Below are 71,168 nucleotides of genomic sequence, written 5' to 3' on the forward strand. Positions count from 1 at the left end.
TGAATCGAGGCCCAAAACTTAATGTAAAAGCCCATGCAATAAGCCCTTGCATGATCCAAGACGTGGGTCAAGTATTTTTTTTTAGACTTAAGAGCCCAGCCCATGGAACTCCGTCACACAGTTTACGTCCCTTTTATTCCATTTTCATGCAGTCTCTCCATCCTTTCCCTCTAGGTTTTTATTTCTTTATTATATATATCGTATACATATGCTAAGCATCCTCAACCCTAGAATTGTGTCGCTCGTCCTCTTCTCAGAATATCAAACTGAGACCTCCACTTCAGCCGCCTCACCACCTTCAAGTAGACCCAACCCGGCTCACACGAAACTGTCGTCACCTGCACCAAGCACAATCGACGCTAGCCACTGAAAAACCACCAATGGAAACACTTTATTCTGCTTCTCCGAAAACAGAAAAATCCCACATCTTGAAACCGCCACCTCCACACCTCCGGAGAACCACCCACATGCACAAACACACCACCCACAAACTACCTTGTTTTCCTGTACCCAAAACAGAGCCACGTGTCGCAACTCCACATCCAATGACCGAAACTTCGCATCTTTTTACCGTTGTGCACCATAGCTCAGCCGCGAGGCACTTCCAGGTCAATCACAATCACTGTCGTAAGCCTTTGTTTCCTTCTCGGGTTCTTTCTTTCCCTCACTCTCTGTCTCCCTCACGGTGACCCTATACCGTTCTCGCTCTCGCTCATCGCTTTCTCCCATTCAGTACGCCTCCTTCGGGACAACCCTCGTCAGCTGCATCCGCCAGCTCGCTGCCATCGTGGCTCCATCTCTCTGTAAGTGATGTTGCTGCCGCTCACGCCTTAGCTCGCCTCTGTTCTGGTGTTAGTTTGCTTAAAAAGGAAAACATATGTTATATATCAGTTAACCTAGTAGGAAGGAGAGTGTGTTGGTTTTTACCTTTCTACCCCTTTTTATTTAAAACATGCTTTAAATCTTTGGAAAGGTTTTGCTTTAATGGGCTACACGACTTATACGTATGAACTTAGTTTTAACTGGTCAGTGTCTAAATCTAGTGAGCTATTCTTTTAGTGGGCTGGAATTGACATTAATTAGATATACATCATTTTAATAGATTTGTGTATTTTTTTTATTTGACTTGATTTTATCATGTTTAATAAACTATTTTAGTAATTTTATTGGGCTGAGATATATATTTATTTTTTTTCCAGCTAAAGTTTCACTGTTATAAATATGAGTATTTGGACTCAAATATTTTTGTAATTATATTATCTAGTATTAGATTTTTATAGTTGCGCTTTGATAGTAAATAAGTTAGATTTTTAATGTTTCAGTCATAGTTATTAAAGGGACGTTGATGATTTTAGAAAGTGATGATAGATTTTGAGGTTATGAGAATTCCAGGTTTTGAGAAATTAAAATATATTATTTGAGAAGTTTAGGCTTAAATATTGAAATACATGTTCAATTGAAATTTAAGAGAACTACGTGATTATTTTATAGGTGACGATTAATATTTGTTCACCACTGTTGAAGAAAATTTCTTGGAAAGCTAAGCAGTCCAGGTAAGCAGGGTTCCTATGCTAGACTTTGCATTAAAATAAAATGAGCTGAGGTTATTTTTGGAAAATATACATATTTGATTTTGAAAAGAAATTTGAACTACCTCAGTTATTTGTTCTGCATTACTCATGAGATTCTGTTTAAGAAGAAATTATTTTCTGTCATGACTAGTGTAGACATGAGCTTATTTTAGACACTCTATTTCTGAACTTTGAAAAAGAGAGCGAATATGAAATTTTATGCATAAATTATGTTGTGTTATGATTTTGTTCTATTATGAAGATTTTCTGTACTCTGATATGTTCTGATGTGATTTCTAAAAAACCTTTGGCATAACATTCTGTTTCTGTTCCGTTCTGACCTCACCACGGGTGTAAAACTGTGGCCTCTGTTCGGGTTGGTACCAACTTTTCTGTTTCTGGTGCACCCACTTTGGAAACAATGTGGTTTTCTGCGTGGTCTTTCCTATGTGCACACACTCGGGGCTCCGAGAGTGAATAAAGGGAAGATTCACATTCTATTTATGCTCGGTTAGCTACTGGGGTTTGCACAACCCTACCACGGGGGTTAAACATGGTATATGTTCTTATATGATAAGATAAGATGTGATGTTTCAGTTTATGCTATGCCAAAGAGATTTTGATTATAAATATTTTTGAACTTTCGCTCTGATATTTTTGATAACATGTTCTGACGCTGCATTTTGAAAACATTATTCTGATTCTCCATTCTAAAAGAAAGTATTTTTGTTCTGCATTCTGAACTCTGTAAATGCTCATGTTTACGTACTAGTATATGTCATTTGCTTACTGAGTTGTTGATAACTCACCCCTTATCTCTAATTATTTTTCAAATAATTTTGATAGTTCAACTAGAGAACAAGAGTAGAAAGTTTAGCAAGATGTGAGAATCGTAGTGGAATAAGTGTCTGAGGGTACAAATGCTTATTTGAGAGTCGTAGTTAGTAAACTGATTTTTTTTTTTGGGTATTTGATTTGATGAGTTGAGGATGTTTTCGAGTTTTTGGAGAATTTCTAATTTATGTTATTGGAAATTTCTTTATTGTCGCATGGGATTTTCTGGATTTTATAGTTGTATTATTTAAGTTAATTTTAGCTATTAAGAGCTAACTCTCCGGACCTTCGGGATCGGGGCGTTACACTTGGTGCTACAGGCCGAAAACTATGAAAAAGGGAAAAAAAAAAACTTATGGACAGCTCCGGCGTTGGCCGGACAAGAGGAGGGAGAGAGGAGTCAAAGCTCCAACCCTCCTCTAGAAGAAGGAAATGGAAGGATGCCGACGGTTGGGTAGAGAGAAAAGGACCTCTGGAGAGAGATTGGAGAAAAGGCTCGTACCTTTTCTAAATGTTTGGTATGCCTCACTGTTGATGTTGTGTTTCGTAGGCCTGTGCAAATCCACGCAGACAATGCCACGATGTGAATTATTTGGAGCCATTGACAGTGTTCCGGTGCGGCTGTATAGTGGTGGTTCGGCAATGGGCCTACATCTACGGGATTTTGGGAGGGAAGTTTCCGTTATAATATATCTGTTTACAATCACTCATGGATCCTCATATCTCACTGTATGGAGGAGATTGGAGGTCTTCCTCAATATATTTCCACCGATTCCCTATTGATCCGTGTCCATCCGTCTGTTCCTCGTCCCTTTTTCTCCCTATCTCCCCTTATGTTGTCTAGACATCCCCTTTTATATGTTTGCCTAACCCTTTACTGTACATGTCAGCATCTCGTGAATTGGCAGATCTCCCTTGCGTGAACACTTCTCCTTCTTTTTCTGACCCCCAGCCATTTTATCGCCCTCATATCCCTCTTGTCTCCCTCTCACATTTACAGCCCTCATATCCCTATTGTCCCCTTCTTATCTCTTCTTTATCTCCCTTTTTGTCTTTAGTGATGGCTTGATGGATTGGGCCCAGTCTATGGGCTATAGGCATTTTTTCTCCTAAACTCTACTGATTATTATTATTGTCATTGTTATTAGTATTATACAATGGCAATATCAGGAAAAAAAATATAAACCGATAGAGGGGTAGAATCTTAACAAAAGCCTTGAGGCAAACTTGACAAAGCTATATAAAAAAAGGAAAAACAAATCCTAAAAAAATAGATCAGAAGGATCCTATCAGGTATTTTCTAGACCCAAACTCCAAGAGAGTGGTTATGGTAGTTGATGGCTTTGGTAGCAGTCTAAACAATGAGTTATTTTTTAGGGGCAACAACTTGTATTGTGTTGTGCAGTTGTGCTGCGGTGATTGTTGATACTTTGTGGTTGTTAGTATGAGGTAGATGGTTATAGTTATGTACAAATGATATTTGCACTCTCTAGTGTTTGCAAGTTCTGTGTAATTTCTTTAAAAAATATGAGTAAATTTAAAATTCACATAAAAAAATTAATTTTTTAACGATGAATCCCATTTTTTTCTTAAAATTATATCTAATACTACTCTTAACAAAATAGAACCAATCAAACTTTGGGCAACACTTGAGACTCATAGATTTTTTAGAAATGATATTTGTAGTCGTGGAATGGCAGGAAAAGAAACAATTTGTTATGTAGCATGAATGCTCTTCTATGAGACTATGACTGACATTTTGTCTGTTGGACAACCCTCATAGTCTTGACACAGTGTGAGACAAACCAATTTCATGTCTCTTGAGGTTTGATAAAATGCTTATAAAAGAAGCGACTGTAGTGTTAGCCATCAAAATATGAGGGAAATGACCTCAAGTAAAGATACATAATAGAGAGGAGGCAGGTAGAATTTCCACCTATGAGATGGTCAGCGGCTCTGAGGTTACAAATTTGAGGTTTCAATTGTTTAAACTTTTGTAGCAGATTATAATTATCAATGGATCAAGTTTTCAAACCACTTCTGCATAAAATTCTGCAATGCCTGCACGCTGCACCATAGTTAATAGCATTAATTCGACAGTGGATCTTTGGATGCCTTTTAATCAAGCTTGACATTAAAATTCATGGCAATTCCCAATCTCATGTCATGGATTGGTATCGTGAAAAAGAAAATGATCAAAGGTTGCAGACTTTTAAAAATTTAAGATGCCTTATCGACACCCCCCTTTTAAATTATTTTAGAACTTCTTGTGTCATTCAATGCGAGATTGGATAAAATTTTATGGGTTATAGATAGATAGTGTAAAGTCAGAAAGTTCTCTTATCACGACAGAAAATTTGGGTACAAACATGTAACTGTAAATGGATCGATTCTATGAGAGTAAAGAATGGGGAAAAAATGAAACCCTTCTTGGAAACTATGTCACCTACAAAACGAATGCATGAAAACAGTGAGGAAACAGAAACCGAAAGGAACAAGTTTCCGGGCCAAAAGAGTGCCCAAGACTCACACGACAGGGAGAGATGCAGTCGAAATTGCAGGTGGTGTTGGAGTAAAAGACGCGTCATCTGTCCAATTTGTCTCACCCCAGTGCTTCAACATGTACTTCCAGGAGCAGATATTGTCTATGCATTTCTTTAAACGTCGATCTCTAACTTTAATGTTCCAATGCCAGTCTGTGTAGTTTGCTTTCTCGGCTTGCATACGGTCCCATTCAAGCTGCGCCATTTGCTTTGATCTCAAGAGGCAGAACTGCTGCAATGGCACAGGCATTGCATCATGTACTTTCCACCACTTCGTGTGCAACGTCACTCGCAAATTCTTGGAATATATCAACATTCCAATTACAATCATAATCACGGAAGCACAGGCATGGCTTCAGTCCCAGATAGTGATGGACATAGACAATTGGAGGCTCGGTGCCAAAGAGCATAGTTGTAACACCCGTGCCCAACCAAGCCGCTTTGCAAAATTTTTGACTTTATAGTTATGAAAAATCATTTGGGATTACAAGTTAAATTCTTTTGAAGAGAGTTTGGGTCTAAGATATTTTTCGTGGATTAAAATTTTTAATAAGTTTGATAACAAGGTTTAAAATCTTTTAATGGACTAAGTAGATTTTCATCCGAAAAATTTATGGGACAAGTATATTTCTTTTTTTAGGTCGAGTCGAGGCCCAAAACTTAGGAAAGAAACCCATGCAATAATCCTAGACTTGATCTAGTCGTGGGCCAAATTGTTTTTTAAGCTAAAGAGCCCAAGCTTGTGAAAAACAGGTCTAGACTTCACGTCGCATAGCTTCAAGCCGTTTCCATTTTCATGCACGTCCCTCTCTTCTTCTTGTTTAGGTTTTATCTGTTTCCTCTTATTGCTCTTATATATGTTAAGCATTATCAACCCTAGAATAAGTGTCGCTGCCCTCCTTTCACGCCTCAGCCATCCAAACTCCTCTGAGCATCCTTCCTCCACTGTGAACCACGGCTACCACTTCAACTGAGATACAAACAACCGAAAATCACCCGATTCCTGCAGCTCAAATCAGAGCACCTGTTTTCCTCCCTGTCGAACCACAACCCAGCCACCACGGAGCCAGCTCTCTTTGCATCTTCATTACCAACCCAGCTCACACGAAACCGTCGTCACCCTGCACCAAGCACAATCGACACCAGCCACTGAAAAACCACCAACGGAAACACTTTGTTATGCTTCTCCGAAAATAGAAAAAATCCCACATCTTGAACCCGCCACCTCCACACCTCGGGAGAGCCACCCACACGCACAGACACACCACCCACGAACTCCCCTGTTTTCCTGCACCCAAAATAGAGCCAAGTGCCGCACCTCCACAGCCAACGACCGAAACTTCCCATCCTTTTACCGTTGTGCACCATAGCTCAGCCGCGACGCACTTCCAGGTCAATCACATTCATTGCCGTAAGCCTTTGTTTCATTCTTGTGTTCTTTCTTTCCCTCACGGTGCCCCCATACCGTTCTCTCTCTCTCTCTTCGCTTTCTCCCGCTCAGTGCGCCTCCGTCGGGACAGCCCTCGTCCACTGTATCCGCCCAACTCGCCGCCATCATGGCTCCATCTCTCTATAAGTGTTGCTGCCGCCGCTCACGCCTTAGCTCACCTCTGTTTTGTTGATAGTTTGCTTGAAAAGGAAAACATATGTTATATATCAGTTAACGTAGTAGAAATGAGAGTTTGTGTTGGTTTTTACCTTTCTACCCCTTTTTATTTAAAACATGCTCTAATTTTTGGAAAGGTTTTGCTGTAATGGGCTACAAGACTTATACGTATGGGCTTAGTTTTAACTGGTTGGTGTTTAAATCTAGTGGGCTACTTCCTTTTAAGTGGGATGGGCTTGAGATTAATTAGATATACATCATTTTGATAGATTTGTGTATTTTTTTTATTTGGCTTGATTTTATTATGTTTAATAAACAGTTTTAATAATTTTATTGGGCTGAGATTTTTATCAAGCTAAAGTTTCACTATTATAAATACGAGTAATTGGACTCAAATATTTTTGTAATTATATTATCTAGTATTAGATTTTATAGTTGCAATTTGATAGTAAATAAGTTAGATTTTTAATGTTTCAGTCGAAGTTATTAAAGGGCCGTTGATGATTTTAGAAAGTGATGATATATTTTGAGGTTATGAGAATTTTAGGTTTTGAAGAATTAAAATATGTTATTTGAGAAGTTTAGACTTAAATATTGAAATGCATGTTCAATTGAAATTTACGTGAACTACGTGATTATTTTATAGGTGACGATTAATATTTGTTCGGCATTCTTGAAGAAAATTCTGAAAATCTAAGAAATCCAGGTAAGCGGGGTTTCTATACTAGATTTTGTATAAAATAAAATGAGTTGAGATTGATTTTGGAAAATATGCATGTTTTGTTATGAAAAGAAATTTTGGAAACGACCTTAGTTATTTATTCTGCGCTACTCATAAAATTGTGTATAAGAAGAAAGTTTTTTTTTTGTCATGATTGGTGTAGACATGAGCTTATTTTGACATTTTATCTCTGAACAGTGCAAAAGAGAGCGAATATGAAATTGTGCATAAATTATGTTTTTGTGATCTGATTCTGTTCTGTTTTGAAAATGTTATGTACTCTAATATGATATGATATAATTTCTGAAACCTCTAGCATGACATTTTATTTCTATTTTGTTCTGACCTTACCACGGGTGTAAAACTGTGGCTTATGTTTGGATTAGTACCAACTTTTTTGTTTCCAGTGCACCCACTTTGGAAATAAAGTGGTTTTCTGTGTGGTCTTTCCTATGTGCACACTCGGGACTCCCATAATGATAAGGGGAAGATTCACAGTCTGTTTCTGCTCAGTTGGCCGCCGGGGTTTGGACAACCCTACCACGGGGGTTAAATATGAAATTTTGTTCTGATATGATGTTTTAGTTATGCTGTGTTAAGAAAATTTTGAATAAGAATGTTTTTGAACCTTCGCTCTGATATTTTTATAAGATGTTCTGACTCTGCATTCTAAAGATAAAAAGTGTTTTGTTCTGCATTCTAAACTCCGTAAATGCTCATGTTTAAATACTAATATATGTTCTCTGCTTACTGAGTGTTGACAACTCCCCTTATCTCCATAATATGTTTCAAATAATTTTGATACAGCAACTGGAAGTCAGGAATAGGGATTAAATGAAAGTTTTGTTGATCAGAGAAGACTAAGTGCCTTAGGGTACAATTGCTTTTGCAGAGTCTTTTGGTAGTGTCTATATTTTATATCGCTTTGGTATTTTGAGTAATGGATATTCCTAGTCCTTGTAGAAATGTTTATATATATTATTGAAGCACTTCTGATGTGACCTTATGTAGGAACATGGATATTTGTGTTGGACAAATAGGTTATTATGTTGTGGAAACTCTGATTTATTTTAAAGTGTTATTATAGATGATTTTAGTTTACATGAGTTAACTCTCTGGACTCACGGGAATAGGATGTTCAATAGTTTTCATCTCCTTAACTTCTTCCTCGTCACCAAGCCAGAAATGCTTCAAGTATCCTTGGTCCCCCCATTATACGACTCAATCTCAGTAATGTGATCCATCAAAAGCTGGAAAGTGCAGTTTGAAGGCGCGACAACCATGACATTGAAGTTAAACAGTCTGCCATTGTTCCCCGTTGCAGAAATTTCTGGCATCCCCAATAAGAAATAAATGACTCACTAGTGAGCTGGTAGCATGTCTTAGTGTCCGAGTTTTTAAAGCAAAATCAACACTTCAAAACTGGACATGGGGGAAGATTTCTTCAAGGATCAAAGAAAGAAGAGAAAAAGAAATTGGGGTTCAAATTTTTTAGAGATTGGTTTTCAAATCTCTTATTTTCAATGAGTTTTGCCAAGTGAGATGTTCAAGTTTTCATCTCTTTTTTTTCTTTTTCTTTTTTTAATTTTCCGATCAATGTTTGAATAAGAGATTTCTATTCCTTGAGAGATATCATAATCTATGTAATTTTACCTAAGAAGTGAAGTTGTCTATTAATTAACAAAACTGTTTTTTCTACATTCAATCGCCATAATGAAGGTGAGAATGTTTTGAGATCATCTGGGACATGACTTCACAAATATTAATATATGTATTATCGGAGTCCATCAAATATACCTATACTATTATTACAGGCCCACCAATTAACTTATCCAATGAGATTTGCAATGCTTAAATCATTGTTTTAAGGTGGTGAAAACGCCAACTGAACAATAATTATATTGGTAACTTAAGCAATAAGATTGAGATTTTACCCTTCATAATCAATACATAATCTCATAATCAAGATATTGATTGACAAACGGTCTTCGGACAATAAGATTGAGATTTTCTCCACTATACCTTAAATTATTAAGTGAAATCAATCATTTCATAAAACTAAGTAAACGTACTTTGCACGTTGTTCCCACCTAGTATGTATATAAATATATATATATATATATATATATATATATATATATATATATATGGGCAAGTTTGAGAGATTCTTGGATCAATTAAAATGGCCCACCCTCGAAAGGGCCCAGCTCTAGTTACTCAACATCCGACTTGCATATTATAAGTCCCTTCCTCTTTCTTTCTCTTGGATTTCAGCAGCCTTTATATATAATATACTAGGTTGGGAGCAATATGCAAAAAAGTACATTGCATAGTTAAGTGAAACAATTTTTTACAAAAATAATATGATTTTAAAAAAAAAAAAAAAAGTGATTAATGAATAATTTAATGATGAAAACAAAATGTGAATTTTAGCAAATATAGAAACAAAAAGTATAATAATTAAATTACAGAAATCAGTCGTTTTGCTCTTGTTTAGTACTGCAGAGAACACAGGCCTCAACCATGAGCGTTGGAGATGAGAGTTAACAAATTATTGGATGTGTAATTAATTCTGTGAATCAATGAATAAGATATGATTGTTTAGCATGGTGAACATCGGACTTGAGAAAAAGGTGTACAATCTCATAATATTCTTCCACAAGATTTTCTAAGAAAGCATGAGCTCTCTAAAAAATGCAATTAGAGTTGTCTTTATTTCCCACCAATTTAAACCATCACCACGTATATTTATCTGGAATGCACAGCCCAATTGTTGATAAATAGAGGTGAATCATTCATTATTTTTCAGAAGTTTGTGCTCATTATTCTAGATATGGTAAATGGTCCTGCATGATAGAAATTTAACAGTTTAGTATGATTAATAAAAATTTAAAGAATCTATACGGAAAAAATTTAAACTATTGCAAATTAATACAAATGTTAAAGGAGTATTTATAGTTAAATTATTATACATGTTGTAGATAAAAATAATATTTCTTACCGACAAAGTGATAAATAAGGGGGTGATGAAATAAAAGGTTTTTTTATTATTTTATTTTACATTCTAACAAAATATGATTTTATATCTTTTATATTGTACAATTGGTGGTTTTATCTTCACCAATTGTACATTTTTTCTTCTTTTTTTTTTCCAATCTTTAACTGCCTTAACTATTTTTAAAAAATAAATAGACATTACAAAAAATAAAAATAAACAAAAACAACAAATTCATCAACCCAAACAGTATAAACCAATCTAGACATGTTTGGTTATGTTCACTTCTTAAGATTTTTTTAAGGAAAATCATAACCCGTCTTTGCTTAACTAATCAGAAGCATATCTTTATTTTTAACAAAAGCCTTAGAGTTTTAATCAATCAACACTCATCTGCTTTTTTTATACCTAGATTTTTCCAAATTACATTTTAAACCAGTTTTTCATTAACGAAACGCATATCTTTATTTTTAATAAAAGCCTCGTGTTTTAATCAATCAAAAACCTTTTTTCTTTTTTTTTTTTTTACCTAGAAAGATAGAACAAAATTCTTTTGAAATGCTAATTTGTTTTTGACAAACACCTTTTTTACTACCTTCAACATTTTTAAACATTTTACTAACTCGAATTTTTCAAATACCTAAATTCTCAACCAAAATAAATAGAAATAACAATCCTAAAAATATTGAATTAAAATTCTTAAAAAAAAAAAAGGCCAAACTAAAATAAATAGAAATGACAAACCTAAACATTTCAAACCAAAAAAAAAGCATCTGTTTTTTTTCAAAAAGTTGGAAGTGAAAATCAAAATCCAACAATATACAAACTGAATTAAACATATTAATAATAAAATATAAAAATCCAAAAATAAGAATGAATAAAAAAAATATACATATCAAAACCGGGAAAAGAGACCGAAACATCATGTGTAATGCATAGAAAAAAAACACTACCACCACTTGATAACAAATTAACAATAGCAGCTTTGTTGATATCTCTTGTCCAAAAAACAAGACTAAAAAATCAATTTCTAAGTACAAATAGGGTGGTGAAATTCCAATAGCTAGCTAGCTACTGGGTTGGTATTCCTTTCATAATGGCTGTACGTATGGCATACCTAAACAACAAAGTAACTTGATCGATCATTGAAGTCATGATTATATAAATTAATTATAAATAATATATAAGCTAATCATACATACAAATGAATGGTGATTACAAGCTCACGTGGTATTTTGCTGACCAGATTCCGTGCTTTCTCAGCATGTTTCATTTTATGTGCTCCTCATGATCTTCCAGCGCTATATCGATTTTCATCCTGGACATTAATGAAACGAACAAGTTAGTTGATGAAAAATGCAAATTATGTTCTCTCATTTTGCCTAGCTAGGTCTATCTCTAAAACCATATTTGGGTGGAAAGCAGCCATATTTAGGTCAACTATATAACAATAATGTACGTACAACCACATCCCAACATATCATAAAAGTCAATATATAGATTATCCAACTATAGTAGCAGCTGGCATGCAGCAAGATATCAGCTAGCCTTACTCTTGAGAAAAGGATTGGCATTTAATAGAAAAACTAAATTTCAAAGAGGATCAGACAGATCCACATGATTACCTGTGAAGATATTTGTGAGCACAACCATATAGAAAGTCTATTACAGTTTCTACCTCAAAAAAACATGTTTTTAAGATCAAGTACAATAAACATAAAACAAGAAGAGTCAAGCCAACCAGAATATAAATGCATGATCTGTATAGATAAATAGACAAATAAATTTACAGAAAATTCAAACAGCACAAGATTCAAAATTCTAGAGTTATTTACATACAATTTGCCGCTTCTAATTTGAGATTTTGAATGATCATAAAATGGTAACTAACCATAGGATTAAACACCATCATAATAGAATGGGAAGATCATTCCATAAAAGTAACCACAATCCATAATGTTTTGGGTCAAAACTCTCAACCACAAGGTCCTCATCCCAAAGAAACAAATAAATTCAGCAATTATATCTGGGTGCAAGAAACACTTGGAAACAATGTTGTGAGAAACAAAATGAAAAACATAATATACATACAATTTGCACATCACATCCTTCCCATCAAAAGCTGTTCGAGAGAGGCGGACGATGTTACGGCCGGTGGTCGTACGACCAATGCTCGTGCGTAGGTGCTGCCTACGCAATGGAGGCTGTGTATTCGTGCGTGAAGCTGAGTGCTCGTGTCGTCGAGATTCGATTTGCCGATGCTTGCGGTAGGCGTGACGTCCGGGTTCACGCCAGTGCTTGTGGAGTTGTAGTTTGGTTATGTAGTTTTATTTGTAGTTTATTTGTTGTTATTTTAGTTAGTATTATAATAGAAATAGGCTTTTGGATTTAATATCCATAATAGTGTCCCGTATTCTTCCTCCTTGTGAGGTCAGAGGGGGTCATGAAGTTCTGTTTTTACATAGTGCTGTCTCTTTTTAGAGAGAATTCCTAGAAGTTAAGACAATGTCCGCCACAAAGAAATTTGTGTGTGGGGAAGCCCTAGAGCTGATGCGTAGTTTGACTTATAGTCTGGATTTTTCATGTATAAGTCACATTTGTAACTTCGTTTTATTAATGAAATGAGTCTGTTTCCATCAAAAAAACAAGACAGTTCCCATCATATCAGTTTTTCTTCTTTTTAATTTATAAAAATAAAGGATGCATTCTATATATTTCCAACTTAATCTCTATTTCCATTGAAGACAGTTTTTTTAATAAGTATTTCCATTTATTACAAACATGATCTGACTTTTGGAAAAAGGCTTCCCAGAACAAAACGAAAGACATCCACATCAAAAACCACAATGCTCCCAAAAAGAAAATGAAAAAAATGTAAGTTAAGATTATGAGTTCTCTTATTCTCTGCCCATTATCACACCAACAAAATATGAAACTCAAAAGTCAAACCTAATTTCTCAACCCAAACGAGTTCCAAAATCTCAAACTCTAACAGTATCTAACACAGAAACGACCGACATTACAACAAATCTAGACCTTATTCAAGCTAATCAACTACAAGTAAACCCATAAAAGAAAAAAAAACAAAACAAAACAAAATTTCCTACTGCAGCTGTAAAGAATCTACCTTAAATTAAGCAACAGAAAGACAAACATGCATAGTGGACAAACATGTATTGGATTGTAAAAAATAATATAAATTTTATAAAAATGATTGATTTCACTTAATAATTTAAGACATAGTGGAGAAAATAAAAACATTAGATCAAAATATCATACAATCCAATACATGTTTATAACATCCACAGCACCAGCACAATTGAAACCTTTGCATGGCGTACAACAAATTCCATAGCACCAGCACCTAACTAGTGAACCAGACCAGATCAAACAGCAATAAATATTACATTTCACAAAATGCTCAAGATTTAAGGTTTAAGGTCAATGCATATAAATAGTTGAGTTTTGGAAAGAAAGTTGAACGCCTTATATATAACAGACTATGTCATACTGTCTAGCTATAAAAAACCTCAATACCAAGAGAGTAGATGGGTCTGTATTTTGGTTTAATTAATTGGATGTTAACGAAAAACAATACCAATGTATTATAAGTAATCTAGGAACTATGCTATTGTAGTGAATATTCATACCTAGAGTATCATATAAAGGAACACAATAAAGTCCATGAGCATTGCAGGCCTGCATTAGTTTTTCAGTGTTAATCAAAATTTTCTAGAGAAAAAGCGCACTATTTCTAGAAGAAACTAAAGACCATGACAATTAAGCAACAGAGATTGTCATTAATCTATATTAACACCAGATGTTAAAACTTCAAGTTTTGTCCATATTTTAACAGTTAAAAACCGAACGAAGAATAAAAGGGACTTCAACCAAAAACTTTAGCAACAAAATGAAATTGAAGGAAAAAGGTAAATCATAAGATAAACTTTTAAGCAAAAACCAATATCATTGGGGACTGAAACAAAAGGGAAAATTTAATTTTGATTAGGGCCATAAACTGTGAGCAATTATTGAACAACATAGGAGAGTGGACTCCACCCCAAGCTTTTCCATTTTAATTTGGTAATTATTACAAGATACAGTACCTTCTTCGTTACTGACATCAGGGAAAAATCAAAGAAAAAATAGATGCACCTCCATGCTTATAATCCCATTCTGGAGAATTCACACCATAAATGCCACATTTTTCTCCCTACAATCCAGCAATAGACAAAGGTAAGCGTCGGACACAAAAATTGCTTATGATGATATTTCAAGCAAGTATTGGGTGGAAAAGCATCTTTCGTATAATAGATAATATAATACAGACTTACTTCCCCAAAACCACAACTTTGCATAGCATTTCCCACTTTAATTACCAATTCATATACTTCTTCATAAGTTTGCCACACGTATTTACCAGGCTGCAAAGACATATAGCACAATATGAAGATTTTGTTCAAAGTCAATACAAGTTATAGAACATCAAAGTAAATCCACAGAAAATCAGAGGCACAAACTGTACAGAGATTCATTTACCTTCCCATCTAAAATCTCACGACGACCAGGCATCGGATTATCCGGACATCTCTCGACGGTCATGCTGTAACAAGTACACAAAAAGATTCGAGGAATAATCATTTCTCTAAAGATAAATTCATCGTTCTATCCATTTTTCATCATTAAAAACAGTTGTTGTAGTATCTTCCATTTTTCATCATTAAAAACAGTTGTTGTAGTATCTTATGGTAAAGCGAAATAAAAAAAAAAAAAAAGTAAGTTCTAAGACAATAAACAGGCACATTTAAGTAAGATTATGAAAGAAGCAAAACCAAGAACTATATTTATTCATTAAAATAAAGAAGTTTTGACAAAATAATCACAAAAGCTAAATCACATGCACAAAAGGGAAAAGCTTCCACATGGATGGGTTTAAAACCCAATTTCACACTTAACTAATAGATGGACGATACGCAAGCACTACAAGAAAATGAAAGTTGAACCCGCCTACATCCAATTTCACTCTCCCTCCTTCCGAATGTCTCTCCCTCCCCCATCTCTGCACTCGAGCTTCTGAAAATAAAAAAACCCCCCACAACTCACGACGACGAACCATTTATAAATAGATGTTAGTTTATTACTACTGTTATAAAAGGAATACATTGAACTTTTTATGAAGATTGAATTGAGTCTCTTATAAAAGGATGTCTCACTCAACACATGCACCCCTGCACACTCAACGGCAAGGTAGTGATGGTGAGGTTGGACTGTATGTAGGAGGACAAAACAAGGAGAATGCAAAGGTTTCGTAAGGACATCTGCAAACTAGTCTTTCATAGAAAGGTTGTGCACAAGCGACTGTTTAGAAGCAACTGATCTATCACAGAAGAAGTTAAAATCGATTCGGATATGTTTTGTTCGTGCCGATGCTAGATTGGAAGTGAAGTAAAGTGATGGTGGCTAAGGAAGAAAAATGCCAAATTCACCAAGATGACTTATGCAACTGTTTATTTTGATTCCGTGTTTGAGTTTGCTGCTTTCCAGAGGAACAAGACGACTCAATTATATCACATCGTCGTGAGTCGTGGAGGGGTTTTTTTTATTTTTCTGGGTGAAGCTCAAGTGCAGAGATGGGGGAGGAAGAGACATTCGGAGGGAGGGAGAGCAAAATTGGGTGTACGTGGCTTCAGATTTCATTTTCTTGGAGTACCTACGTGTCGTCTATCTATTGGCTAGGTGTGAAATTGGGTTTTAAACCCATCTGTTGGGAAGCTTTTCCCTGCACAATAAATAAAAATAAAAAAGAAACTCATTTTAGCATGGTTCTTAAAAAATCTCCTAAAAATAAAATCTAGCAGTATGAACCGGTTCAGTTACAACATAAAGTCACTGAAATCCTTAATTTCACTGTCACAAAAATAATAAAATTCATCATCTATGCACTTGAAATCCTCAAAAACAAATTTTGAGCAAATTGTTTATTTTTAGATTCGTCCTCGCTAAAATCCAAACAAAACAAACACATGTACTTACTTTGAAATCATAAAACGCAAAACATAGATTTAGAAAACTTGGAGATCGACTTGGCCGGTTTTCTCTTCGCGGCTTTTGATCCTTGAAATCGGGGATCTCAACGGTGTGGATCTAAAAGGGAACAGGTAGAGAGGCCTAAACGATGCCCTCGAACGCGGATCTAGGCCGTCAAATCGAGCATCTGATGGAGTTTAAGCCATTGCCGGTGGCGGAGGTGAAGATGCTCTGTGACCAGGCAAGGGCGATTTTGGTAGAGGAGTGGAACGTGCAGCCGATAAAGTGCCCGGTGATGGTGTGTGGTGATATCCACGGCCAATTACTATCATCGCAGGAGAAAGGGTCTCGTTTAGTGAATTTTCGACTGGCACCAAAGCTGCGTTCTTTAACGCGGACTTAACGAAAAGTTAATAGAAAACAAGAATTTTCGTTTAATAGCTGATAGCCGTTTGATAGCCTCTTATATAATATAGAGATATATATATATATATATATATATATATTCATGCACGTAGATATCTATCTCCCTCAATTAGGGTTGCGATACATCCATAATTTTGTCAGTTTCATTTCCTCTATATCTCTCTCTCATGTACAAGCATATCGGATTATCAAGTAGTTGCGACACCTCCACAAGCCGCACTCTTGCTCCACATTCAGAGCATCAAAATGCAGCCCACGTTCAAGCTTCAATCTCCCTGAAACACAACACTCTCTCCTCCATTTTTAACAACCCCAAGCAGTACAAAAACCGCCATAGATTTGAGCAATTGCATTGTCATAAAAACAACGCTTATATCCCTCTCGATTTCTCTTAAGCTCAGTTGCCAACCCTGCACAACCCAGTCACGACCATAAACGGAAGCCTAGCCTGAGACGCAACCCTGTATCACAGTAGCATCACTGCAATAGAGCACCGCAGGAAGGTTGATGTTTATTTTTATTCAGCAATTTTGTTGTGTCCTAATGACTTGGTATTTTGGAAGGTTGATGTTTATTTTTGAGATTTTGTGGTGTTTTAGATTATTTATATTTGAATAATTGATGTGTAATTGAGAAATTGAAGCTTATATCTATACGGTGAGATATGATTTTAAGTAACAAGAAGTAACTCTCTAAACCCTCTAGGACCGGGGTGTTATAATTCTAAGTTGAAAAATGTTTTAATCATAAAGAGATTTCATAAAAATAAACTCACAAATTGATGTGATTTGATGTAGTGCGTTAGATTGTAAAATTTTATTGTAAGATAAATTTAACGTATCATATGAAAACATTTCAATTTATAGGATCTATTTGTGAATGCAACACTTCTCTTCTAATTTTCAATAACCTATCATTAAATATGTTGATGACTTGTGGCAAATTAAAGAAAAAGAAAATAGAGAGAAACAAACTATAGGAAAAACGATGATAATAAATACCCTTTTCTTCCTTAAAAAAAATGATTATCTTCTCTTTGAGACCCCTAGATTTTATTATTATTATTATTATTACATTTCTTTCTTGCTTTAACTACATCGTTAGATATTAATACTTTGCATTGTATTTTGATGCTTCCACACACTGTCATTAAGTTTAGTTGGCCACTATTCTAAGTTGAAAAATGCTTTAGTCATAAAGAAATTTTATAAAAATAAATTTATAAATTGATGTAATTTGATGTGATGCGTTAAATTGTAAAATTTTATTATAGAATAAATTTAACATATCATATAAAGACATATCAATTTGTGAGATCTCTATAACTATAACACTTCTCAGCTTCTCTTCTAATTTTCAATATCCTATCATTGCGTATGTTGACGACTCGTGGCAAATTAAAGGAAAAGAAGATAGAGAGAGAAAAAAAAACTATAGGAAAAACGATAACAATAAATACCCTTTTCTTCCTCAAAAAAAAAATATTATCTTCTCGTTGAGATCCCTAGATTTTATTATTATTGTTATTATGCTATTTCTCTCTTGTTTTTAACTAGATCGTTAGATATTAATACTTTGCATTGTATTTTTATGCTTCTACACAACTATCATTAAGTTTAGTTGACCGCTATTCTAAGTTGAGAAATGTTTTGGTTCTAAAGAAATTTTATAAAAATAAATTCATAAATTAATCTAATTTGATATGGTGTGTTAGATTGTAAAATTTTCTTATAAAGTGAATCTAATATATTATATGAAGATATGTCGATTTATGAAAGTGTTTTGTAATTATAACACTTCTCTTCCAATTTTTGATAACCTATTATTAACCTATCATTGCAATCACTAGATATATATTATTCTAAGATTTATATTTTAAATTATTTTTCTAATATCTATTTGTATATTCTAAACTTATTGCTTATGACGGAAAATATAATTTTAAAAATAAATTAATAATAACTGTACTTATGATTAATTGTGTCACAAAAAAATTATATCAGTAACAACATTAACAATTAGAAATAATATGCTAACAAAAGCCAAAACAAAAACTTTTATTTATTATTTGGTCTTGTTTGGTTACATAGATAAGATGTGATGAAATTTGAGTAAAATATTATTAGAGTATACTTTTTTAATATAATTTTATTTTAGAATTTAAAAAGGTTGAATTATTTTTTATATTTTATTTAAGAATTTAAAAAAATTATAATAATTAAATAAGATGAGATGAGATGGATACTATGCAAAAAGATAGAGCTTGAGATGAGATGGATATAAGAAATTTTAAATAAATAAATAAGTAACATTTCTTAGAGGAAATGACCTGTTATTAACTGAGCACAGTGATATTGCTCATGGCTTTTGGCAACATTTTTCATAGATTTTTTTGTCATCCAAGCCTTCAAGGGAGCATACTAATCATTGTTTGAGTGAGGTGGAATCAAGAATCTGACATGAGGCAAAGCTTGGAAAGGGAGTTTCTAAGTGAAGAAGTGAAGACTACTTTGAAGCAAATGTCACCCTTCAAGTCTCCTGGACTCGTTGGGTTTAATGCTAGTTTTTATCAAGATCATTGGGAGATTGTTGGTACTGATGTTTGTAAAGCTGTGTTGGAGTTCCTTAACAAGGGTACTATGCCTACTGGACCGAATCACACTCACATCGCTTTGGTTCCTAAGGTTAATTCTCCTATCTCTATGAATGAGTTTAGACCTATTAGCTTGTGTAATGTCTTGTACAAGTTAATCTCTAAGTTATTAGCCAATAGAAAGAAGTGGGTGCTGTCTAATGTCATTTCATGAAATCAAAGTACTTTTATTCCTAGTAGACTTATCACAGATAATATTATGGTTGCCTATGAGATTTTACATACTATGCAGTCAAGACAAAAAAGCGAAGTGGGCAATATGGCTATTAAACTAGACATGCCTAAAGTATATGATAGAGTGGAATGGGATTACCAAGAGGCAATGTTGCTCAAGCTGGGATTTGGTAATAAATGGACTGGTTTACTCATGACTTGTGTCAAATTTGTGAGTTACTCAGTCAAATGCAATGGGATTCCAGGGGAAATTATTATTCCTTCAAGAGGATTATGCCAATGGGGTCCATTGTCTCCATATTTGTTTCTTATTTGTGCAGAAGGGCTGACTTTTGTCTTTCAACCTGCTAAAAGTCAGGGAGATATACAAGGGATAGCATCTTCAAGAGGGGGCATAAGGATTAATCATCTATTATTTGCAGATGATTGTGTAATTTTATGTAGAGCTAAACAAGAGGAATGGTATAATGTGGAACAAATATTGAAGAAGTATGAGAGGGCTTCTGGGCAATCTCTGATCAAACAGAAAACCTCTTTATTATTCAACAAAAACACACAACCAGAAGCTAAGGATCTCATTATTCAGTCTGCATAGGGAGTGGCATGGGGAAATTATAACAAGTATTTGGGCTTACCAACTGTCATTGGGAGATCCAAATATTATACATTTCGAGGTTTAAAAGAAAAGATTTGGAGAAGGATTTGCAGTTGAAAATCTGTGTTGCTCTCTTCAGTCAAGAAAGAGATTCTTATTAAAAGTGTGTTGTAGGCTAGCCCAGCATATACCATGAGTGTTTTCAGACCTCCATCTATTCTATTAAAGGAGATCGAAGCCATATTATCTCAGTTCTAGTGGAACCACAATAAATTTGTAAAGGGAGTGCATTGGCAGAGTTGGAAAAAGATGAGAAAAGTGAAAGATAAGGGCGGTCTTGGGTTCAGAAACTTAATTATCTTTAACAAAGCCTTGCTAGCAAAGCAATTATGGAGACTTCTGAATGAACCTTTTTCTTTAGTAGCTCAGATTTTTAAGCACAAATATTATAGTAACTGCTTCTTACTTCAGTCAAAAATTGGATCATGTCCTTCCCATATATGCAGAAGTATTTGGTCTTCTTTAAACTTAATTAAGGCAGGTTCTGTGTGGAGGGTAGGGAATGGGGAGAACATTCATATTTGGTATGACATGTGGATTTCTATACCTTTTACTTATATGGTGCAAACACCTCCAATTAGTTTAACCTCGGGAAGTAGAGTGACAGACTTGCTGGATATGGAGAAGCATGAATGGAAGTCAAATTTGATAGAGGCAGTCTTTACTCCAGAAGATGCCAAGTTGATTTGCAGTTTACCATTGAGTATTAGGGGTGCAAAGGATAAGTTAATTTGGGTAAAGTCCTTAAAAGGGATCTTTATGGTCAAAAGTGCATACTTTATGGATACTGAGCTTAAGGGACAATCTCGAGGGCAGTCTTCTCACGAGGCTAGTGGAGATGAGCATTGGAAGAAACTATGGCAGCTACAGGTTCCTGGTAAGGTAAAACAATTTGTATGGAAGGCTTTCAATAACATCTTACCTACAAAACAAGTTTGGTAAGAAAGAAGATCATTACAAATGGTCTTTGTGCAGTTTTTATTCAAGAAGATGAAACAATACTGCATGTCCCTAGGACTTGTCCTGCTGTAGTGGATGTATGGGGGGAATCTGTCAGTCTTGTTAGGAAGTGGCATATATCTTATGATAATTTTATGCTTCTACGAAGGGATTTGTTTCAAAGATTGGAAGATCAATAGCTGGATCAAATTGTTGCTATGATGTACAAATTATGGATTAAAAGGAATAAATGGGTGTTTGATCAAAAATTCCAAGCTCCCTCTACACTTTATCAATCTGCTTTGGATGATATTGCAGTCTATAAGGAAGTTGTTTAGTTTCAAAAGCAACAATACACTGGGAATGGAGTCCAGATATAAACAGTTGACAAAACCTTATGGAAACCAGCTGATGATCCTTTCTTTAAGCTTAATTTTGATGCTACTTTTATTTCTAATGATAGTATTATGGGGATTGGTATTGTTCTGAGAGATTGTAGGGGGGATGCAGACGTGGTGTTAGTAGCTCCTAGACGATATGTTGCCTCTGTGTTTCAGGCATAATGTTAAGCATTGCTTCAGGGCTTGCAGTTGTGTCAGCAGTTGGGATTTCATCATGTAATTTTCAAAGGTGATGCCAAAGAGGTTATTGATAGCATACTTGGTACAAACTTAGATTACTCATGAAATGGTCAATTGGTTGAGGACATTCAGTTCATTCTTTCAAGGCACATGGGATGGAAGTTAGTGTTTACAAAGAAATGGAAATAAGGCAACTCAAGCTGTTACACAATTGGCAAAAAGGCTTTGTTCTGAGTCAGTGTGGGTTAAGGGAGGACCAAGTGAGGTTATGTTTGTTATTATGAGGGACAAAGTTTCTAATGTTTCTTGATGATTAATGGAAATTGATTATTTCAAAAAAAAAAACTTAGGTGTCGTTTAGATAGTGAGTTAAGATTAGATAAATTAAGATTAAAATTAAGAGTTGAATAAAATATAATTAAAATAAATTTAAAACAATTATAATAATAAAATGACGAGATATTTCTCGTATCATCTCAACACAAAATTGTACGTTGAACCACCCTCGGAGTCTTTGTGTTCTGCACTCTGGTGTAGAGATTTTTATATTTTGAAAAAATCTATACAATCTCTTACTATTCACACAATCTCTACATATCACATTTTTTATTATTTTATAATTTTTTTCTTTTATCAAATATTTAATATATGAATAACGAATAAAAAAATTAAATTAATTTAAAAAAGTAAATTTTAAAAAAAAATTAAAAGTTTAAAATAAATAAGGTATGCGAGGTTGGAAAGATTTTGTAGTATTGCTCTTTTATATTATTGAAAGAATAAAACTACTTTACCTCTCCATTTTGATCATTCTATTTGATCGCTGGTTAAAAAATTTTTTTACCTAGTGATTAAAGATTTAATTTTAAGTGTGTTGGTGTATTTTTTTTATTTTTTAAAAATATTTAAATGTATTAAAAAAATACGAAGAATAAAAAAAAAACCACTCTTGAAATGAAACTTGCAGGTGACGACTGATGATAAAACTTGCAAGTAGTCTAGACCGCCAGCAGAGAAAACCCGCCATTGACGTCCATTACAAGACCTCCCTCCCGAGTCCATCACTCACCCACCGAGTTGTAAGTTATGCCAAAGTTGAGGTTTGGTGGCAACAATCACTTTGAAAAGTACCCTCTGCTGAAAAGAAAAAATGTTTCTTTGATCATACTCTTTCTTCTCCGGTCATTTCCTCATCACGCATAGTGGGAAAGCCTTTATGAAAAGAGAGATAAAGAGGTTATAATGGTATCCTAGAGCTCGTGGCGAACTTTCTAGTTTACAGAAGCGGAAGCCAAAAAGAAAGGGAAAAAGGTGGGAATACAGATTCCCCGATTATATATAAACGTGTTGAAGATTGTGAGTAGAAATTCTAATCCTTTTTTTTTTTTTTTTTTTTGAAGTATCGGAAGATGGGTAGACAACAGTACTCGCTGCGGAAAAAAGCAGTTCACTTTGTGACCGATATCGCCACCGTCTTCCTCAACCCCATCTCTGATAAGCCCTCCAAACCTCAACCGCCTCCTCCTCCTCCAGCCGCTGTAAGTCTCTCTCCCTCTACTTTGCCTTGAAAAGGCTTGGTTCTTTTTTTATTCTTCTTCTTTTCGTGGTTATTTATTTTTTCACTTCTTCCCCTTTTTGTTTATTTGATGGAACACTGATAGGGTCTAAGAATTTATGGGTTTTTTTAGTATTCCTCGAGAGGGGCCAGAGTTATGGCATTTTTACTTGCGATCAACAGAAAATGGGAGGTATTTCGTTATAAACAAAACAAATGGTTAGGGTCCATAACGGGAGTCTAGCCCCTGATGGATTTATATGATTGACAAAAGTGATCTGTGCATTGAAGCAAGCTGGATCGAATGGCTGGGGAGTGTAGCTTGAGCGTCGATTTGAAGCAATCTTGTAGATACGAACATCGTCTAATTGATAGTAGTCCGAAATCCAAGTATTGTGTATTCAATGGAGAAATTGAGCTACGTACCAGGCGGCCAGGCCTACTTAACTGGTAAATCTTTGACAAGACCAAGCCCCAGGGGGCATTAGCCCTAATGTTCTTTGGCTCTGAGTGGCATACAATGTGTCGGGCCTAAAGCCAGGGAGCATACTGACATAATGACTTCTCATGCATTAATAACTTGGTAATCCATGATTAGCTAAGAAATATTCAAGAATTTGAATTTTCAAGTTTTAAGTTATAACCAAAGATGCACGTACAAACAAAACCATTTATGCAGAAAAAAACATTAATTTTGCTTGCACGGTGAACTATAATAAGGTTAACTTCAGACTCATCATTAGTCTTTGTTTTGACAGGAAGATGCTAGTGAGACGGAAAGAAGTCAACAAGAGTCAACTAGTGAAGAGAGTTCTGGGGACATAGTTGATGGGCCGGATACTTCGTCTTTTACAGCATTTCTTTACTCTCTGTTGTCATCCTCCGAGTCTGGAGATAATAAAAAGTCAGATGAACAGAATGACGAAGTAGAATCAGACGACCTACAATCTGACCCTGTAATGAAAGAAAGCAGTGGGAAGAGAAGCTTATTTTATAGGGGGAAACATTCGCTCAGTAGAGCTATTTACAAGGCTGCAAGGATCAGTGGCTATCGAAATCAAGAGCACAAGGATGACTCGAAGGCGAATGTTGATGGGAATGATGCTGAATTTACTGGAGTTGAGATGAGACATATGGAAAATGAGAAAGAGTCTGAGGACTTGGTTAAAGTCCCAGACATCTCTGAACCTTCATTGCTTTTTTCAGAGAAAAGTAGAAGTGTGCTATATGCTTCGCTTCCAGCACTTGTTCAGGGGAGGCAATGGTTATTGCTCTATAGGTGTGAAATTTGACTTGTATGAAATTGGATCTTGCTAAAGCTGTACAGTCTTGCTATCACTAAACAATTACGATACTTTTGTCTAATATATCTTTTGTCCTCGGTAGTACATGGAGGCATGGCAAATCACTTTCAACCCTATACAGAAGGAGCAAGCTTTGGCCTGGACTCAGTTTGCTGGTAAATAGATTTTTGTTTTTGTGGAGATTAACTTTTTGACAAGTAATCAAAGATATTGTATTCATTGTGGAGATTAACTTGAAAGTTAGATGTTTTTATCTGCAATTTTGTAAATAAAAGAATCGTGAAGATTTTATTTAGAAGTTCAGAGCTTGGGGAGATGTTTTCCTTGTAATAGAATTCATAGACAAAATTGGATTTAACTAAATCTAAAAGTTTGACTTCTCTGGTACAGCTGTAAATATCATTTTGCAAATTAAGTAGAGGCTTGTAGTTTTGAAACAACTATTCATTTGATAAAGATGACCTCTTTTATTAAGCTAAATCCATAATGTGTTTTTATAAATCTTTTGGGTGTCATTATACACATTTAAATTGAGGATAAAGCTTCTGCACTTATCACATGATCTTTAATATTCTTAAAGGTGGTTGGGGATCGTAAAGGTGCAGTATTTGGTGGCTTGGTTGAGGCACCCCTAAGACCAACCAGCGAGAGAAAATATCAGGTTGCTGCAACAAATAATTATTTTGATTTCATTAACTATCTTACTCTACACATGTTGACCCTGGACATGAACAGGGAAGTAATAGTACATTTGTTTTCACGACTAAATCCGGTGATCCTGTTATATTCCGCCCCACAGGTACTTACTACTGCATTTTAGCTTTTCCCAGCATCAGTTCTCTGATTTTTTTACAGATAATTATATTTTCCAGTTTAAAATTTCTTGAAGCCATGATAAGAATATGAATGGTTATTTTCAGAAATTGAAGGAAAAGATCTCAAATTTGGTTTTTCTTGCTTGCTTTGTAAATGAAGTTCACATCTTATCATAAAAAGTAATGTGGTGTATTAATTTCTTACTTATAAAAAAAAGAGCAATGTGTTGTACAAAATTTACGCTTTCTACCAACTTGGTTCCGAAATGAAAAGAGAAATCATCGCAAGTGCATTGTTAAAAGGCATATATAACTATTCTTTTAGTGCTTGGCTGTAAGAAGTTATTGTACTTTTCTGCCTCTACCTTGGTTAATTCTGCATGGCAGTATAAGGACACTGAATTTTGGTCACTATTGAGGGAAACCAAGCTTTTATCAACTATATGCAATTGGACCAATCCTCTTCATTTCATGACATGCTGGATGTTTATTTTCTTTATATTGCTCAAAGATGTCATTTCTGTGTAGGTTCTTTTCTAATGCTTGGTTCAAAATGTATTAATATTGTATTTTCAAAAAATATGTGTGGTTGTCATATACGAAGTAAGGTCCATGTTGACGCAGAGGGTATCATTTATTTGTAATGATTTTCTGAAACATTTCAATTCCATATTGCTATACAAAGTTTAAATTTGATGAGTTCATGGTGTACGAGATTACTTGAAGTTCTCCCAACTTGGTAGTTGTAGAAATAAATTATGATCATGTTCAATGTGTATAAATGTGGAAAACTATGGAAGATTCCCGAGAAAATGTTACATATATGCATAGACATGCACTCAGCAATACAGTCCTTAACCTAAAGCCACCCTAAAAATGACCGTGTTCTCAAATGGGTGTTGTGTTTTGGTTCAACCTTCCGGTTTGGCTTGGTTTGCAAGATTAGATTTGGCATAATGACATTTAGCCTATGAGCAGGTTTAAATCGCTATTTCACTCTTTGCTCCAATGAATTTCTGGCATTGGGTGGAGGTGGACACTTTGCACTGTATTTGGATGGTGATCTGTAAGAATTCTGCCCCATTTGTTCCTTTTTTTGAAAGGAATCTGTGCGATCTATCAGTTTTGTAACAGTTTCAGTTCCTTCTTTTTTGAAGATTGAACGGATCAAGTTCTGTTTCAGAAACATATGGCAATCCTTGTCTTGCACAGTCCGAAGACTTTGAAGTGAAGGAAGTTGAGGTATGCAGAAATGTACCATCTCTCTCACTCTCTCTCTCTCTCTCTCTCTCTCCAAATAGGGTACGTTTATAATTTTTGACACAATGTCTCATCTATAATGAAAGAAACAAAATCCATAATTTCTTTGTGTAATGCAGTTGTGGGGCTTTGTATATGCTTCAAAGCATGAGGAAATACTTTCTTTAAGCCGAATGGAGGCTCCTGGGATTTGCCGATGGTAAATGCTCTTCAAGCTCTTTGTGGTTGTTAATCAGGTGGCTGCAGCCTGGTACTCTTGCAATAACGCTTGTTATTTTCAAGTTTAACCGAGAATAGGTCTTTTGTATATGCCATGATATGCTCCAAATTCTAGTTGTGCATACATGTCCACCACCCCTGTATATACAAAGTGTCATGCATTGAATTGCCAGTTTTTTTTCCCGGGTAAATGGCAGATTTTGATGGCATACTGATTGATACGATAAGGATTTCCAAGACTCAGACTGGTTGTTCTGGGTATGTCAGGTGCTCGTGTTTTTTTCTTCTTTAATACTATAAAGTCCTCGGCTTAAAAGGAAAAGAGTTTAATGAGTGGGTAGAAACAGTAGGTTTGATTTCTCGTTATTCTCGCATGTTAACATCATTATCAAAGGAAGGTTTTTTTCCTTTCAAGTATCATCCATGTTCCATTTTTCGATTAGTGACATCCTGGGGAATTTTCACGTGTTCCAAGCAAAATGGGGGTGCTGTACTAGCAACATGCTGTGTAGTTTATATGGACTGGAAACACGAACATGTAATTTAGAAAGCTTGCGTTTTCCAAAAGCTGATAGTATGTAGTATTATAACATCTATATATTATATCTCTTAGGTCAACATTTACTTCCATGCTATGGATGATCTGTCAGTTTCTGAAGACAGGAATGTAAGGTTTATCTGTTTATGTCCTTCCCTCTTTCTGGGCTGGGCTGGGCTGGGTGTGAATGAAAAGAGGTGATGAGTTAAGAACAAAGACCAAAGACCAGAGAATATTAAAGAACAAAGACCAAGAATTCGTTTGGATCTCAACGTCAACGCAACTGTAAGTGCACGAGGAACGAGAATATGTTTGTAGTAGTTTGGATCAGCCATAATCGCTCACTGCCAGAATCATAAAAGTCTGAAAATAAAAATCCATTCAAGTTTTCGAAGGTACAACAGGAAACTTGTTACCCTTAAAATGTTGGATACCACACGAAAATGCAGGGAAGGATAAGCACAGGACTCTAGGCTAGCAACAGACCGCAGCGAAGCCAATTTAACAAATAAACAAACAGTTGAGCGAGAACTGCACTGCCACAAGACGTGTCATTAACTAAATAATCTTAATGCAAAACGCTCCATTGGTACAATAAACTGCATAAAAAACCTAGTTCTTAACCGGGGGAAAAAAGCCAGGTAGATTTTGTGTATATTTCTATGAATAGAAAGAGCAACCAAGAAATCGGGTACCTATCCCATCAAGAAAAAAATTGCATCCAGCGGTCGTGTATGTCCTCAATCAAACAACTGTTGTAGCTTTGTCCACAAACACTTCAAGTTTTTGTGGGGAGCCATTTATCAGATTGGCATTCTTGACATCCACTTCTTCCTCATATGCGGCTGCATGAACACCAAGTGCTGCACGACCAGATGGATCAAGATGTTTTGACCATGAGGCATCCCATTCCACAGCTTTTGCAGTACTGCATGCTACACTTGGACCCCCAGGAACTGTTGACCTAGCAGCATTCTGTTCAGCAATTGCAGATAAAAAATGAAAAACATTTACCATCAAAATAGACGGACACTTAAAGCTAGCCAACTTCTGACATATAATGTAAAATATTGATCAAAAGGGGCAAACATGTGAATCTACCCAACACTTGCATTCAATTAAAACATGAAACGTCCCACCTTAGGAAAGAACTTCTCAAATATAGCTCGGTAGTAGTATGCTTCCTTTGTCACAGGAGTGTTTTCAGGGTAAATAAAGCTTGCATGCATCAACATTGCATCTGTTACCTGGCCAATACCATAGAAAAATGAGAAATAGCCACTGTAACCAAGGCATAAGCATCTCTTATGTTTCATGAGCAGTACCGCCAGACAGTTAACTACAGTTCTGGTTCCGAACTGAAATACAGAAACATGGCCTGATAAAGAAATTGGTGTCATATCACAAATCTCAGAAGTTCAAATAGCACATACTTGCTTGTTTGCATGATCCTTCAAGCCGTCGATCCAACTGTACCCAACACCATCACTAAACTGTTCCTTCTGCCTGTACAATATGTGCTATAACCAAAAAAAGAATAATTTCAACAATTCTTCCTTGGATACACAATTTAAATATTTAGGGTACTCATGTCAACTTTGAGAAACCATACCAAAGGCTATATAGGGGAAAGGAAACAAACAAAACATGTAACAAGGTAGTCTGTGTTAGGCTTGACTGCACAATGGATGCAAATGTAGAAAAAGCACAGTATCCAAACCTTTGGCAAATATGGGTTCTGTTCATCATCAAATGCATTGCGTAGGATCCACTTCTCAATTCTCCCAAGATCAGGTCTAACCTGTCATTACACGTGTGGAGGTAACTAACATATCTATATTCAAAGAAGGTGAAAAATGTTCAAACCTAAAAAATTCAGAACAATATTTCATTTTGATATCATATATGGACAATTAGTTCTTAGCAACCACAGTTCTATAAGACAATTAATAGATTTTCTAGAGACCCCTCGTGCTCTATTCAATGCATCAGGTGCCAATACTGAATCAACCACTGATACGGGATATTCTTAGACCTAGAAGTAAAGAAAACCCAGACACATTAATGAAGGGAACTACTGATGCATATCCAAACATAATGGCCCAGAATAATGGCAAAAGAAGGCACAGAAAGCACCCGGGTAAATCAAACATTGTACCAAGTTAACATACACACTAAGGCTCAAGATATAATTGGCAATCACAAAGGCCACTATCAGGTAGTAGGTTTCTATTTAGTGATGATGAGAAAATTCCATTTAACCTTGTTTTGTAGGTAAGAAGCCACTATCCTTAAACAACAGATATTAAACTCTGATCAGTTAGTATCCTTGAACTGAGTTGAAAGCCGAGTGTAGAACCAGAAAATTTTATACCAGTTTCCACTCAGGATCAATGCTCATAGCAATGTTGATGAATTCTTTATCTAAAAAGGGTACTCGAGCTTCAACACCCCAAGCTGAAGTTGATTTATTGGCCCTCAGGCAGTCATAGAGATGAAGAGCTTTAATCTGTAGAAATATCATAAGCCATCAAAAAATTCGGCATAATGACATGACAATTAACATAATCCAGCAATGAACACAAAATAATACAATACAAAAGGCTGAAAAAGATACAGAGCATGGGATACCTTTTGACATGTTTCTTGGTGAAACTCCTCCTTGTTAGGTGCCTTGTGGAAGTACAAGTAACCACCAAAAATCTCATCTGATCCTTCTCCAGAAAGAACCATTTTCACTCCCAAAGACTTAATTTTCCGAGACATAAGAAACATTGGTGTGCTGGCTCTGACAGTGGTCACATCATATGTCTCAATATGGTAAATGACTTCCTCAAGTGCGTCTATGCCTTCCTGATATGCCAAAGAGAAAAGGCACTTAATCTTTAAATACTCAAACGCACTTGATAGATCTGTCTTCTCCAGAGAAAAATATATGGGATTACCTGAACAGTGAAGTGAAATTCATGATGACGAGTTCCAAGATAATCTGCCACCTCTCTGGCAGCTTTCAGGTCTGGAGAACCCTGAATATTAGAATATGGAAAACTAGCATTTAATTAAATAGAAGATAATCTAGAAATATAAACATATTAAAAATGCGATTACACTAACACAGCCAATTGGCACATAACAAAAACACTCATAAACTAGCAACTTTGTGCATCAGACACAAAAAACTTCAAACAACTAAGGCATCAATAACCAGGTCAGTTCACTCTGTGCTCATACATAGGCCACACACCAAATACAAATCACACTCTCTTCAGAGGTATATCTATAGATAGCACTAGAAGCACCTAGACACCAGTTTTCTGGTCAAAACATCAAAACATTGTGGAATCCATAAGGCATAAGCCAAACAATAACCACCTTTATCAAAGTTCATTAACAAGCTTATGAACATTCAAATGTGAAATCCATAATGGTCATAAGTATGCAAACTCGACACAGAACAATTAGCCAGAGGGATGAATATTGATTACTTACAATTTAAGCAGTGTAAACAAAGAAAGTTTTAATCAGTCCTTTATTGTGGTGCCAGATTAATCACATCCAGTATTCTGACATCACGCACGATCTCCCCTCAATGTTTTCTTTAAGAACATCAATGCCATTTCATAACTTGTATAAATTAGGTAGGGCTGAAACCTCTAAGGAACAAAAGAAAATTCTTGTTCGTTCTCAACAATTTCTGATCTCTAGTAGACCTCTTACAAGGATTCGAATCCCAGATCTGTGACAATTCCCCTCAAACAATGAAAAACTACATGTCATGGCGAAAGGTACACCTCAGGATCAAATTAAATCAGCATTGATATAAGACCCAAGATTAACCATTTAATTTTGCAAGTATGATGAAAATCGCCTAGAAGTTATCGTAGTGATTACAGCCTATCACATTAGGAGATTGTCCAATCAGTCTGTATACATTACCAAAAGGAAAAACAAAATAAAAATAAATAAATATTGGAATACAAGATAACAACAATGCATACTGTCCTCTTAAATGAATTTCATTTTTATTTTCTCACCTACATATTTGTGTAACTAGAATCATCAAAGCATGTCCTGGGAGAAAGGAAAAAAGCGAAGAAAAAGGATGGACCAGACATGGTTATCTAACGTGAGAAGTATTCACCTTCAAACCAATGCAAAATGTGTGTAGCTGTGATCCCCACTGACAAGCAGCTTCTGATTCTGCCATATGGCGGCTAGCCACAGAAGCAACAAGAGAGGAGTCCAGTCCTCCAGATAAAAGTACACCAAATGGCACATCAGTCATAAGTCTCTTTGTCACAGCCTGCACGATTTGAGAGTGAAAAAAAAAGAATGAAATTAGAAATATTACAAACCCAATGATACAAGATAACAACCATGTGGTGCCTCTATGTTTAATGTGGTGTACTTGGAACAAAAGGAATGGCCGCTGGTTTGACAACAGGGAACAGATGATGGAAGGGTTTAGGGACTTTTGTTACTTTGGGCTGCAGCCATTGTGTCGAATGGGACTAGCCTTAATGACTTTTATGTTGATTTTCACAGCACTTAGCTTGTAATTAGGTTCACCTCTTGTATACTTCCTATGTACCTAGGTTATGCCTAATTACATGATTAATAAAATTTCTTACTTATCAAAAAAAAAATATTGCAAACCCAATGAGTACAACAACAGAGGTGCACAGCAGCCGGTTGAAACAGAAAATCAGTAACATACAAAATCGCCAGGAAGAAAGAACTGTCAAACTTAGATAGTAGTGCACAAAAAGACAGAACTATCTAACCGGTAACTCCATATGGACAATTGAAGCGTTCTCCTTTGAGATAAAGAACTTGATATTAGCTTCAAAGGTTCTCCTTTCCTTTTCTTTTCTTTTTTCCCCTTTTTCCCCCTTTCTATATTCTATTGCATGGTAACCATATATCTTCCTTGAAAGAGCTCCAATTCATAGGAATACAGTAATGTGCTTAAGAATCAGGATTTGCATGCATGAAAGCAATACCAAAAGGAATATATCTAACACTAAATTAAGTTTTTTCTATATAGAAGTTATACTGAATGAAGAAGTTATTATGTGATACTTAAAAGCTACAAAGCTTTGTTTTGAGTTGATTAACATGCATAAATATATAAAAGCCCACATACATTTACACACGTATATCCAAAGAATCCAATCCAACCCAACCCACCTTTTATTCAAAGGCTAAGTATAAAATAATGTTTACTCAATCAAAAGCAAAGACTTCAATGCCAGATTTATACATCTAAGAACCATGAAAACATAAAAGGATAAACTAATTACCACAAACAAAAACAAAGGATCTAGAGCTTTTCTTTTCTTTTTTATACGTAAGAATTAAAGGATCTAGAGTTTAAGCAAGAACAAGTGTGGACCTTGCCTTCTCAAAGGCCTTACGTAGAAGTATGGGATCATATGAAGTTGAGGGTACGTTCTCCAAATACCATGGTGGGTTATACCATCTTTTAAGGCCTCCTGTAAACATGTTGCAGTATATACAATAAGCAGTTTGTCCAACATCAAAAAGAACTTAAAGCATGAAAAGGTTTGAATTTCTAAGATTTATCTACAAAAAATCGAAAAAGATAATAATTAAAAGTAATTTTATTTTTACAGCCGAAACCGAAAAAGACAAAGTACAATATTTTTTCAAAGCATAGCCACCAATCCTTTAAAAGCTTTGCCCGATCTTGAGTAATGTTGAGTTCCCCATGTGAAACTAAAATATAATCAGGGTGCAAATGACATTTCTTTTTTTTTATAAGTAATAAATTTTATTCAAAGAAATAGGCATAAGCCTCAGTACACAGGACGTATACAAAGGAAATACCTACAACTTCTAGAAACAAAAAAGAAAACTACCACCATAAAGCTAAAACAGATGCAGAAAATTATCCGCCATTACAAAAGCTTTAGTCCAAGAACTCAAAGTACTCAAGAAAAAAACCCTAAGATCTCCCAAAGAACGTTCTCTATCTTTGAAGCATCTCCCATTTCTTTCGAGCCAAATGCACCACATAAGATAAAGGAGGAATCATTTTCCAAACACACATCGCCTTCTTACAGCCCTTCACACCCTTCCACCCTACCAATAAATCCACCACTTCCCTGGGCGTAACCCAATGTAATCCTGTCCAACTCAAAACCTCGTTCTACAAGAATCTTGTCACTTCGCAGTGAAGGAAAAGGTGATTTACAGATTCTCCATCCTTTTTGCGCAAAACACACCAATCCGCAATAAACAAACCTCTCCTTCTAAGGTTTTCAGTAGTCAATACTTTGCCCAAAGAAGCCACCCAACAGAAAAAAGCAACCTTAGAAGGAACTTTCACTTTCCAAATACTTTTCCAAGGGAATACGCAACTACTATGGCTTGACAAAATTCTGTAATAAGATGAAACTGAAAACTTAGCATTTCCAGCAGGAATCCAGACCATACAATCCTCTCTATCTTGGACCAGTTTTGAGTTGTAAGGTTTAACCAGCAGAGCCTTAACTTCATCCACTTCCCAGTCATTACCATCTCTTTTAAAAATAACATTCCATTCAACCCTATTGTTACTACTGCAATACAAATCACAGACAGCTGCATTTTGATCCCTTGCAATTCTGAAAAGGGCAGGAAATTCCAGCTTAAGAGCAGTATCCCCACACCACAGATCATGCCAAAAGAGTATCCTCTTTCCATCTCCCATCTTCAATCTGAAATTATTGGAGAAGGAATCCCAACCTTTTCTAATAAATTTCCACAAACTAACCCCGTAAGCTCCACTAGATGCTTTAGAACACCAACCTCCTCACAAACTTCCATATTTCACATCTATCACATTTTTCCATAGAGCTTTGCTCTCCAATTAATATCTCCAAAGCCATTTCCCAAGTAAAGCTCTATTTTAAATCTTTAATCCCAAAACCACCGTGATCCAACGGTTGACAAACCTTCTTCCAACTAACCAAATGATACTTCTTTTCCTCACCTATGCCTCCCCATAAGAAGTTTCGAAATAAACTCCCAATTCTCCCTTCAACCCTTTCCGGAAGAGGAAAAAGAGAAAGGAAATAGGTGGGCAGGTTAGACAGAGTACTTTTTATAATAGTGAGTCTACCCCCCTTAGACAAAAAAAAATCATCTTCCATCCAGCTAACCTCCTTTCAATTTTTTCAATCACCCCATCTCATATGTTTACAGCTTTAAAAGAAGCCCCCAAAGGAAGTCCAAGATACCTCATAGGCAATGAAGAGATTCTGCACCCCAGTAAGTTTGCCAAATCTAATAAATTCTGAACATCACCCACAGGAACAATTTCAGACTTCGATAAATTAACTCTTAACCCCGAAGCAGCTTCAAAACACAGCAAAAGTGCTCTTAAAGCACGTATATTATCCAAATCAGGCTCACTAAAAAGCAGGGTATCATCAGCAAATAACAAATGAGAAATCTTTAAATTATTCCTTATCTCATTACCCACCACAAAACTGGACAGAAAATTACCCTCCACAGTCTTTTCAATCATTCTACTCATGGCATCCATGATCATAACAAAAAGAAAAGGCGACAAGAGATCGCCTTGCCTAAAGCCACAAGAATTACAGAAGAAACCAACCGGTTCTCCATTCACCAATATAGAAAATTTTGAAGTCGAAACACAATACTTCATCCACGATCACCATTTAACACCAAAGCCATATCTCCTCAATAGATAATCAGGAAAATCCCAACTTACATGGTTGTAGGCTTTTACCATATCCAATTTAATAAGAATACCAGCTTTTTCCAACTTCAATCTACCATCCAAACATTCATTAGCAATTAAAACAGAATCTAAAATCTGCTTACCTTTCACAAAAACATTTTGAGATGGTGAAATTATCCTCTCCATCACCCTACTCAAACGATTAGCCAGCACCTTGGAGATGATTTTATAAATGCCATTTACTAAACTAATAGGCCTAAAGTCTCTTATCTCCACAGCCCCTGCCTTTTTAGGAATAAGAGCAATGAAAGTCGCATTCAAGCTCTTCTCAAACTTCATATATGAGTGAAACTTGGCAAACACCTTCATGATATCATCTCTAACAACATCCCAACAATCTTGAAAAAATGCCAAAGAGAATCCATCCGGTCCCAGAGCCTTATCCTTGTCCATACCCTTTACCACGTCTAGAACTTCTTCTTCAAACTCTTTTTCCAACCACATAACTTCAACCTGCTCTATTGAGTTAAAAAAAGGCTGTCCAGTTTTGGTCTCCAAGAAAAATTCTCTGAAAACAACTGCTCATAATAATGCACAATGTGGGCCTTAACATCTTCTTGGTCCTTAATCAACCTGTCCCCGTCACGAAGAAACTCTATCACATTATATCTTCTATGAGAGTTCGTCATTTGATGAAAAATTTTGGTACACCTATCCCCTTCCTTCAGCCACAACACCCTCCATTTTTGCCTCCATGAAATCTCTTCCATTAGTGCTAAGTTTTCCAAATCAAAAACCACCCATAATTTTCTGGTTCTATCCTCTTCCGAAAACAACCCTTGCACCTCCTTCTCTTCCAAAGTTTGCAACTCCTCCTTAATACGCTTCCTCTTGATATCCAACAACCCAAACTCCTCTTTATTCCATCTCATCAAATATAATTCAAGAGATTTCAACTTTCTAGCCCAAACAAAACTAGGAGTGCCCGAAAAATTATAGGAATTCCACCAACATCTTACCTTTTCCCCAAAACCTTCAACCTTTAGCCACATGTTCTCAAATTTAAAATGACTTCTTCTACTCACAATACCTCCACAATCCAACATAATGGGAAAGTGATTGGAGCACAATCTCAGCAAAACTTTCTGCATCAAACCAGAAAAATGGGCCTCCCAAGTAGGCGAAACCAGAAACCTATCCAACCTAGAAGAAGATCTACCATTAGACCAAGAATAATCTCCTCCCACTAAAGGTAAATCTATCAGATTTAAATCAAAAATTAAATCTCAAAAAGTAGCCATAGCACTAGAAAAAACTGAATCCCCTGACCTCTCATTAGGAAACCGAGTAAGATTAAAATCCCCTCCAAAACACCAAGGTAAATTCCACCAACTACAAACACCCGACATTTCATCCCAAAAAAGATTCCTTCTACTATCCACATAAATGACATTTCCATGCAGAAAAAAAAAATAAAGTTATGTTAAAGCCCTTGCAGAATAAAACACATAACAATTTTACAATTCATGGCATAAATGTTTATTTTCCTTGCTCAGAACATTCAGTTAAAGATATTAATAAATTCTTCATCAACATGAAAATTTTGGAGCTGACATCTGTCTTCAAAAATCCTAGACATGATTGAGAATTTAGGCCCAACCCAGAACAAAAAGGTTAATCCATCAACTTTGAGAATGCATACCCAATGCTTTGTTTACCATCAGAAAAACAAGAAAGAAAAACTTTTCTATTCATTAACTTCATAGATGCATACCCTGTTTGCTAGAATATATATGCCCAGGAAGAAAAGACATGAATCTTTCACAATCATCGCTCAAAGCCTTCATTTCTGATGCAAACCATACTGACCCTGAAATGAAAGGCAATACATTAATTCCAGTGTGCATTCCTTAATAATATTTAAAAGAATATATAAAAACGAAATGGCCAGCTAATTAAGATATTTAAAAGAACATATAACAAGGTACAAATAAATTAGATCATCAATTATACCAAATTGAGTTAGACTTTTAATTATAGCTGATTAATATCTCACTGAATCCAAGGAAATGAAAAATCTGTATGTGTATAAGCATTGTGCTTTTTCCCAATCACGTATGTCAAATGACCATTCATTGGCAAGGATCAAAGTATACATAGGTTGTGACTAACCACCCAATTGCAATTTACACCAAAAACAATAAAGCTAATAGACAAAAAAAAATAGTCGATCAAGAACAGGAACAAATGTAGGTCAAAGTATAGCTAATAAAAAATGTCATTCACACTAGTAGAAGAATAAAAAGATAGCTCCATTCTACCCCTTATTTGAGACTAACAAAGTACAGTCTTCTAAAATCAACAAAGCTTCACCAATATAAGTAAAATCACAGAGGCATATAAATGGAATGGTAATAAACATACTAGATAGATCTTATATGATCCAAATTGACTAGAATAAAATAAAGTAGCATTAGCATGCAACCAGTCTAACACCAGATTATTTATTGTAATCAGTGTAAGTCTGTATCAACAATAAAACTTAGCAATAAAGAAAATATTTCTAAGCACCTTAAGCTTGGGAGGCAAGCAAGATCATATAATGCTTTGAAAATTCATTATACCAGCTTCATGAAGAAATCGTGTAAGGGAATTAAAAAGTCCATTGCCCAAGATATTTCTATAAGATTCTAGAATCTTAGACATTAAATTTTTTCTGATTCTCTCACATGTAACGTGTTGAAACAAAAAATAACAATACATAAATACAAAAAGGACGCTGGCTGATGTATGATAGCAGAAAATTCAATAATTCACCATGTGTGGATGCCAATCTCAAGAGAAAAATAACATTCCGCATACCAGGATGAAGTTACATACCATCAAGACCCCAACCGATGTAAAGTGGGGTAATTCCAATAGCATCACGTGCTGCAATAAAACTTTTGTCTCGAGTGTCAAGAAGGACAAAGGAGAACATGCCATCCAACATGTCCACAAAATTTTCCCCATACTCTTCATACTGAAAAAGATAAGCAGCTAAGTTTTCAATTGCTTACAAGATGGCCAAGTACTGAGGGCCCGAGATTCTCAATTACTTACAAGATGGGCAATCACTTCACAGTCGCTTCCAGTTCGAAACTGATGAGACTTCAACTTTTCTCGTAATTGTTTATGGTTGTATATCTCACCATTAACCTAAGAACGAAGTTCCAAAACTCTAAACTGAGATTTTCTTAAAATTAAGTAAAGATTTCCACCGACTCTCTATAAAACAGTATACTGAAATTTTCAAAGAGAATAAGAGCCTAAACTATATTCAAGAAACGTGAACACTACCCACTTAGGTTGAAACCGAGAGCTTGCAATCTACATATCATTACTCTTAAAGAAGATTTACCGTGACAATTACTGTCTTGTCTTCGTTGTAAAGTGGTTGATCTCCTGAAGTTGGGTCTACAATAGCCAATCGTTGATGAGCAAGATAACAATCGCCATGACAGTGCAGACCGCTCCAATCAGGACCTCTATGGCGCAACCTACACTTTTAAATAATTCTATTACGCATTTCATTCTCTCATATAACAGTAGAAAAACCATATACTCTGCATCCCCAAAAAAAAAATACATGCAGTGATAGAAATGGTGGGGCTTCAATTAGCACGAGTCAGCTAATTACGACTCAAAACACTGGGATAATAGAAACATACTCTTGGTTAATAGAATCAAACGTCAAAATCGTGTACATTTTGAACCAGACCAGAATCGTCCACATTCAAAATAAATAAGCTACAAAAAAAAAAAAAACAGAGAGAGAACCTCCTAGACAATTCGATGATCCGGGAGCGTTTGGCCTGAGAATTTTCGGTGCAACCAAAGACAGCGAGTATTCCACACATGGCTGGCTGGCTGCGGCGGCTTCCCTCTCTCTCTGAGTAGGAGACTCGGAGCGAGAGACAAAGAAATGGAGAGAGCGAATAATAATGAATTTTTTGTTTTATATTAAATCGCGGCCGTTGATTCTGTCCAGTTTTGAAAAAGATTCATAATATTCTTTTTCTAAATATAATAATATTTTGAAATGTAGGGTTTCTGGCCTGTAATGGGAATCTAGTCTTCGGATTCCAGCCGCCAATGCAAAGTAAAAAGATTCGGAGTACCATTCATTCTTTTGCTACATCCCCCGATTCCTCCCTACTTATCACGGGATTATTAGTTAGATCACTTTTAAATAAATATGAAAAAAGCTATTTGCACCCATAGGATTGAGCATTGCTACACAACTTTCACTACACTCCACACTTCATACTTTTTTAAATTTTTTAAATTTTTAATATTTTTTTTAAATTTTTTTTTGACTTTATTCTTTTTAAATTATTTCAAATTTTTTATTCATTATTCATATAATAAATATTTAATAAAAGAAAAAAATAATAAAAATTAAAAATAATGTGGAGTGTGGAGTGTTAGGAGGTTGTAAAGATTTTTTGCATAGGATTACCCCGCATACACGGGCCTCCACGTGGATGCTAGAAGAAACACTGCGTTTCAATTTATGAAATCCCAAGCGAACATTCACCTTCCCCTTCATGCAAACACTCTCATTCGTCACCCTTCATGACCTCTCTGCTTCCCACTCACGAAGAGCTTCACCACTAGAGATGTAAATTCAAACTAAAAAACTAGTCCGGACCAGACCGGACCGGTTTTGAACCGGTCCGATCCGGGACTGGTTCTTAGAATGTGAAAACCGGCCAATTCAGGTTCGGTTTCGGTTTAGGGATTTTTTGGACCGGACCGGTTGATAAAAAAATATTAAAAAAATATTTTTTTATATATAAGTTTTCTACAAAATATTATATATATATTAATATTAATATATATAAGTTTTATATATAATGTATAATTATAAATTTATACATTAAATGTTAATTTATAATTTCATATATATATTCATATATGAAATAATTTCATATTATAATTTATAAATTATTACATTAAATGTTAATGCAATATATAAGTTTATAAATAATACTAATAGTCTAATATAGACTATAGACTATAGTTATACTTATAATTAATACTAAAAATTTTTACTAAAAGTTTATAACTAATACCAATATTAAATATATAATTTATAACTAATATTAATATTAATATATAACTTATAACTATACCAATAGTTTTAAAAAAACCGAAAAACAAGACTGGAAAACGGTAAAACCGGAAGTACCGGTTTAGGAGGGTAACCGGTGCGTAATCGGTTTTGAAAAATACAAAATCGGTACATACTGGTTTGGTCTTAGATTTTGTCCAAAACCGGACCGGTTACACCCCTATTCACCACGGCGAGACCTCTGCTTTCCCATCTTCTTCACCACGAAAACAAGTTAGCATTCTCAACTTCATATTCTTCGTATTTCGTCTTCATCATTGTGCCATCGTCCTTCCCCATCTCACGAAGCCCGAAATCGTAACCCACGAAGAGCTTCCACAAAGAGCATCATTTCGGCGAATGTGAAGGGATCCTCTTGTCGTGGATCCAACCGTGCCCTACCATTGTCTTCACCCTTCCCACAAAACCCGAAACTCTAAAAAATTCGCAAATGTAAAAAAAAAAAAAAATTCTCCCTAGAAAATTCTTATACTTTCTTGGAGATACTTGACCAGGTATTTTCTATGTTTAATTTAGGTCTCTAAAATTGTAACTAAAATGGTTTAGTTTAATGCATTTCAAATTCTAACTAAAATGGCTGGTTGTTGAATACTGTGATCTTGTTGGCTTAGTTTTTCAACTAAAAGAGCCATTGCAGTGGTAGGTGAATAGGCAATTTTTCGTGGTTGTAAGTTGGATCTTCTAAGGATACAAAGATTTTGAAGTGAATACCTTTGGATTGGCTGACCTCAAACTGGTTTTAGGACTTTAGATTTTTTTTTTAAGTAGGTTTTCACTTGGTTACAAAATCTTTGTGTTGGTTGGTTGACAACTACTATATTAGTAAGTCTTATTACTTTTGTATGTGTGGTATTCCATTGATAATTAACTTGAGTCTTTCTCAGATTGGTAATATTATGGCTGCATGAGAATGAATTAAACTTGGTTTTATTTGTTACTAGACAAAAAAAGGAAGCATCCAACGCTATGATTGACAATGTCACAGTTAAAAAACTTGTATGATACAAGTGGTTTTTTATGATACACTTGTCGGCATTTATGTGCAACATAACAGAATATTCAAGTGGTTTTTCATGTTTATGATTGTGATTTTGGTTCAAGCTAGAATGTCGTCGTCATCATCATTGTCTTCTTCATCTTCTACTAAACATACTTCGAGTCAACCATTATGCTATTGTAAGGTTGAAGCCATATTGAAATACTCAAATACTAAAAGAAATCTCAGACGACCCTTCTTAGGATGTCCAAAGTACAACAAAGAGGTAACAACATCATTTGTGTATCTAACATTTTTTGTGAAAAATTATTAATATATAGTACATCTAACATTTTTTTATTTGTATAAAACTATCAGGGATTACTGTACTGCAAATTTTTCAAGTGGGCAGATAGTAATTAAAAAGAGCTCAAACTTTGAGAAAGAAATGATGAATTGTTAAGGAATGAAAAACACATCAAGAAGATACTCGACGATATCGAGAAAATGAAGATTAAGGTCCTTAAGAGTGTGGATGAGATCAAGAAGAGAAAGATGTTGGTTCGTGATCAAGAAGTTGAAATATGACATTCAAGAACACTACTCCGGGTGTATTGGATTTTTTCAGTTGTTGTGTCATGTTACCTCTTAGTGTTATGTAGTGACCGACAGTAATTGAGACATGTTTTTTATTGTATGTATTGATAAATTTGTCTAATGTTAGCTAATGTGATATGATGTAATTTTTGTGAATTGAAACGTGTAATGAGAACTGAAGTATGCTAGTTTGACAACAATTTTATCTGGTTTTAATTCTTTTTATCTGCTATTGAAGAAATACATTAACAACAAACTTCAGGTTTAAGATATGAATAGGATTTGAATATTCCATAAACGACAAATCTATTTAGAATCAACTTCAGTACCTAACCTAGAAAAAGTACAAATATGTTCTTATTCCAAATAAACATACAAATAAACATTAGAACCAAATCTCTAGAAGAAAAACAAACTGGGTAACGATCTCTGATTCCTATTCTAATAAACAAACACAAATATGTTCATACTCATTGCTCTACAATATTCCATAAACAACAAATTTATTTGGAGTCAACTTCATATTTCCACCCTTTTACAAACTGTCATACCATCCAAAATAATATAGTAATTTGTTCCAAATCCACAAAATCACAAATCTGCCATTTGTTCATGAATTACATTGAATACACATAAATATTCTAAATATCAAAATTGGACTATCTTAGTATGCCAATTGTCTCATCGAACCCAACTTGCAATGGTGAGAGCTCATTCGTCCCAAGTTGTACCGGTTATGATTCATCCAATCCAAGTTACATCTGTAGCAAATAATATTAATTTAAGATTGTGATATCGACATTACTATAAAAATATGTAATTATTAAGAATTTTTACACTTTGTGAAGTACCAAATAAATTCCTACAAGTCGCCACGATTGGTGTATCTCCTCTATCTCGCTAATAAGCAAATAACAAAAAATAAAGCACATTTCTCAATCTCTGCAGTACTAAATTACTCATTACTCATGTAAATTACAAATAAACATGTAAAGTAAAAAAAAAAATCCACATGTTTGCATTTCTCTTTCACTAGTGCTTTTTTCATCTTTGTTTAAACTTTTCACATGCGTTTCTCCATTCCCGATGCTCTCCTTAGCGATGGGGTCTGCCTTTCCCTCTCACGACTAGTGGACTGAGTACTTTTTTTGAGCTACTACCTGTAGTTGTGTTATTTGCCGTACAACCAACATTAGAACCCGTGACCGTCATTGATGGGGGTTCTTAGTTATCACCATATAAGTCAATCATTGCAAATAACTTATGTGTTGCATCCACAATATGCTTTTCTGAACCCATTGTAAGAGTAATAATCTTATAACAAATATTAAATAGACTTGAATATCGGTTAGCATCTGCCCGCTGATACCCTGCATCAAAGCTGCTATGGATTAACGTGTATATCATTTTGATGTCCTTCTTCTATCGCTCTTAAATGCATCTATCTGGCACAAATTTAATCTCGTTACATTTGAATACTGCCAAAATGTGCTTACACAATATCTTCATCATCTGAAATAACCCACAAGAACACTTTGCAGCTGTATCTTCCTCACTAAAGTCCACATAGTGTGTAACCTGCTTTGTAAACTCTTCAACACAAATTTCATCACTTATGCAATAGGTCTTTACAATACCATCACTCTTACGTAACTTTGGATCCATATCAATAATGCCGATAATTTGTTGTTGAACTTCCCTGAATTTAGCATTCATGTACAACTTTTGAAATCTTTTTTCAGTTGGAGATCTAGATATACATTAAAAAGTGACACTAAATGAGTGGAAGTCTGCTGCAGTTTCATTCTCAATTTTCTTTTTCAACACGTAGTCAAACTGGTCGACAAACTCTATCAAATTTGTCATAGCATGAACATAACTGTCAAAAAAGGCATTCATGCTCTCGCTTCGTTATGTTGTACTCATTCTAACCCAAAATACGTCTTTCAAGAATGCCGATGCCCAAAATTTTGCAGCCAAGCAATCTCATACAAGTTGTACATGGTGATTAGCTAATCATAACTCTCTTCAAACTCTTCAACACTTTGAATGTCATATACAGATTTCATCAATGCAGTTTACATCCCATTTTATATAAAGCATGCGAGCTAGGCTTTTCAGGAACTTTTCCAGTATATGCCACAAACAAAATCGATGTTGATTTTCTGGAAATACAATGGCAATCACATTTTTCATCGCTCTGTCCTGATCTATGATAATAGCTCTTAGAGCTACACCATCCATACACTGCAACCAGGTCTGGAATAACCAGACAAACGTTTTCGTATCTTCACTGGATGTCAATCCTGCACCAAATAGAATTGACTGGTCGTGGTGGTTTATACCAACAAATGCTGCAAAGGGTATCTTATATCTATTAGTCAGATATATGGTGTCGAATGTGACTACATCACCAAAATAATGATATGATGCCCTACTACGGGGGTTTGCCCAAAAGATATTATTTAACCTTTTGTCATCATATAAATTCATCAATGCAAAGAACTAAGGAATTTTGTACTGCATCCTTAAAAAATATTCTTGAAGCGCACCAGCGCCATCTTTCCCAAGTCGCAGATGTCTTGTCTTATTAATGTAATTTCGATAATTATTTTTAAAAAATGTGAGGTTCTCGAATCCACATGCGCCAATGACAAGAGATCCAAAGTTTTTATTCATCCGGATACCAGCCAAATAGTTTGTATCTAGGACTCTTTTTACAGAGTTACTAACTTCTCTATTACATCGAAAAAAGTGAAATTTAGTTGGACTGAGGTCATGGTTATGAATATTATGAACTGTTGTCAACCTAAACTTTCCGTCAACTCTTAAGGCATTAATCTTTGCCTTACATTCTGTCTTTCCTGTCAGTCATGGTCTGATGACATTTAAGATCCTATTATGAGCCCACCACTGGCACAACCAAGGGTGGTATATCTAACATTGTCGTCCTCTCCCTTCTCAGTCCTTCTTGTCATTACTCCAAACCCGCATTTCTTAACATACTGCTTATAATAACTCATTACTTTTTCAAAAGAATTAACTTCATCCCTGACTTTGGCTCCTCAATCGTATCAGCACCAACTTCATCTCTAACTGAGATGTCCCAATAGTGCCATCATCAGTTTCTCGTGAATTTGGTCTATTTTCGTCTCCATCTTCAACTCTAGAGAAGGTACATGGAATATTAGTTTCCTTATACTCGGGTGTTTCCTCTACACCAACTCTTCTTCTCGTAGTGGAGCTTGTAGTCATGAGAAGAGTCGGATAACCAGTATTCTACAAAAAGAAAAAAAAAAACTATGACATTACACTTTAACAAAAAAAAAAAAAAAACCTGCTTTAAAAAAAGAAATACATTAACAAAGTTGCATCACCACTTGAATATTGTTTGGATATTGGTAGCCATATGGATATGGCAAAAAAGCAGGTGACCCCGCAGCAATTGGTCCATAGTAACCGGGCATGTAATTTGCGAAGTTTGGACAAGTTGACGCTATGTCTTTATCACTTCTTCTCATTTTTCAATAAAGAAAAGATAACTTTCCAGGATCCTGAAACAAATAGTCACTCTTAAATAGATAATTCATATCATTGTCCACGAGTAAAATAGTCACAAATAGCTACTACTCCAGGGGCTTGGGGGTATCATGTCCCACAAGTAAAATGTCATTTGACAAGTGCCCCATAGAAGGGCATTCTGTCTACCTCAATATCGAGTTGAATCTTGATGCCATTATTTTCTAGCTATATGATATGAAAATGGATCTTAAGTTTCAATAATACCATGAACTGCAAGAAGTAAATGGAACAACTTTTCAAAGAAAATTAAATTCTGCAGAATCCTAGATTTAGTTCAGTTATTATGTCAACTCCCCAAATGTATAACCTCCTTTAATGTAAGAACCAATAAAACAACATTAATGGCAGAATCCACTTAATTTAGGTCCAGCATTTCAGGATTACATACACTTGTGACATTTCTATATCGCGTTTTGTTATCCTAGACACTAAATTTGAACAAAAAGTAAAAAATCATTATTCATCTAAGACACTAAATGTGGGAAGACAATAGGTTTCCCATTAGAAAAGAATAAGCACTATAAAACATGAAACAAGATTAGTTTTTGGTTAGGTTTAGATGCTTATGAAACAAAATAGAGAAATGATTAACTCATTTAAGCTCATGACATACAATGGAGCCTCAAAAAATTGATATTCAACGACGCCAACGACAGCCACCCCAACGACGCCAACAACGCCTACCCACAACGATTGGATTTGAATTTCAGTGGCTACCCACAACGACGACAACACGAGATTCGGCTCAGTGGCTACCCACAACAACAGCAACACGGGATTTGGCAACGACGCCAACGACCGATGGGATTTGGCTGGATTCAGTGGCTTTCAGTGTGAAGAGATTTCATTGCTGGGTTTTGAGCATCTGGGTTTCGAATTCATTTCCCGCATTTTGTGTTTTTTGGTTCTTTTTTTTTTTAATATATAGGCCGACGTGGCATAATAAATATTGATCTATGCCACGTTAGCCAATTCCCCCCCGTGTACCCAATCCCGTGTACCTGTAGAAGAACTAAATAAATATTGATCTATTTTAATTAGATAACAAACATACTTGGCAATAAGAAAATCATCTCTTGAATGCATTACTTTGAAGATTCAATTTATATTCCACCCAATACTTGAGAAAATAAGGTAAGGATCTCTCTCTAGTTTTTTCTCTTTACAATTTGCTATTGGTTACTAATATTTTTTGTCTTGCTCTCTTTGTTCATTAATTCATTCTTTTATAGAATTGTGAGTGCTCTGAAATTCCTCCAGCTGTGGCTTTTTCTTTTCTCCTATCAAATTATTTCTCCTTTTGACTTGCCAACATTGAAAGCAACTTATTTCATTTTTACCTATCGGGGTTAAAGACATCGAAAGATTTTTGTTTTTAGCAATCATCTTTGGAACCAAAACTTTATCAAACATGAAGTGAGTTTGATCATGAGATGACGCACTGTTCATGTGTGATGCCCCCAGCCCTCGCTTGGGATTGGACTGTGATTGAAGCGTGTAACTCAAGTCTACATACCCTCATACATGATAGTTAAGATGCAATACACCTATTATATTATAGCAGTATGTAATAAATCACAGTAAAAATTCATGTAAATCTAAGTAAGATTTAAAACAATTTGCTAAATAGCATGGTACCATAAACTATTTATCCCAAAAGACTTCGTTTGTCCAGATTACTTCAAAACATATAATGCTGTGAAATCTCTCAGGGATCTCTAAGAGTAAACCGTAATTTAAGATACAAGAAATTTTATTATCACTAAGGTATTTTTGCTAGTTACACTCAAGAAAATTCACATTGTCTGCAAGGGCTCAAGCTCAAGAAGTCCTAAGCTAGAAGAAACTTCTTTTGTCTTAACCGAACAATCTCTTGCTTGTTTAAGATATCCCGTCACAAAATCCATGTGCTCCTTTAACTTAGAGGCCTCTTTGGGCTCGTGTGACCTAGTCTTGCGATCATCCTTATTAAGGGCTTCTAGAATATCCTTAAGACGTTGTGTCGTGAGCTCCAATATGCAAGCCTCTCCAATAAACTTGTCATCTATCAGCTCATTAATCTCATTCATTGCTCTTTAAGGTCTCGCGTAAATGCCACAACTTCTACCATTATGAGTTGGGAATGGTAGTGGAAACTACCACGGTGAGATTTCGAAAAATTTTAGTAAGTAAACACACAACAAATAACATATGCATATGAAGCCAAACCATGAAATGAATGCATGGACATGTATTTGACACAAAAACTTGGCTTATGAAACTTTAACTTTAAAATAAAGCATATTTTCCATCTTTGCACATTGAACAATGTACATGTAACGTATATTTGAGCTCATTGTCTTGTTCACTTCTTGTAACACATTGTTTGATACCTCACATCTTCTTTATGTACTGTTGGTTTCTCGCTAGTTACCGCATCATCCAACAGCCCACTTGACTGTGGTGACTATGTCATAGTCCTTAACTTATGCGGTAGTTCGCAATTTCGCCTTCACTGCATATAACACATGTGTTTTTTCTTTGAAAACAATATACAGACTAAATGCATGAGACATAAGACTTGTAACACTTTTCTTTTCATGGACCATATGAACATGTGAATTCTATGAGTCATGTAATCAAACATTGAACATCTCAGGTTACGGCTTGAAAATATTAGAACATTCGAATACTGAGTTTACAACATAGACAAAGTATTCAACACATACCAAAATGGAATAACAATATTTTAAACCTGAGCATATGCATATGGACATGGCCAAATCATTGAACTCATAAAAACATGTTATAGTCAACAACTTGAACCACTATCCCCAAGTATATCTGAAAACATCATAAATAAGTAAACATGACAAAATCATCATGTAAATCTGATTACATAGCAAGAGATTATCATATCAATGAGTGCATACGATAGTAATAAGAATGCAACGTTCACGCTGCACATACAAACATTATCCAAAGTAGGTTGAGAGTATACTTATAGAAAATTCAAAGAGTCAACAAATAGCTAGCTAAAAATATATTAAACAATATTAGACGGAGACACACGCAAAATCCTAATAAGACTGAACTCTATAGAGAAAAATGATCTAGTTCAAACTCAATAGGGTGGTTGTGGCCTTCTTCCTTTCCAAAATCTCATTCTCACGTGTATAATGCTAATGGTGGATCGGTCATTCCCTTGAGAAGAAACCCTAGCCTTTCTCGAATGTGCATGTGCAAAAAAAAAAAAAAACATTGTTCCAAACCCTTTCATCACCCTTTTCACCTTTTTCACTCAAAGTGGTCGTGTGTGTGTGTGGATGAAGATTGGCGTATAGTTCTTACCGTGTGTGTTCCTTCCTCTTGGATGGATTCACCACTTCCTTCTTCACTCGTGAGATTGGTTGGATGAAGGTGGAGGGTATGTATATGGTGCTTGGTTGGCGAGAAATGGTGAGAAAAGACTTAGGCGTGTGGGATTAGAAGAGAATCAAGAGTGAGAACTTGAAATTTTCCCAAAAAGACTCTTCACCCATCGGCTCCTCCCCTTTTATAAACATATTTTCTTCTCTCACATTCTAACCTTGGAAATGCAAAAGACTCATGCATGGGTGCCATGTGGCACAATGGTTGAAACCCCTTCATCTTTTTCGTCGTTGTGTTGCTTTGGAAAAATCAAGAGTCTCATTGACAAGTGGTGTGAGTGACCCTTCATCTGAAACCCTAGTTTTGAAAAGTACCACTCTTCATGCATCTAGGTTCAATGAATTTGATGGCTAGCAAGGTCAAAATATAAATAAAAAAACTCAATCATCCTTGGGAGGATGAGTGTGTGCATGCTTGCCACTTGGCAAGTAGCGAGTGTGTGTGTGTGTGTGTGTGTTGGCCGAACTTTCTCATTTCCCCACAAGGTCTCTTACTCTTCCATAGGAAACCTCTCATCTCCTCTAGACTTTGGTTGGGTGTGTGTGTTGGTTCCCTAGGCAAGTGACATGTGGCGTGTGGGTGTGGGAGAGTGGCATGCGTGTGTGTGGCCGAACCTAGGGACTAGGTTTTTGCCTTGTCCCAATGTGCCTCTTCCACTCCTAATCATTTGTTCTTTGTAGAAGCTCTCATCTCGAATGCATGTATGACACTTCGCAAAGTGCATCTCACCTTGGTCGAAACCCTAATCCTCGTGGGTTGTGACTTTGCCCCTTGCACTCCCCCATGCACCACTTCCCCATGAAAACCCTTTGGAACCCACATGGTTTTGACAAGTGGCAAAGTGGTGGTTGGCTCTTCATAGCTAGGCGTGTAATCCCTTTGGCTGAAACCCTATAGCCTCTTAGAACCTTGTACTTTTGATTTTGCACCTTCCCTAGGCGTCCCATGTCATTGTATCCTCTAGGAACTCACACACAAGTGCATATCGTGTGGCTCTTGGAGTTCAGAAACCCTCTTCTCTCTCTCCCATTTCTTCCACTTTCATGTTTAGGTTCAATGTACCCTTGGTGTTGGTTTGTATGTTGGCCATGTGGCATCAATGTGCTAACCAATAAGCTTCTTCCCTAGGTTCCTAATTATGAGAATTCTAGGGAAAGTTAAAAGTTTTTTCCTCTTCCAAGTATACGCCTCCAATGCCAAAACCCAAATTTGAGTTTTTCCTAAATCCAAATTTGGGTTTTCTCTAAGCCCAAGGCCATTAGTGACCGACTTTCACTAGCCCGTGATGGGCCTCTTAGTGGGCTTAGGCACCTCTTCTCTAAGATGGGCAAAGCCCTTGATGCTTTCTATGTTCTCTACATGCCAAAACTTATATAGATAACTAAGTGGCCATGACTAAACATAATGAAAGTAATAGATGTGGACTTGGCTAAGTCCAGGTTAGCACATCATGAATAGTATTTTTTTTAGATTTTACTATTTAATGAATAGTGTTAGTGAGTTGATTTTCTACTATATATTAAATCACGTCAATTTGTAAGTTTACTTTTATAAAATATTTTTGGGGAGTTTATTTTGTGAAATCTTTAACTATTTTTTGTTGCTAAATAATCTCTCCTTTGGTAAATTCTTGTTGGCCTAATTACAAGCCATGTTGGTAGAGTTAAGAAGACAAGTTTGATTGCTTAATAATGAATTAATATTTAGCGTATAGTCTTTGTACAATTCTTTTCACAATCCTTTTATATAATCTTATTTTTAAATGAGGATATTTATTTAAATTGATGTTAATTTTATAAGTTAATTTACCTCTCATTTAAAACATAATTGTATAAATGATTGTGAAGAATTGTATGTGTATCTTGCATAAAACCTACAATTATAAAATAGATATTGGATACAGTTATAAGGTGTGCAAGCTCTATACTCATTTTACAAAAAAGTAAAGTCCATTATTAAAAAATTATTTTTTTTCATAGATCACAAATTAATCTAACTTTTCTTAAACAAAATGCACATGAATTATACACCCTAATCCTACAAGTAATATTTTTCACTTTAAAAAGTAGTGATTATATAGCCTCATGCACCATTAGCTGTGTAATACCTAGTTTCAAGTTGACTGGTTAATTGAGAATGAGTTTTTTTCCTTATCTTGAATCCATAAGAACTTATTAGGTCAGTAATATGCTTTCCTGCTAATAATATGTGTCTATAAAATTATGTGGATTGCTACAGCCCCAAAGTAATTATATAAAAGTAATCATACAAACTGACATAGTTTTATGTAATCCATTGGAACTACTTTACAATAAAAGAACTTTACAATTTGACAAACCACATCAGTTTGTGGATTTATTTTTGTGTAATCACTTTGTGGCTAGAGTATTTCTCTAAAATTATACTATTGGATAATTCTTTTGAGGCTTTGACTAATGTGATTCATTCTTTTAAGAACTGGCTTACGGCAAGTAATAGTTGGCACACAGATCTATGTAATTGGTAGACATTTTTGTGTGAATGACTTGGGGGGATCCTTCTTCTCAAATTTCTTTTTTATCAAAAAAACTATTACCATTATTAAAGTGCTAATTGTAGAAAAACATTTCGAGCAAGATTGCTCGGGGTTTTTCGTTGTTCATTCACTTCTTACAACAACTTTGCTGCCAGTTCATTTTCGAAAGGAAACCGCCTTCATTGTATCTCTTTTTGGCTCCCTCACTGATCCTTTGTAACACTTAGAAATGGTATTTGTAATTTTAAAATGTGTAAGAGCACTCCCAATGGATTCTTCATCATATTCTTTAAAATACATCATCAAAACTCACTTTTTCTATTATACATAATGACTTTTACAATATATCATATATCAACTTATCTATTTTTTCTTTATATCATTTAAATATTATACTTTTAATATTTTTTATTCATTTCAAATATTTTCTTTAACTATTAATGATATCCTCATTTCTTTTGATATTTGCAATATATCTCCATATACAATGTCATATAATTATGTTCTATTTTAAATTAATCTAAATTTATAAGCTAAACCAAAATATAAATTAATTCAAACAATAAAAAGAATAGAATATAGAATGAAAATAAAAAACAGCAAATTGTGATCGATGGAAGACGAGCGAGCAGACCCCATCTGTGAAGAAGGGAAGACGCGCGAAATAAACAGATAGGCTGAAATGGATTAAAATAAAATAAAGTGAATTTCGGTAGTGGAGAAGAAAGTACACATATGAGAGAGAAATGATTTTAAAATGATATGCAATGGTGAACAGTGCAAACTAAATGTAGTGGTAATACTGTAGCAAACTGGAAATTATAGATGAAATATATCATCTGTTGGACAACACTTTTAGACTAATTTCTTAAAATTTTAGAGAAATATAGGTTCTACATAATTTATTGGGAGTGCTTTAAGTCTAACGTACTTTTTAAAAAATGTAGATAGATTTAAAACTTACATGAAAAAATTATATTTTTAATAACAGATTCCACTTTTTTTTTTAAAAAAAATAAATCTTATATACTTTAAAACTGTAGCAACATTACTCCACCTCAATATATCACAAATACACAAGTCAAGTTAAAAGGAAGGAATCTTGAATTGTCACCATTACAGTACGAGGGAAGCTGCTGGCAATTCAGAAGATTTATAATTTGGTTGAATTTGTAAGTTTATTCTGTGAATTGCTAAAACATTTTTCAATGGATAAATATTGTAAATTATCTTTATATATTAAAATAAATTTTAGGGAGTTCTCCAAGGAGTCCAGGTTCGATTGCAGCCTACAAGAACAAAATCCTACAAAAGTGCCCTAGTACAGGTTGTAAATCCACTGTAGCCAAGGCCCGGCCCAATGCAACCCCTCCGTCCTTAGGTAGAACGAAGCAAACGGTGTAGAAGATACAGCTCTCCCTTGCGCTGCCACTGCTCTACCCCCATCGTCAGCTCATCACCACCGCCTCTCGAAAACCCGTATACACAGTAAAACGAAGAAGAGAAATAGAAAACATGGGAAGCAGATTGGGAAGACGAGTGGTCCACATGGCCAACCTACCAATCAAGCTGCTAATGCCCAGCACCTTCACCAACATCCAAGAGATCGCCCTCAAGACCATCCCTTCAGCCTCCAAGATCGAAATCAAGCGCGTCCTTGAGTCTCTTTACGGCTTCGAGGTCGAGAAGGTCCGCACCCTTAACATGGAGGGAAAGAAGAAGAAACGTGGCGGCCTGTTGATCGCAAAACCCGACTACAAAAAGGCATACGTGACTCTGAGAAACCCGCTCTCCATCTCGCCGGAGATGTACCCGATTCGGATAATCGAGGAGGATAAGCGGCAGATGAACAGGCAGTCCAAGTCGAGCGTCGTCGAGGAGGGCGAGGGGAAGAGACACTGGCTCGATGAGAAGGCTAGGGCCGAGAAAGCGGGTGAGAGATTTGGCAATCGAGGTCGTACCGGCCAGCGGGGCGACGTGGCCAAGTTTCCGTGGAGCAGTATGAGGTCTGCTGCTAGTTCGAGGTAGAATGTTGTGAAAGGTTATATTTTGTATGTTTTTATGGTTCTGTTGAGGTTAATGGTCAATGTGATGGTGGTCGTTTAATGGTTTTTAATTTGTGAATCCTTTCATAGATTAGAATAAGAAACTTATTTAAGGCTAAGAAGAGTTAGAAAAGCCTTTAGATGGATCGTGGAGCATTGAGATTTTGATGAAGAGAAATTTGCTTTTGATATTGATGCCAAATTGTTGAAACATGCGTGCTTGGTGCTTCTCTCAGAGTTTTTGCTAACGGAACATGCATGCTTGTGTAGTATGCATTAAAAGTGGGTGATATTGAAGATTGAAGAGTGTAAGCCATTTGCAATTCCTAACATTTTATCAAATTCTACGGCATTATCAGGAGATAAGCTCATGACGAAAACAGAAAAATACATAATTTGAACTTAATTTTGAAATTTACTCTTGAACAGATCGAACATTTTGCTTGATATGTAACCAATGCTACCAATGTAGCATTAAATCTGGAAATAGTATATGACCAAAATTATGATCTTCTTTTCTTCATTGTCTATCCGATTTTATGTGCATCTGCTATATTTTTTTGCGACTGGGCAAGCAATATAAGGCAGATAATCATCTTTCTCTACTCCTTGCATAAAGAAACCCACTGAATCTGGAATTGGAGTATGCATAATCCTCACAAGCCTTTTGATGTTCTTAGCATCTATGGTACAGGATGTTTGATGGTAGACAATTTATGAGAGGGATAGCCTTCGTCTGAAGGCTTTGGGTCTCAGCTGTCCATCTCTAGTTTCATCCCCATCTTTTGCTTGGAAAGAGTTTTTTATCTTCCTCCAACTGGAACTCCAACCTGATACACTCTTTTGCTTGTGGCTTCGATTTTCATACTCCCGTTGTAGATCAGAGTAGTCACTCTGCAACTCTGCCATTGTCATCTTTACTATTTCAAGCTCTGCCTTGAGAGTCTTGATCTCTGTGTCTGTAGATGACTGGTTTCCCGCCTGTTCGGTGATATTGCCACTTGGTGCTGGCTCCTTCTCTACCATTGCTGCCCTCATCTTTACTTGCTCTGAAAAGAGCACCTGCATGGCTCATCTTTCTTCCTCATATGAGACATGTTAAGTTTGATACATTGAGCTCATGAGCTTTATATATGTTGAGTGCCTATATGACCAGACCTTTTTTTTTGGATTGCATCTTTTATATCTGATATGTCTGCAGGGTGCTTTGCTTTTGGCATGCTTTCTTGTAACAGCTATAGATTGTTGTATGGCAGAACTAGAGAACCGTAATGATCACCTTTTTATGAGGTATTGAAATTCATCTTAGACTTTTGTAATTATGCCATTTATCAGAGGTGTCTTCTATACTACGTATCTCTGAAGGATTGTTGGCATTACTTTGTAGGAGTGATGATATTTGGCCTGATGATAATTTTTTATCTAACGCTAGTTCTTGGTATCTAGTCTGCTCCTTTTGTCAATTGACGAAATAGCTTATTTCAAAACCAATTAATCAATATTTTGTAGGATGTAAAAGATTAACTATAATGAATTAATGAAATACATATGAGTGTTATGCAAGTAAAGATCTAGAATTCATAAAAACTATACCTGGACAGCAGTTCGTAGAGGCAATCGATCATTTTGTGCGGCATGCATGCATGCATCAAGAGACAATTTCTCACAGTTCATTATTTTGCACAGTCTTCTCCGGTCATGCTCAAATAGTAAAGGATGAGTCTGAAATGTATATTATATTATAGAGTTCCAAAAGAAAAAAAAAATGCTTTAACCTCCTCCCCCAAAAGGAAGAAGATATAAGAGAAGGCGAATGAGAAAAAGTTAACAGGTAACCTTGAGATAGGTGTCGATGGCTCTGTAGAGTCCATCGTCGCATGTTCGAGCATTTTCTGGCAATGCTTCAGCTAAAACTTGAAACTTAGTGATGGAGAGATTTTGGTCTCTTGCAATCTCTGCTAGGTAATTGTCTAGGAGCTTACTAATATTACATTTCCCGGACTTCTGATGCTGCTGCTGCTGTTCATGCATCAAAAAATATTCCACTATCCTTTGCACAACATCTGTATCATGCATTTCACATTGTTCTGGTGAACTGCACCAACCATATGGAAAATTAACAAGGAAGTATTGTTAACTTGATGGAGGAAAATTATTAGATAGTCCTGGAGTATATATGATGTGGTACCCTCATTCTATCATTGGATGCCTTGTCATTAAAGTTACTTATAGGAGTCCTAATTTTTAATAATATGTCATTCTGTGATAGGATGAAAGTACCATTTTTCCAAGACTGTAATGCCAAATTATTCAAAACAAATGGGGTGTACAAGATCATTTCCAAGGTGCTAGCTAATCGTATGAGTGTGTTGTTGGATAAAATTATTTCGAAATCTCAAAATGCCTTCGTTAGGGTGAGACAAATTCTTGACTCAGTCTTAATTGCTATGAATGTTTGGATACTAGAATTAGATTGGATGAATCTGGAATTTTGATCAAATTGGACATGGAAAAGGCATACGATGATGTTAGTTGGGATTTCCTTTCGTTCTTATTTGGGAGATACGGTTTTGGAAAGAAGTGGTGTATGTGGATCAAGCATTGCATTTCGATGTCGAGATTCTCCATTTTGGTGAATGGCACCCCGGTTGCGTTTTTTAATAGTTCACGTGGCTTGAGACAAGGAGATCCGTTATCCCATTTTCCTTTTATTCTAATCATGGATGCTTTGAATAGAATGATTGAAGCGGCAATGGAAGGAAGTTTCTTGTTGGGTTTTGTGGTGGCAGATGAGTCTCGGAATTGCTTAAAAGTATTACATCTTTTTGCTGACGACACTTTAATTTTTAGTGAAACCAATCAAGAACATCTTCATTCATTGAGAGCCTTGTTGTTGTGTTTTGAAGCAGTTTCGGATCTCAGAATTAATTTAACCAAGTCTGAAATTGTTTCAGTGGGCTCCATATCCGATATTTCAGATTTGGCTAACATTTTGGAGTGTAAGATATCTTTGCTGCCTTTGAAGTATCTTGGTCTTCCTTTGGGCACTCCTTACAAATCTGTTTTGACATGGGATGGGGTGATCGAGAAGATTGAGAGAAGGTTGGTTGGTTGGAAAAAGTTTTATTTTTCTAAAGGGGGGCGAATTACTTTGATAAAGAGTATGTTGTCTAATCTTCCCACTTATTTCCTTTCTCTTTTCTCTATGCCGGTAGGGGTGGCAAATAGAATTGAGAGGATTTTTTGGAATTTCTTGTGGGGAGGTAAAGGGGAGGAAAGAAAGTTTCACTTGGTAAGTTTGGAATAGGGTGTGTCTAACAATTTCGTGTGGAGGTTTGGGGGTGCGTAATTTGATGCTCTTTAACAAAGCTCTTCTCAGGAAATGGTTGTGGAGATATCATTGTGAGAGGGATGCATTATGGAAAAATGTAGTTGATGTCAAATATGGGAGAATGTGGGGAAGTTGGTGCTCTAATGAAGTAAGAAGAGCGTATCGGGTGGGTTTGTGGAAGTCCATTAGGATGGGTTGGGGGGAGTTTGTCAATCATATTAAATTTAAGGTGGGCGATAGAACAAGGATACATTTTTGGCTTGATATTTGGTGTGGGGATTCAGCCCTCAAGACTGTTTTTCCTTCCCTTACCAGGATTGCTAGGGACCAAGATGCTGAAGTGGCTGATTCCCTTTCTTTCTTGAATAATAATCCTCAATGGAATGTTGAATTTGTGAGAGATGCGCATGATTGGGAAGTGAATGTTGTCTCAGATTTTTTTGGAATATTATATGATTTAAAGATTGTTCAGGGAAGGGAGGCTGGCTTGCTGTGGGTTCATGCAGGAAATTCCAGGTTTTCGGTTAGTTCCTTTTATAAGGTGCTAATAACCTGCCATTGTGTTTTTCATTACCCTTGGAAATGCACTTGGAAAGTTAAGGTGCCTAGTAAGGTGGCATTTTTCTGTTGGTTGGTGTCTCTTGGAAAAATTCCGACCACGGATAACTTGAGAAAGTATGGACTTTATATAGTAGATTGGTGCTTTATGTGTAAAAAAGATGGTGAATCTGTTAACCATTTTTTTCTTCATTATGAGGTGGCCAAGATTTTGTGGAATGAGATTTTTGGTAGGACGGGAATTGCTTGGGTGATGCCAAAGCAAGTTGTGGATTTTCTTGCTTGTTGGAAAGGTTTTGAGGGAAAACAACGTGTTGCTACCATTTGGAAGGTGATCCCCTTGTGTTTGATGTGGTGCTTATGGTTGGAGAGGAACAAGATGTGTTTTGAAGAGAGAGAGCACAATGGGAGAACTTGGGGAGTTTTTCTTTAACACTTTGAGTCTGTGGGCTAAGGCTCTTGTATCGAATGGAGACGATTTTCTCGATTTGCTTTAGTCTTTTTCAGTTTCTCGAGTGTATATGGGTATTTTCTCTTGTATACTTCATGTGTACTTAAGTTATGCCTATTCTTGGTAATAAAATCTCTTATTAATTATAAAAAAAATATATATATATTCAAAACAAGAGAGAGGAAGTAAATATACTCACTTCACCAGTTTGGCATTTCTATAATTAGGAATCAGAAGATCATTGACATTGGCATCTTCCAACATCATCCCAACTCTCTTCTCAAGCTCTGAAATCAGAGCTGGTGTTGCAGAACATACCATTGCCAACCTTAACATCTTGAACAGGAACTTACATGAAACAGCTTCTTGCTGAGGAGGAAGTATACTTATTAGGCTTTCAATAATTGTTTTTTGCTCTTTGCTGTGTCCAATGCCCCCTTCCTCGTTCCCACCATAAACACTGAACTGCAGCTCATTCTTTCCATACCCAATACCTCTTAGTCCTCCTAACTCGATTTCCATACCTGGAAACCATCTGTCTGCATAGTGCATGATACATTTACCTATGATCTCTGGTTTTGTTCCTCTTGCCTTTATTGCAGCTATAATTCTAATGAAATGGTCAATTCCAAGGGTAGCCACATAATCAAACCACCAGCCGCCTTCGTTAGCTGCATCTCCGGATGTTGAGATTTCTCTAGAAGCCTTCCAAGCTATTGAGTCACAGCATCTTCTCACGATTTGGAGATTTTCAGCCCATGGAGATAAAGTTTCACAGGATTTTATAACTGTAATGGTGTCTTTCCATGAGGAAAGTACTACAAATGTGAGGAAAGCCTCTGTCTTGGCAATGAGATTTCCATCTTCAAATTCTTCGGTCATCTCTAGAAATTCTGATGCGCACCTTAGTGAGGCTATGTTAGTAGAATGAAAGTCTACTGGGAGACCATAACAGAATCTTAGAACAGCTGCAAATGTTTCTGATCCTCCTGGGAAGTTTTCAAGCTTGAGGTCATACCCCATATTTGAGATTGAAGGCTGAAGTTCTAATCGGTGTATGTAGCCACATTTTGACACCAAGGGATACTGTTTTGGAAGAAATAGGTTAGTTTATACTTCTGGCTATTTATATCTTCCCTTTAGGCATCTCGATTGATATGAAAAAGTCTTATCCAAACCCGACGAAGAAAAACTAGCATTGAGGGAAAAGTATGGTATTGTGAAAAAAATAAAAAAAAATAGCATTAATTTCACCTTAAAATTGTGAAAAAAAAAAATATTTAGCATTAATTTTCCATGAAATCTATCTAACAACAAAAGTAATTGTGCTACTTTTATACATCCATTTGTGTATAATATGCTTCATATCACAGTTAAGGTATTCAATTCCTCTAATTAAAATTAGACTGAGTGAAATTGGTATCCCAACGTACATGAGGATGGCATGTATTTATGCTTAATATATTTTTGTTTTTGAAAGGTATGGATTGTAGCTTTCGTTTAGCTTGTTTGAATGAGAGTTTTTGTGAGTTTTGAAAATTGAGTTGTATCTTCTGTGTTGTTGGTACTTACCTTGTGAACATTAAAGGTGATTCCTTGAACTTGGATTGATAAATCTGTTGGCGTTCGAGAAGTGATAAACCTGCAAGGAAGATAACATTAGACGCAGAGATGAGAAGCAGCTGAAAACAAAAAGGATTGGAGGAAAAATGTGTAAAAAACCAAATACTATCTTAGTCTATGCCAGAGAACTCATATTAGCTTAGCATTTCTGTAGAAACAACATGCTGTGGATGTCTAATGGGAAAATGGTGTTTACTGCCAATTGTAAACTAGCTTTTCTATTACCATGAGTGTTCTTTCTTTTCAAAGCTATCATCCATAGCGGCGAGTTTGCCAGGGATCACGATGCTTTGGTCATGAACTTGGTCATTGCCATCGGAATCACTTCCAGGGCTTCTTGGTGGACTCTCTTGAAGTGACTTATTCATGGTAATTCTCTGGCTGGAGAGTGGAGACATGTCATGAGTGACAATAGATATGGTCAAATAATAAGACATTGGGTAGTGGATATGATCTAAATAAATGCCTGAGAAGTAAGTATGTGGTTGGACTAGGAGTACCTTTATGAGGGTTGGTGGATTGTTCATTTTGTTCCTCTTTTTGCATCCACTGTCACGAAATTCGACTGTGACACTGGGAGAATTAGGTCAGTGTAATGTTAGCTATGGCATGTTCATTTTGAACCACATAATTAAGCATGGACTGGTACCAATAAATGGTTGTGTGGCTCAGACAAAACTTGATTGTTTCCGGCAATTAAAGCACATAGATATGTTCTCTTAATTATGGATCTCTTAAAATAGAAAAATGCACAAACATCCGTTTGAGATTTTAGAGATTGAATGCATATGATAATTGTATTTGGTGATCACTTTCGACTTCTTCGAGTTCCTGCATGAAATAGACAGGATGCTATCTGTTTTTCCTTGGTTGAGATATAAATGGATCCATCCAGGAACACCCTCTGGAATATGAATGGGCAGCATTAAAAATGCTCATTGTGTAACTGCTTTCAGCACTATGTGCTTTTGCTGTGTGGTAAAAGAGTGTTCATGCTTGTAAAAATTAGTAATAGTTGTGTGGTCTGACAAATGAGACCATTTTTTTAAACTCGAAAAAATTTAATTGTAAGCGATTATGTGCACTCATTTAATATGATTGGTCATAAAGTAAATTTTATTGAAAATAATATTAATTTAAATTTAGAATATGAAGAAAATAATACACAGATGGACGAGAAGGAAAACATTGGGGTATTGGGGTTCAAGCAAGTAGCCCAAACGTTGGTTCCTTTTGCTGAAAATTCCAAATTGTAAAGACTATTCTGTCCTTTGTTTTAAGAGAAATGTTAATTGTACTTAAAAAAAAAAATATAAAAAGCTTACTTTTTCTAAACATCAGCCGTTGATATGCTGAAGATTTTAGATAAGTCTTGTATGTTTTTTATAAATAAAATTTTAAGTCTTGTACGTTTTTTATAAATAAAATTAAAAATATACGAAGAACTACTCTTATTTTAAGTTTTTAACAGTATCTGGTGGAGGCCTTTCAGGTGCGGTACTGATTTTTACTTTTCATTGGACATGAGGCCAACCTTAGCGTATGGAATGGATATTTTGTCTAAGCTAATTTATCTGTGAGTGCAGCAGCCAGCAAGCAACCGCTTAAGATCTGTTCTTCAGGTTCGGTCCTAAAATATTGGCTGGCGTTGACCGGGAAATCTCTAAGGCCTCGATTGCTTTTAGAAAATATTTCATCTCATCTAATCGTTATAACTTTCTTAACTCCTAATATAAAATAAAATAAACAATTCAACTTTTTCAAATCTTAAAATAAAAATAATATTAAAAAATATACTCTAATAATATTTTATTCAATTTTTTAATTTTAATCTTATCTCATTTCATCTCATCCTGAAGTCTTCATTGAAATGGTTTGGTCGTTGGGGATTGCTAGGGACACCGAGACGTTCGAGAATTGTAAAATTTACTTTTTTATTTTGTATATTTTTTTAAATATTTTTTAAATTATTTTAAATATTTAAAAAAAAATTATAAACTTATTTAAAAACACTTCCTTAACAATTAAGTAAAAAAAAAAAAAAAATTGATAACTTTTATCGGGATGCATCATTTCCCTTTTTCATTTGCTAATTTGAGGGATTCTTTTTTCCTTGATTATGTTAGATACCGTAATTAGTTTTGTAAGTATAGGACATTCTTTTAAAATTTATTATTAAAAAATTAATTTTTTTATATAAATTTAATATATATATATTTTAAATATACAATACATACTCTATAATTATAAATATCCTTTAACCCGTTTACCTTTATCGTGCATGCATTCGCTTACAAATTCAGGCACGCATTTATTGGTCTAAAACTTGCACTTTTTTAAAAAATTATTATTAAAACAAATCTGCTTTTGGATCAAACCCCGATCTGCAATCATTTATTCATAAAATTTTTCCTTATGTTAGTGTGTAGGTAAAGGGGCACGCCTCGTAAGCACAAGGATTCTTTCCCTGTATTTTATAGCTGAGCATCGCCTCATGCAGGTAGGGTTCAGCCCTACTTCGGCCCCACGTCTGCCTCAGTGCCTTTCAAGGGTGAGATTCAACGTTTTATTTTTTGGAGAAATGATATATACAAATCGCAAACGTACGAGTATTGCGCAAACTTTTTATAAAAATTAATCACATCATAAAAAAATGTAATTTTTTTTTTTTATGAGGCTCTTGTTTCCGCAAAAAAACTTATACAAAATTTTACATTTAAAATTTAAATAATATTACGTATAATCGTAAAATATATAAATGTTATATAATTATTTTTAAAAAAATAAAATTTATTATTAAAAAATTAACTTTTTTTTATATAAATTTCATATTTATTTATTTTTTAAAAAAAAATTATATAATATTTATATATTACACGACTGTAAATATTATTTCTCTTAAAACTTATATATACTATTACTCTTGTTTTACAATTTGAGAATTAAGAGTATTAGCATTGACTTCATCAAAAGTCTAGTCAAATATAAAATTTGATGAATTTTATTAAAATAGGGCTGCATTGAATTAGTCAAATAGAGAAATTTAAAACTTTGAACTACAGTAAATGTATAGATTTCTTCAAATTTGAAGGTCTACTATTCATTCATTAAATCTATTTTTTATTTACTTTTAATCTCTAAAAATCTTTTTTATTCACATTTAATCTCCAACCGTCTTGTAATAATAATGTAAGAATCAAATTAAATTATTAATCAACATATGATTAGTGTAATTGTAAAATATAAAAAAAATAAAAATATTTTTATTCAAAAAATAATATTATATTATTATTTTGATAAATTTAATGACTAATTTAATGTGGAGTTATAACTAGAAAAATTTTAGATTTATAGAAATCATGTACTTTTTATCAAATTTTAAAGATAATTTTAATGATTTCAATGCTCTAAAGTCAACTGACACAGGGACACTGATCCATTCTGGACGGACGATAATTTTTTTATTCGTAACCCGCCCTCTAACCAAAGTGTCAAAATCTCCTTTTTACTCCTTTTTATTCGTAACCCTCCCTTTAACCAAAGTGTCCAAATCTCCTTTTTACTCCTTTTTATTCGTAACCCTCCCTTTAACCAAAGTGTCAAAATCTCTAAAAAGAAAATGAAGATGATTTCTTCTTTTCCTATATTCTCCTCTTTATCAAACACAAATCAAAACCAGAAGATCAAGAGAAGAACCATTAGTCAACCAAAAACAATAAAAATAAGCAAATTAACTAATAATCCCAAGTAATCCACACAGATGCAACAAAAGATTATCCTTTGCCACATTTTATCATGAAAAAGAAGAAGCCATTGGAATGAAATGAGAAGAGGAAATCGAAACTCTTTGTCGTTTATATTTTTTTTTCCTTAATTCTCATTTCAATTATTTTCTAAAATGACTGCACAATGATTATTTAGAGTCATAATAAAAAGAAAAAAAAATTTTAATTTCAAATAATGTGGAATTTTATTTAACACTTGTGCTCACTCAACATGGAGCATTGCAACTCGCAGCTAACTTCAGTAATACGTTTAAAAATAGAAAAATTCTATAAATCAGAAATTGTTGCTTGCTAATCCCACACCCCACACTTGACGTGTGGGGTTTTATTTTATTTTCTTTTTCTTTTCTTAGCTTAAGGAGAGAGAGGTCGGAGAGAGAGAGGTCAATGAGAGCTTGAGGAGAGAGAGAGAAATTGAGGGGAGAGAGAGGTTTAAGGTGATAGTGATGAGTCTGACATAAAGTTGAAAAAAATAAAAAGTGTGAGATATGGAATAAAATAGTAATTGATATATAACAGAGCTCTTAAAGATAGGTCGAGATTATAAATTAACTTTTACTTTGTACAAATTTTAAATACTTTAATAGTTCGAATTTCAGTAGCCTAATACAGGGTCATATATATTATATATATTACAAAAATCGTAGTTTTGAAATTTATATAATCCCAGAATTTTTTCTTGTATACAGTATCTTTTCTCTAAAATGGTGGGTTAACAATCAGATTGAGAATACCGTCTCTCTACTTAAAAAATAATAATAATAAGTTCTTTGATTATAGGCACTTGGTTTAAAGGTTGTTTATTCCAATTGAATAATGCTGAATGCTGATCCATCCCGGATCCAGACGTATTACAAATAAGAGTAGGATTCAATTAATCTATATTTCACAAATGGACATATAACCGTAGAAGTTCTATAACTATAAAAAATTTATTACAGTACATTTATAAATTTATATATTCGTTAGATCTAATTTACTATAAAAGTAATTTTATAAATTGATATTTCACATCAAGTTACGTTAGTTTATGAATCTATTTTGTGTAATGAATAAATTATTTTTTAATGAATAATTATTTTATTTTTCAATTATAATATTATGTTATAAAAAAGTAAAAAGAAAAAAAAGTATAGGGGCAAATTTGGACATATGGGGAGATTTGACCTTTTGCCGTCTTCGTCGTGGTTGGCGGTTTCTCCTCCCGAGTCTGCATATAAATAGATTAAACTCAAACTCAAAACATTCTTCGTCTCTTCTCTCTCTCTCTCCAAATTTTCAGAGAATTTCTGAGATTCAGATCTGAGCAATCTTTCCATCGCCTTCACTTTTCTCACAATTAGAGCTGAGAAATGGCGACGGTGTCCCCTCTCGCCAAATACAAGCTCGTTTTTTTGGGCGATCAATCCGTCGGCAAAACCAGCATCATCACCCGCTTCATGTACGACAAGTTCGATACGACCTATCAGGTTCCGATCATTCCTCTTCCTCTCTATTTTCCTCTCTTTTCCGTTCAAGCCCCCTATGCCTTCATTTGATGGTCTATATAGTTGGAACGATGATTTCATTCGGTTCTTGATCTCTGTTCTCTGTTTTCAACGCTGTTTATCGAATTCTCAGTCATGTTAGAAATTGCGGCGTATTGTGATTGATTAGTTTGAGAGTAATGGCGTTTTGAGATTGGCCCTGCATGCTAGCAATGATTTGTTCTTGTCGTACTAGTTCTGAATAAAAGTTAATGCGATTGAAGGTATGCACATGGAATGTGTGCATAAAAACTATCTTTGGCTGTTAACCATTGTTTGTCGGGTTTTTTCTAATGTCTTGACAAATTTTCTGTCCTTTGAGGAATTTATTATAGTTGTTGCCTTCTTCCATTTTTTTTTTTTTTCCTTTAAAAGGTATTTATGCTGAGTTTAGTTGAACCAAAGTTGACCGTTTATCAGATCGTGTGGTGTAATTAGTTGTACCGATTTTGGCTTTCAGGGAAAACAAAGAGATAAGCATGTTCCTTGTTGTCAAATTGTCAATGCTGATTTATGTACTCGTTGGATTAATATAAATCGTATTTAGTTGCTACTGCTAAAAAGATAAAAAGACAACCGAGCACAAAGTTTTGCATTGGTAATCTAAACGAGGTTTCAGCCAATGTTTCCCCTAGTGTAGAGCTGATTACTCACAATTAGCTTCTATGGAGCATGCTAAACTTCCATAGTAACAAGCTTTTGCCTAATGTTCGGCTATATATAAATTGCAGGCCACCATTGGAATTGATTTTTTGTCGAAAACAATGTACCTTGAAGATCGGACAGTTCGTTTGCAGCTTTGGTAGGATGTATCCCCAGTTCTTCTAGTTTTTATAAGCATGTTGATTTTTATGCTGGCCCGTGTAGTATAACCACTTGTTATATCTTCATCCTTCAAATCCTTATAAAAACCATCATTTATAAAAACATGGTGGTCAGAGACACAGAGTTGCCAAGCAAAGTTCATTATGCTTTATACATTTGTGATTAACATTTGTTTGCAGACTGTCTAATAGCTGATTATGGTATCGCAGTATTATTGTTTTTGCAATCCTTCTATGTATGCGTTATGTATCTACAAAAATTTTAGTTTTATCAGTGTAATATTATATTCAACTGCACAGGGATACTGCTGGGCAAGAAAGATTCAGGAGTCTCATTCCAAGCTACATCAGAGATTCCTCCGTTGCTGTAATTGTCTATGATGTAGCAAGTGAGTAGTAGGTCCAACTCAAAAGAGTTTGCTGATTTTTTTAGGTTTCCTTCTTAATACTCCTTGCAAGTTTCCTGTGTCAATTTGAATTCATTTCACAAGGATAAGTATAAACTTTTTTCTCCACGACTTGGACTTTTTGGTGGTAAACAAATATTTTTGTCCACTTTTTGTAAAATGTTGACTAGATAAGATTTTCATGTGCCTATATCTCTCGTTATGTCTAGGAAGGTAGATCTTGTCTCGTTACGTAACCTACCCTGCATGAAACAGCATGTGATCAAGTGATTGTGTTTCTAATCTTCTCCCAAACATGCTATGCATTGAAAAATATAGCTTATGAATTCCTGACTTAGCCATCATCGTGCAGATAGGCAATCATTCCTGAATACTAGTAAGTGGATTGAAGAGGTACGTACAGAACGGGGTAGTGATGTCATCATCGTCCTTGTTGGGAACAAGACCGATCTTGTTGATAAAAGGTGAGGAATTAACAAATTTAATATCTTTTTCTGGTCTTCATGTCTCAATTTCTATCATAGTAGGTGACATTGACCTATTTCTCCACTTGGTTCTATAATTCTATTAGACTTCAAAAAACTTTCTTTGCAAGATGGTATCAGGTTATTTTCTGTATGTCGTACTATAACATTTATCAAATAGAGCTTAATAAACCCAATTTTGGTATCATTCGTACATTTCCTGTTTTGTTATGTTGGAACCTTTTAGGAAGATAATCTGGTTATTAACTTATTTGCTAATAAAAATAAGTCACTTATTTTCTAATGTTTGAAAGTTACTTTTGCCACGGTTATTCTATTTCCAAAAAAGTTGTTCTGATTATGTTGTTCTGTGGTGATTCGAACAGGCAAGTTTCAATAGAGGAAGGAGATACCAAGTCTCGGGAGTTTGGAGTCATTTTTATAGAAACCAGTGCAAAAGTAGGATTCAACATCAAGGTGAAAGATTAAGGGGGAAAAGATCCTTAATTACTCCATATCTTTTTCCTAGTGGGACATTTTTAAGTCCGTATGGACTAATATATCTACTATATCCTTTCAACTATGCATTATCTCCTCTGACACGAACATAGCTGTCTGTTTTTGTTTATAGCCATGTTTTTGGGTTTTTTTTTTCCTACCTTTTTCATAACTCCAGTAATTTATTACTGCAGCCTCTCTTCCGTAAGATTGCTGCTGCCTTGCCAGGGATGGAAACCCTTTCTTCCACAAAACAGGAAGACATGGTCGACGTAAATCTGAAGCCCACTGTTAATTCATCCCAAACAGAGCAGCAAGGGGGAGGTTGCGCATGCTAGAGAAATGTAATTGTTTCAGAAGATAAAGACAGAGAGAGGCAATTAGGACATGGAAATTCAAAGAGAGAGATACATCTACGGCAAGATAAAGTAGCAGCAGCAGATATGATGATGCTTTGTGTTCGCGTACCATCAGGTTGTTTCTTAGTGTTCAGGGAACAAAAGGTAGAAAAGGCTCTGTTCTAAATTACCAGATTTGATCATTTTGAGAATCTTCGTTACCATTACCATTTTTTTTCTGCAGTAATCATGTTGTTAGTGTCTGTAAACTGTATTCAGAGTTTCATTTATTACAGAAGATTTTCTTTTCATCACTTATTCTAGGACTGGCTGGAGAACAATGATTTTTCTTTTTAGAGATCACCTTATAGATATATGAAGGTTTCTGTTGAAACTGGCAACACTAACTAGATATGAAGATTGAGAATGACTATTAGGAGTTACCTGGTTAGCACATGAAATAGGTAAAGATTAGGAAGAAGAGAGCTCCAAAGATGCGAAATTACAAAAATATGAAGATGGCGATAAGCCCATAAATAGTCAGATATCACAAAAAATCTAGTAGAAATGTGAATGATACTATGTACAGAGAACACTCAAAAACATGTTTATATGAACAATAGGAGAAAGGGAACTCCAATGATACTTCTCAAGAGAAGTTTATAAAAAAGAGCAAGATGAAGCATGAATTGGAAGCAGAGGAAGGCAAGACCTTCAGACACGAGCATAAGCATCACCATTCTGCCTAACTTTCAACGTTAGATATATCAGTACCAATGTTCCCAAACTTGATCTAGGAAAAAAAACAGAAGCACACGGTTGAGTCAAATGGTCAGTACAAGAAGAAACAGAGAAGGGATAAATATAGACGAGGCATTTAGAGTAATTGAAAACCTTTACAGTAACTGCTAAATTGTTAGTATTTAGTTCAAAGAATGCATCAAGTTACTTGGAAAGTGCCCCATCAACCAAAAAAACCCTTTTGTACAAAGAACATCTAAACCTTAAACCATAGAAGTTCAAGTTTGTCTTCTCGTTTTGTAAGCAGGTATGACCTTTAGTTACAGAATGTTTGACCGAGTGTAAGGTTTCAAACCATAGGGACCCACTTGCCAGATTGCTGGTGATAATAGAATGTGGTCCTATAATTTCTAAGTGATGAGTCATTCGCTTGTTCAAAGTCGCAAGTGTTCAATGGAATATGATCCTATAAGTAAGTTACTATAATTTAAACAATATGATGACAACTCAACAAAGCGGAAAATGGAAGGTAATATAGAACAAAAGGGAGAGAAAAAAAAAAAAAAAGGTTGAGTTGCTCTCAACTTGACTAATAAGCCTAGCCCCGATAACTAAAGGCTGCGCTGCTGCAGCACAGTTTTTTTAAAAAAGAACTTCAGATTTTCATGTCTTCCTTGCAGCCTATTCTTCTTCACCTTACAGGAATCCACATTCTATTTTACATACAGTGTCCTCTAATATTATGCTCCTTGATGATCAATCCGTAATAAAATATGGTCACCCTTTGCTAACTCTCGGTAACTCTTGTAAAATTTCAGCAGCAGGCCACCGATCCGTGCACATGTAAAACTACAATTTATGCTTTGGTACTAATTTTAAGACGAGTATCTCTAAGAGTTTAAAGTTCAGAAGGCATCATCATGATTATTCTGGAACATAAAAGGTTGATTATTAACATTAAAATGAAATGCTCTGGGGGCTCAAACCAGATCTTAGTGGAAAACACTACTGTCGCTACTATATGTCATGTTAATTACAGTTCCACCAATACATTTTATATAACCCACCAATGCAATTTTTTTATCAAGTCAATTATTGATTTAAAACTGCCATATATTTATAGTACCAGTAATATTGTGAACAGAATAACGAAACTCCAGATTATTCTATAACTGGTGGGATCTTTTTAAGATGTTAGCAGGATTTTTATTTTTTTATTTTTTTATTTGGAAATGTTGACAGGAAGCTAATATTACTCATATTAGGGAGATTACTTAATGTATGAGACAAACTTTTAACTACATTCAATTTCTTGTGGATCTGGAGCTTACAAGATTGAAAATAGGAGAACGATCTTTCTTGAATCGAATGAGGTGGCACGTTTATATTTCCTCCATCGATTATTTGAAGTATCATGGGTCCTTTCATTCCCTGATTTATCTGTTAGAGATGACAGTTGAGAGACAAATTAAGTGCCTATATGTAAACCAGTTAAAGAATTCGGTAAGTGTTTGGGAAATCATGTGAGAAGTTAAATATATGTGTATTAAAAACTAAAATAATTAGCAAATGCTTCAGAGTAACAATGTAAGAGAAATTGTAGAGAAAATCAATAGAATATGAAATATATGTGCCCTACAAGGAAGTTCACTTAATTTTGAGATGAGAAGCAATGAAAGATTCAATACGTCCAAAATACTACAATCCGAGGAATATGATAGCAAAGACTCCTGATAGAAGTTGATGAGCTATATTAGTATGAAGGGTTCCAATCTGACTAGTGATACAAAGCAAAGGGGTCATGACCAATAATTCTATCTTCAAGTTCGGTCAATATTGGAATTTTTAGTGTGTCTCAGTGCTATTATGTTCATGTTTGCGAACTACCAGCTCACCATTCCGCAGAATATAAACCTAATATGAAGTTATATTCTCTTGAAAAAGGTGGGTCAACCAAATCTCATGGAGTTTTTAGTATGTCTCAGTGGTATGTTCATGTTTGTGCACAACCAGCTCATTATTCTGTGGAAAATGAACCTAATATGAAGTTATCTTCTTTTAAGAAAGGTTTTTATCATTCTTTGATTTAAACATGTACAGATTTAGTAAAGCACCACATAAGAGGTTAAAAGACGAGTACGATGAAAAATATCACAAAGAAGAGAGTAAATGAATGGTCATAAATGCTCATATACCTCTTGAATTGTTTGTCAAAAGTTGCACAATTTTTCCACCTATCTTAAGGCTTGCCTGTCTCCACAACACCTTCTGCAAATGCTTTAAGCCATTAAGTACAAACATTAGAGACAGGAAAACAGTTGTCCAAAAATGAAAGAGAAACTAATTAATTAAAAATCAAATGCTTTTACGGTCTGAAATTTCTTTACATATCTGCTATTGTTGGTCTGATATTAACATACACTATTTTACATCATCTAAAGGCTATACGATAAACAGATGAGCAGATAAAAACTTACAGTCAGCACACCCTCACTTTTCAAACTTTCAACAGTTTCATCAGTAGATTTGGGTGTTTTTGAACTTTCCTTTTCAATATTTATGTCAACAATGCAGGGGGGAATAGCATCAGCACTGTTCATTTGAAAGTCAATGCAATTCTGGCAATTCAATTGTGCATCCAAGCACATCTGATCATTTGATGGGTTAGCAACTTCCAAGAAGCTTAGAAATGCCAACTCCGAAGCACATTGTGGATCGCTGCCTTCATTGGACAACACTGAAATGCTGTAGACGTCTTGGCCCTGCAAGAATGAGGGACTCAAAAATCTAAACAGCATATCTTAAATCATTTCCAAATGCTCATTTTGGTTTTAAATTAAACATAAAGTGGTAAGAATAAAAGAAATGGAACCAAGGGGGCTCATGGGCTGTGTCCACAAACTCTTTGACTAGAAAGATAACAAAATTGGCCATGTTTGGGAAGTGAGATGAGTTGAGAACATCTCATCTCATCTCATCTCAAAACTTCTCATAATTTCCTTCACAAACATCACTCAAGCACAAAACACTTTTCATTTTAAACCTTCAACTTTTTCATCTAATCATTACCTAATCATTACAACTTTCCCAAAATTCCAAACAAAACACAAAAAACAATACAACTTTTTCAAATTTCAAAACAAAAATAATATTCAAACACTTTTTTAACTTTATAATATTTTTATTCAAC

The 71,168-nt window shown here is 35.1% G+C and overlaps 7 protein-coding genes and 1 pseudogene across 10 annotated transcripts in view; 3 read left to right on the forward strand and 5 right to left on the reverse strand.

Annotated features, from left to right (window-relative positions):
• Nucleotides 1-4,931: 4,931 nt before the first annotated feature.
• Nucleotides 4,932-8,987, reverse strand: LOC118348390 (annotated as a pseudogene).
• A 2,513-nt stretch (nt 8,988-11,500) lies between these two features.
• LOC109021799 (long chain acyl-CoA synthetase 4-like) lies at nt 11,501-16,380 on the reverse strand. The gene is made up of 6 exons (XM_035687683.1): nt 16,304-16,380; nt 14,810-14,873; nt 14,605-14,694; nt 14,426-14,483; nt 13,921-13,969; nt 11,501-11,588 (listed from the first exon to the last, which is right to left on the reverse strand). The coding sequence occupies exons 1-5, from the start codon at nt 16,312-16,314 to the stop codon at nt 13,929-13,931; spliced, it is 264 nt and encodes an 87-aa protein (XP_035543576.1). The 5' UTR covers nt 16,315-16,380; the 3' UTR covers nt 11,501-11,588; nt 13,921-13,928.
• A 6,315-nt stretch (nt 16,381-22,695) lies between these two features.
• Nucleotides 22,696-27,121, forward strand: LOC109010621 (TLD domain-containing protein 2-like). The gene is made up of 9 exons (XM_018991502.2): nt 22,696-23,036; nt 23,126-23,263; nt 24,039-24,559; nt 24,667-24,739; nt 25,165-25,245; nt 25,320-25,383; nt 26,378-26,465; nt 26,557-26,641; nt 26,779-27,121. The coding sequence occupies exons 2-9, from the start codon at nt 23,135-23,137 to the stop codon at nt 26,860-26,862; spliced, it is 1,125 nt and encodes a 374-aa protein (XP_018847047.1). The 5' UTR covers nt 22,696-23,036; nt 23,126-23,134; the 3' UTR covers nt 26,863-27,121.
• Nucleotides 27,122-27,757: 636 nt separating this feature from the next.
• On the reverse strand, nt 27,758-39,111 carry LOC109010620 (asparagine synthetase [glutamine-hydrolyzing] 3-like). Its single transcript, XM_018991501.2, has 14 exons — nt 38,950-39,111; nt 38,531-38,669; nt 38,233-38,328; nt 38,011-38,152; nt 36,905-37,000; nt 32,817-32,911; nt 31,558-31,719; nt 30,362-30,442; nt 30,048-30,269; nt 29,791-29,925; nt 29,137-29,217; nt 28,850-28,936; nt 28,556-28,663; nt 27,758-28,391 (listed from the first exon to the last, which is right to left on the reverse strand). The coding sequence occupies exons 1-14, from the start codon at nt 39,027-39,029 to the stop codon at nt 28,161-28,163; spliced, it is 1,755 nt and encodes a 584-aa protein (XP_018847046.2). The 5' UTR covers nt 39,030-39,111; the 3' UTR covers nt 27,758-28,160.
• A 13,606-nt stretch (nt 39,112-52,717) lies between these two features.
• Nucleotides 52,718-53,643, forward strand: LOC109010624. Its single transcript, XM_018991506.2, has one exon. The coding sequence runs from the start codon at nt 52,903-52,905 to the stop codon at nt 53,413-53,415; it is 513 nt and encodes a 170-aa protein (XP_018847051.1). The 5' UTR covers nt 52,718-52,902; the 3' UTR covers nt 53,416-53,643.
• Nucleotides 53,644-53,827: 184 nt separating this feature from the next.
• LOC109007103 (BTB/POZ domain-containing protein DOT3-like) lies at nt 53,828-59,783 on the reverse strand. The gene is made up of 6 exons (XM_018986644.2): nt 59,621-59,783; nt 59,345-59,414; nt 57,972-58,858; nt 55,269-55,527; nt 55,026-55,154; nt 53,828-54,494 (listed from the first exon to the last, which is right to left on the reverse strand). Exons 1-6 carry the CDS (start codon nt 59,761-59,763, stop codon nt 54,147-54,149), a joined length of 1,836 nt encoding a protein of 611 aa, XP_018842189.2. The 5' UTR covers nt 59,764-59,783; the 3' UTR covers nt 53,828-54,146.
• Nucleotides 59,784-64,424: 4,641 nt separating this feature from the next.
• Nucleotides 64,425-67,551, forward strand: LOC109007102 (ras-related protein RABH1e). Its single transcript, XM_018986643.2, has 6 exons — nt 64,425-64,649; nt 65,438-65,508; nt 65,831-65,919; nt 66,290-66,401; nt 66,788-66,878; nt 67,094-67,551. The coding sequence occupies exons 1-6, from the start codon at nt 64,533-64,535 to the stop codon at nt 67,235-67,237; spliced, it is 624 nt and encodes a 207-aa protein (XP_018842188.1). The 5' UTR covers nt 64,425-64,532; the 3' UTR covers nt 67,238-67,551.
• A 199-nt stretch (nt 67,552-67,750) lies between these two features.
• Nucleotides 67,751-71,168, reverse strand: part of LOC109007101 — a 5,687-nt gene continuing 2,269 nt past the window's right edge. The window contains exons 4-7 of one of the 4 annotated variants that reach the window (XM_018986638.2): nt 70,456-70,740; nt 70,174-70,255; nt 69,310-69,418; nt 67,751-68,030 (exon numbers count right to left, since the gene is read on the reverse strand). In XM_018986638.2, the coding sequence (XP_018842183.1) occupies nt 67,952-68,030; nt 69,310-69,418; nt 70,174-70,255; nt 70,456-70,740 (555 nt within the window). In that variant the 3' untranslated portion in view covers nt 67,751-67,951. The remainder of the gene's footprint in view (nt 68,031-69,309; nt 69,419-70,173; nt 70,256-70,455; nt 70,741-71,168) is intronic. The other 3 variants (XM_018986640.2, XM_018986642.2, XM_018986641.2) reach the window with 3 other exon arrangements.

Source organism: Juglans regia, chromosome 1, assembly GCF_001411555.2.
Source record: "Juglans regia cultivar Chandler chromosome 1, Walnut 2.0, whole genome shotgun sequence".
Classification (NCBI taxonomy): domain Eukaryota; kingdom Viridiplantae; phylum Streptophyta; class Magnoliopsida; order Fagales; family Juglandaceae; genus Juglans; species Juglans regia.

Coding starts and splice junctions, on each gene's coding strand:
- LOC109021799 (XM_035687683.1), bottom strand. Junction 14,484..14,604: donor AAAGTTGTGGTTTTGGGGAA/GTAAGTCTGTAT, acceptor GCTGGATTGTAG/GGAGAAAAATGTGGCATTTA. Junction 13,970..14,425: donor ATGGGATTATAAGCATGGAG/GTGCATCTATTT, acceptor AAACTAATGCAG/GCCTGCAATGCTCATGGACT.
- LOC109010621 (XM_018991502.2), top strand. CDS start 23,135: ATGGGTAGACAACAGTACTCGCTGCGGAAAAAAGCAGTTCACTTTGTG. Junction 24,740..25,164: donor GGCCTGGACTCAGTTTGCTG/GTAAATAGATTT, acceptor ATATTCTTAAAG/GTGGTTGGGGATCGTAAAGG. Junction 25,246..25,319: donor CCAGCGAGAGAAAATATCAG/GTTGCTGCAACA, acceptor GGACATGAACAG/GGAAGTAATAGTACATTTGT.
- LOC109010624 (XM_018991506.2), top strand. CDS start 52,903: ATGGGAAGCAGATTGGGAAGACGAGTGGTCCACATGGCCAACCTACCA.
- LOC109007102 (XM_018986643.2), top strand. CDS start 64,533: ATGGCGACGGTGTCCCCTCTCGCCAAATACAAGCTCGTTTTTTTGGGC. Junction 65,509..65,830: donor ACAGTTCGTTTGCAGCTTTG/GTAGGATGTATC, acceptor TCAACTGCACAG/GGATACTGCTGGGCAAGAAA. Junction 65,920..66,289: donor AATTGTCTATGATGTAGCAA/GTGAGTAGTAGG, acceptor ATCATCGTGCAG/ATAGGCAATCATTCCTGAAT.
- LOC109007103 (XM_018986644.2), bottom strand. CDS start 59,763: ATGAATAAGTCACTTCAAGAGAGTCCACCAAGAAGCCCTGGAAGTGAT. Junction 55,528..57,971: donor AGAAATGCCAAACTGGTGAA/GTGAGTATATTT, acceptor TGGTTGGTGCAG/TTCACCAGAACAATGTGAAA. Junction 55,155..55,268: donor CCATCGACACCTATCTCAAG/GTTACCTGTTAA, acceptor TATACATTTCAG/ACTCATCCTTTACTATTTGA.
- LOC109010620 (XM_018991501.2), bottom strand. CDS start 39,029: ATGTGTGGAATACTCGCTGTCTTTGGTTGCACCGAAAATTCTCAGGCC. Junction 38,329..38,530: donor ACAAGACAGTAATTGTCACG/GTAAATCTTCTT, acceptor CTTCGTTCTTAG/GTTAATGGTGAGATATACAA. Junction 38,153..38,232: donor GTGAAGTGATTGCCCATCTT/GTAAGTAATTGA, acceptor TATCTTTTTCAG/TATGAAGAGTATGGGGAAAA.